A 72,089-nucleotide genomic window follows, 5' to 3' on the forward strand; every position below is an offset into this window, starting at 1 on the left:
TTTTTTCCAAAAATAGCGAAGCTGTTAGCTATTAGGGATAAACAAGAATAGTTATTTATCGCATCGTATTACATAGCTTTCCGCGGAAATTAAGTGATAAATTATAAGATGTATACCAGTTTTGTCAGCCCTGAGGGGCTAAAGGCCCTTACTAACAAATCTGGATTTAAATTATGTTTTTTTAATATTCGTGAAATTGTCGGTAGTACGATACATGATTTTTCTCTATAGCCGAGAACCAGTTCTAATCCAGCGAAAATTTTGCGGTAAGCTGCAGGTTTTTTTTTGCCTGTGCCGAGCCATAATTCATTCATTTTTTATTATTCAAACAAATTTTTCTCTTTCTAAATCACCGACTGTCAAACAGATGGCCTCAGTTAAAGATTAGCTGTGTGCAGCTAAAATAATAATCTGTTGTTACTTAAAGAGTTCTTTATTTGTTCGTGACAATTTTTATCAATTTAAGAAGGAAATTGTTTAGTTTTTTCTTTGTTATATGCTTTTTCAAAATAGCTAAAATATTTGTAAAAAATAAATCCTTAAAAACATACTTAATTTGGAGTTGGTTTAAGCCATTCAAACAAGCATTGCTCATTTTTTCCTCCAAAAGTTTTATTTTACTAAGGGGGTAATTTTGTTTATAATAATCTTGGGATGTTTGAAAATCAATTTATCGTCAATTGTACCTTAAGATATCTTTATTGTTACACCTCTTTATTGTTATACCTAAAAACTCCACGTCATTTGTCTTTCTAATGTTATAGGCTTTTTAGTTTTATTAGATCATAACAATCAATTAAATTCCTATTTTTCAGAGCGAAGCTACTACTAATTAAATTTATCTGTATGGCCATTCGTCTGTAACGCCATGGAGAAAATGGGATTTACTCGGCTGCTATAGAAGATTAACTGCTGATTTATTTATTCGATATGCATCCAGTAAACTTACTTGATCTGTAAGTCCATGGGTAATCTTCTGGTAGGCAAGATATTTGAATTGACAAAATATGAGTTACTTACTACTCAGATACTATATGATGTAGAAGTTTTTTTTTGTGTTAAAGCGTCTTTTAGGATTAAAAAGTTACCGTTGTAGAAGAACATCCTATGTTAAAAATGGCAAAGCTTGCAATGAAGCTCTAATTGTTAACAAAATTGTCATGATTATGCCACAAAGATCTCAAGATTAAAACAGTTTTCACAATGAAAACATTCTTTTTTATCCTTACATTAAAGTAATAGAATGTATGTTTGTCTGTCTTTCTTGTCTTTGTCGTTTTTCGTTAAAATTAATAATTTTCGGGTATAGTCCCTTTCGTGACATCGCACCTTAAGGGGCGATTCTTCGTATTTTTCACAGTAGGATTTCTTTTATTTCTAGCCCCTGCGGGTGGATATAACACTGCGGGGCCAATTACCTAACCTTGTGGGGCAATCACCTATCCCAATATAACCTAACCTAACCTAAAATAGCCTATAAAAAGCCATTTTAAAAATACGACAAATCGCCCCTTAAGGTGCGATGTCACGAAAGGTACTATTCCCTAATTTTCTTTAAAGTGAACCTCTAATATGCCAGAACCCCCACCCCCATGGGGCGGCGTAGTAGTTTGAAAAATAAAATCAATAAAAAGAATATTGAATTTTTTGACTGACAGAAAAATTAGAGGCAAAACATGGGTTTTCTTCATGTGTCACACTTTAAGCTTTATCTATCTTTATGAACAAAAAGTATTCCAATTTGGAAAAATAAATAATTTCACCAACAAAAAGTAAATTTTGCAGAGCGTAAAACTAATGGCTTTTGTTAGTATTTTAAATATGTTAAAATGTACAAGGATAAAGAGATTTGAAGTAGTCGAATGAGGGATAAATATCAATGAAGCTTTGCATGGTCAAGGTAAGGTTTAAAGCTGTTTCCTGTGGGGGGGTAGAAAAGTAAATATCATATTACCCCTCCCCCCCTCCCCCTAAAAAACATTCAAACATGTACTGAAGGATCTTGCTGCTCGCTGCACCGCTATGGCTCTCCATTAAAATGCAGCTTCTCATAGGCCCAGGGAAGATTTATAACTATTCTGTAGGAGAGTGAAAAAGAAATCGCCCCTAGAAAAACCGACCCTTAAATCTAAAATTGAAAAAAGGGGAAAATAGGTCTATTCCCCTACCTCTCAAGCGCTAGTGAAAACTATTAAATCTACATTATCTATTTTCATATTTCTTGCCGTTTTTTAAAAATTACTTTTTTAACATAAAAACCTACTTTTTATACTTTTACCTTTTCCCTCGGAAAATATGCTATTAAAGGAGAAATTGGTTTGGCCATAATGGTTTACCAATATGTAAGTAAATCTACTAAATATAGATATTAAGGGTCTTGAATTGATCAGAGTGAATTAGAGTGGTTTATCTACAAATGCTTACCAATAGTTAATCAATATGTAAGTAAATTTACTTAATATAGATAGTGTTGAATTTATTAGAGTAAATTAGAGTGGATTATTTATTATTGTTTATTTCTAAAGGTTTATCAGTAAGTATGTAGTTGTAAATAATAAATATAGATAGTAAGAGTATTGAATTGATTAAAGTAAATTAAGATGGTCTTTTTAAATTTAGCTTGTCCCTAAATGTTTACCAATAAGTAAGTAAATCTACAAAATATAGTTAGAAAGGGCCTTGAGTTGATTAGAGTAAATTAGATTAGAGTGTCTTATTCACTATTGCTTATGTCTAATGGTTTAACAATGTGTAAGTAAATCTAATAAATATAGATAGTTAGAAGTTTGAATTGATTTTGAGTTATAGAGTTATCTTCTATCGAACTGGCAATAGCTGTAATTATAATAAAGTAATTCTACTAAATATATGTAGATTTTAAAATTGCTATGGTGTAATATATTTATCATAATTTAATTTTAAGTCTTGGGATTCTTTAGGCTTTTTTGTCTTCCCTCTCTGAAAAATACGCAGCCGCTTTAAATAGTAAATTGGTTTTTTTTTATGTATGAACAATTAACATTTAACCACTCCATTTCATCAAAACAATTCAAGAGCCTCGCTGATATAAACATGTTCTTATGTAGTTTTAGTGTATTAAATTATTTTTAAATGCTAACCAAAAATATGCATTATATTCTTCGTCGAATATTTTCTTAAGTAAGATTATTTTTAAAAGCAACTCTTCAAACTTTAACTCGCTACGAATAATGTTCAAATTAAAGTTCAGTTACTTCCCTAAAGATGACATTGGCAAATTTATTTATTTTTCCTTTAAAAAAAAGCTAGATTAATTTTGCCTTTTTAGGGTCCTTAAGCAACAGAAAATACTCTTTGTAAAAAATTTAATACTCATATTTTCAGAAAGCTTTCAATAAAAGCAGCATGATTTGATTTATATGTGACGATAATGAATTGAAAACTAAAGAAATGACTCACTTATGGCAATTAAGAAATTTCTTATTTTGGAGCAATATGGTTTTTTTTAAACAAAGACGTAAATTTTCATAGATAAGGGAAAATGTAAACATCGTCTTTGTTCAATCAATCAATGTCAAAAAATGTCGAATGCGGCATTTTTTGTAAAACCCCATCTCAGAGATGGGTTCTTAAAAGATAATGCCGCGTTTTTTCGACATTTTTTACGCTATGAATAACAAGCGCGGCATTCGCGAAATCTAAAAGAGTATACAATGATTTATTCAATTATTTCGCTTTTGTTGGTACGGCCTTCATTGAAGAAAAACAAATTATCTTCAATCCATTTTTGCTGCATATTAATTAATGCATCTTTTTAGAGCTGTGTTAGACATTATAAAAATTGCTAAAAAAAATAATCTAAAATTCGTATTCTTAAGTTATATACTCTGTTGAATTTCTATCGTCTTCGTTCAATCAATCAATGTCTAAAAAACGCCGAAAAAACGCGGCATTCATCTTTTAAAAACCTATCTCAGGGGGGCGTGAGGAATGGGGATATATATATATTCTAACCATTTTGGCAAATTCTGTTTGAAGTTATATGAAGTTTTTTAGAATCCTTGTTCAGATCCTTAGAACAATGGATAAAGGATATGCGTGGATTTATTGACAGGGGAAAATTTGTAGTCAGTTTAGCTTGCTAATATGGACCTCATTTATTGGTCAGTTCGTTCATCCAGTAGGAGGAGAGGGAATTGAGTAAAGGGGGTAGATGGAGGGTATCGTTATTTTAGCCAGTTGCGTGTATTACTTTATCAGAGTACATGAAAATCTGGTGCAGCATCCAGTAATAATATATCTATTCTTAGAACATACAAATGTAAATGAAAACATTTGTGTTAAAACAAGGATGACAATATCCATAAGTATCAAAGCACGATTAAACTGGAATGGGCAAACGGACAAATCAAAATTTAGAGCAGATATTTAGTTTTTATCATAAAGAAAAGAAGGAGAGAGAATATGCATACAAAAAATAAAGAATATTACAAAACCTCTTTATGTCTTTTGACAAACAAAACGTCTTATAGATATTTTCACTGAAAATTTTAGCTGTCTATCTTAAATTACAGCCTTTAAATCGCAGACTAACTGAAGGACATACAAAGTAAATATTAGAGAAGCTTTGCTACTTAAATAATATATAAATGATGACCCTTCCTATTTTAGAAACCTAGCAGACAATACACGAGTAATGAATCTTGATTGTCATATCATTTCAAAAACAAATGGATGTGTTAAAACAAGAAAGAGCTTGTGCCAAAATGAGCGCAGCAGAAAATTTATCGATTATAGCCTTAAATTGCTAGCGTCTAAGTCCCTAGAACTCAATCGGTTCAGTAGATATTGAGATCTTAAATTTCAGACAAAAACTTACTACTTATTTATTAAAAACTAGAATCAAATTATCAAATATTTTAAAAATTATCATTATCGTTATTATACAGTTTATCCCATCCGGTTTTTTCTATCTCATTTTCTGTGTGTGAAAGATAAAGAGCCCAAACTGCTTGACTTTTTAAGTATGGGTATGACACATAACTGAGAGTTGAAATTTTTTGAATATCTCCATCCTGGCGGGCACAGGATGCCAGCAAACCTGGCAGGGTCATCCAGGTAAAGAGCAAAAATATTTTTTTGACTAAAACAAAGCATTTTATCATACCAAAATACAAAAAAATCCTCTAGTAGTACATCCTTATATGAAATACAGGTGTTCAAGTCACTTTCAGGTTCCAGGTATGATCCTGCAGGTCCTGATCCTCCAGGTCTCCAGAAATCTTTAAAAGGCTCCTGTGGCCGCAATTTTTGACTTAGGGACTTCAAATTTTAAACTTAAGCTTTTCTTACATGTCTACATAACGTATTAAAATTTTATGAAGATCCGCCGCCGTTTTCCCGCCGACCGCCGACTGCGGCGGCTGGCAGCTGCCAAGTACAGCTGCGGCCGCTGAAATTTATATTTTTATATTTCTAATGTAAAATTTACATAAAAATAAACATTTTCTGGAGAAAAAATTTTTCTTCTAGCTTCAAAAATAAGAAAATTACAGCCGTTTGAAATTTTTAAATAAAAAAAGACCTAAAAACAAAGGTTGTTAAATAAAAGGGTGAAGGAAGCGAAAATTGACTTAGACTTATAAAAGGTCGGAAATTCATTATAAAACAGGGAACTTGCACAAAAAAATTTAGCCCTCTAGCTCTAATAGGAACTGAGATAATTAGGGGGGGCGTTGAACGCCCCCCCCCCCCGACCAATTAAGGTGCGGCATGGGGCCCGACTGTAAAGGGTTATAAATTATGTATATCTGTTTAATATATACAAACGCCGATATGCTGAAAAACTTACTGGCGGCTGCGGCACGAAGCATTTAGTCTAAAACCATCCTAAGGCATAAATCCGGAAATAAAATAGCCTAAAACCATCCTGGGACATATTTGAAGATTCCTTGAAAAGGAGAACTAAATCGGCTCAGTGGTAGGTGAGATCTTTCGTTACAGAGAAAAAAAGCTTATTACTTTATATAATAGGATAATTTACTAACAATATTTAAATAAAAAAAAGGATGAATAATTTAAAAAAAAAACGAGAAATAGAAACAAAACACTAAAATTAAAACTTTAAAGTGAATCTACTGAACACACACCTACAGTAAATTTTCGAGTGGCTTCGCATTTAAAATGAAGAGAAAAGAATTGCTTTGAGGTTCCCAAATAATGTTCAGTTCATGTGTCATCATTAGCTTAGTTTTTTAAAACTTTCTTTTTTACAAACTAGAATTATTTATAGCCCGCAACGTGTGTTCTATAATGCTTTTTATTTCATCAAGTTTTCGATAATTTTTGTCCTTGGCATTTGAAATCTATCAAAATACAAAGAGTTCTCTTTTTTTGCCATCATTTGCTCAGTTATAGATACTATCTATTTATTTTTGAAAATTTAATAGCAAAACTACTCTATGAAGATTTATAGGTAATTGTGACGGTTTATTGTTTTAAGAATAAGAGATGTATACATGGATAAATTGTAGTCTTCTTTACCAATAATTATATAAAACCTTTTTATCAAAAAAAGTATAAGATATTTATATCTAAAAAGGCAAAATTTAACAGAAACCGAAGAGTATATCAGAACTATGTACATATATACTATGTTTAATTTTCGTATTAAATTATGAAGGTAAAGCCAAGAAAACTGTCTTTTGTTTTTGTCCTCTTTTGGATAAAATCTAATCATCCTTGTTAGTATTCTGGCTCCCTCTTGTTAATATGTAATCAGTTGTCAACTCTTAATTAGAAAAATTAAGATTAATTGTAGTTTTTTTTTATAATTTATGTTTGTCATTAAATATATATACAAAGTTGATGAAAGTTGTGATTTTTTCATTATAATAACTATTTTTTAAATGGGGTATAAAATTATAAATATAACTGTCCTTCCGTAACTACGTCACAGTAAATTTGAAAATTTAAGAGACTTTTCCTAAACTGTAACTGTAGAAAAACCAGTCAATTTAGTATACATATCAGGAAAACTTAGAAACTCTATAATCATTATCAGAAAATCAATTTAAGCATGATAATTTTGTGCATTTGTATCTCACATTATTTCGTAATATAATTATCCAATTGACATGATTTGTTGAATATTAATTCCTGGGACGATTAGGTACAATATTAAAGCTGAGCATCTATATAATTAAATATTAAAATTTTAGTATATTTCTTCAAAATAATGTTGAACATGTTGAATTTTTACTTTATAAATGTTCGCTTGTCTGGCTATTAAATTTGTTGAGCTTCGCTTTTATGGATGTTGTCATCCTTGTTTGGTTATGGTATTGTAGTAAAGATGAATTTAACTACGAATTACATAATAGAAGGACATATAAAAAGAAGATTATAGAAAATATATTAGGACTGCCATGCTTCACAATAAAGGGAATGTTGATAAGAAATATCAGAGGTCTAGCTTTAATAGCAGCTAACTAGATCATATTTCCCTCATAGCGTAACAGACGGGCGTACTGAAGGACAGACAAAGGTAATTTTAGAGTAGCTTCGCTAGTAACAATAAATCAAAGGGTAATTGAGTATTAAAAGATAAATTTATTGATTGACAGTATACATAAAAAGCACCTCAATGGTTCTTTAACAAGAATGTCTATGTTCATAAGTTGGAAAGAAACAAAAAAATACTGATTTCATTTTAATTTCTAAAAAAACAAAGGCCTAAAGGCAATGTGCTTGTTTGATCTTCATAATTATTATTTTTATTCAAGTAAATACAATCTTTTTTTTTAGTAGATGCTCATTAGAACAAGAAAATTACAATGAGAAAAGTAAATGATAAACGGACAGAGAGAATTGTAAGAATTTGCACCAAAAAGAATTATCGTACACGAAACCCTTTTAAGTGGCTTTTGTATTAAGACTTTTAAACTCCTAATGTATTATACAATACATAAACATATAATCCTTTTCATATAACATTTCATTTAACAATAGACATTATAAAACTTGAAGCTTTTATACATATATAGTGTGTCAGTCTGTAGAGGATATTCATAAAATAAGGCATATTAGAGTTGTTCCCTGTCGTTTTATAACCATTTATAATGATTCATGTGTCAATGGGGTATGATCAATTCTATAAACATTACCAACACATCCACTTTGATTGAAACAGTTTTTAGTCATTTTGACACCTAATTTACGATGAATTTGATGTTTAAAAAGGGATTTCTAGGATTATATTTTACAATTTTTAAAATTATCTAGATGTGAGTACTTCATATAGAAAGCATTCTGTCTTTTTAAGAAAATTCGTGAGATATGAACAGCACCTTTTTTTGTCCAAACTTATAAATTAGATTTTGTTCCTCAATATAAAAAGCGATGTCACTCTAAATTTGATTGTGTTTGATTTGATTAGCTTTGCTTTTTTGGATGTGGTCATCCCTTTTAATTCATAGATTTTGCAATTTATGCATCTGTTTTTATTAGACTTATTACAATTTGATTCTCTCTTATTATGATAAATATATAAAGCAAACTCTTAGATGGAATTTGGTTATAATCAAAGTTTACCTTAAAAGAGTTATCTTCACATACAAAAGTAATTGGATGTGTGTGCAATTTTGTGTAAGTTTTTTTTAGGAACGACGCCTTTCTATAACTCACTCTGTCTGTCCGTCGTAAAGTAGAAATGCAAATGACTCGTCTCTTATTATAATAGAAATAGAATTAGACTGTTGTTAAGATTAATATTATTTGTGAAGATTTCACTGACTAAAGAGCATCTACTCTTTAACTCACTTGATATGTCGGTACAGGGATGTGTCGGTCTGTTTGTAATTGGGATGAATTTACTCAGCGTTCATGAAAGATAAATGATGGAATTTTCTTGTGAATAATTATCATTGAATAATGAAACGATCGTTATAGGTCGCTTTCTCCACCAGTCAGTCTTTTATAGCAACTATAATAAATCTTTTTAACCTTGTCAGGTTTTATGCTTTTACCCGAAAGGGGATTAGCGGGTTGGAAGCCATGTCAAACCCGCAAAGATAAAAAGGAGACTTGTATTTAAATTCTACAAGAACTCTAGTCTAAGCATAAATGCTTATGTTTCGGTATGTTTTCTTGTATTCCCTGGCAAGTTCGAACCCATTAATCCCTGATTCCTTACACCAAATTTCCTAGAGAATGAGTGTGTTACGCGGCATTCCTAACTATCTCCGCGCGGCGCGTGGCTTGTAAACGGACAAAAGAAACGCGCACTTTTCCTTTGATTAGTCCCACGTGAGGAGCTAAGTGAATAAAAATAATGTATTGCTTTAATATACATGTGCTCTGATGTGTGGAATATCTCAAATAAGCCTTCTGCTTAGTTTGACATCATAATGTGGTAAGAATTTATCTTTAATTCTTAATAATAAGCGTAGTATGGTATATTTTTACGAAGAAATTTAAAACATTAATTTTTCAACAAATAGACCATTTAACTGCTAACTTTTGACATACGAATATTTTCCTTAATTTTATTGATCATTTGAATCTAAAATTATCAATTTCTGATGCTATTTAATATGTTTCGTGCCAATTTAAAGTTTTTTAGAAATTTTATATTTTTAATTAAATTGAAATCACGCAACCTCGATCTACAAAAATAATAAACCATTAATATTATGTAATTAATTTTTATATTTTTGTTTTAGATTCACTGTTTTCATGGTAATAAATACACATTTGTAAACATTCACATGTTGGTCATTCGGAGGGCTTGGAGATTAAGATTTCGTGTACGGCAAGGCATGCGTACCGAGACAATGAAAACAAGACAGAACAGATGCAGCTAAGAACATTCTGTGAAGTTTTGTGAATGTGTTGGTTGTGATACCTTACCACACATTATTATTATAGTCATAATCAGTACAGTTAACTTTAGTGACAATTATGGGTCCTAAAAAGAATAAAGGTGAACAATTGAGTAAGCGGCTGCGTCCAGCCGTTGATGCCCTAACCAGTGAGCTAAATAGAGTGATGAAGTTGGTCAGTGATACTTCAGAACTTAATGTTAGACATCTCACTAAGGAATCAATCCTTGTCCATGACAAGTTCGAGACATTTGACAGCATCATGGTCGGTTTTAGCAAGCTTGGTTTGAGAATCCAAGAGCTTGATGAGTTTAGTGACATTTATTCTGATATAGTTACTGTACAAAAAGACTATAGTTCTTTGAAAGATGCTCTTGATGCTATAGAAGAGCTCAGTGACATTCAAAGTGTTGTTGATGTTGTTGGTGATAATTTGCCTAACCATCAGGCTGAACTTTATGATCGATGTTTGAAGATTGTGAAAGTTATTAAAGGGCCATATTTTCCCTTACCTGATGCAATTATAAACACTTTGTCTGCTTTGATGAAACGGCTGGCTGAGGTAAAGCTTGAACCTGTGAAGCCACCCACGACGACGGCGGGTGCCTCGACAGCATCGCCATTTGTGTCACCGTTTGGCACACAACAGTTCGTCGCCGGTTCTATGTTCACGCCAGGATATATGAATCGTGTCGACGAACGTCTTCTTCCATCTTTCGACGGCCTGGAAGCTTCCTATGTAAGTTTTAAAGACACTTTTAAAAAGCTTACTGTAGGACAAGACCCGTCGTATTTACAGTTATTGTTGAGCAGTGAAAAGGTTTGTAAAAATAAAGAGCTTAGACTCCAGTTAATTCAGATTCAATCGCATGAATCTCAGTGGGCCTACCTTGACGCACGTTTTAAGTCCAAAACACGTCAGATGCTCTGCCTTTTCAACCAATGGGAGAAGAAGTCTAAACCGTCGGACTCCAACCAAATTGTGACTGTGTTAGCAGAGTTTGGCGGAGCAGTTAGCCAGCTGGAGCAGCTGACTAAAGATGATGAAGATGATGAAGTTACCACTAGCCAGTGGTTGACTGTGATACTTCTTGAGATGTTATCCAAGAAGTTGCCACGTGATTTTCAAGATAAGCTCAATTTATCATTGGGCTCGATGGATGTCCCAAACGTCCCAAAGCTGTTAAAGATTATTGAAGAACAGCGTGGCGCCATTCTAATGAGGTGTTCGACTGATATGGACACCCCCTCTAAGAAGAAAGGTAACCCTGCGACAGCCGCTACCGCCGTAGGTAAACCTGGTAAATCTAAGATGAAGCAGTCATGTTTTGTTAATGGCTGTGATGACATGCACTTACTTTACAAGTGCCCAAAATTTCATGACCTGTCAGTGTCAGACAGGAAGAGTATTGTGGAGAGTGCTGGATGCTGTTGGATTTGTTTGCAAAAAGGGCATAAATCTGTGGATTGCCCGAAGGCAGATGTAATAGGCGGCTGCAAAGTGGACAATTGTGGTCAGGCCCATAACAACCTTTTGCATGAGAGTGTTGATATGGCTGCCGCCGTCTATGAAGTACATACTTCCCCTGAGGCGAACCTAATGTTAATGTTACAACAATTAGACGTCGTTGACATTAATCGCCAGAAGGTCCCAGTGAACGCTATGTGGGACACTGGTTTAACTACCACAATGGTAACCCAGTCACTTGTTAATAAACTTCAGTTACCTTTTACTGGACGTTCAGCAAGAATTTCTCTAGCTGACGGTGAAGTTAAATGTCTCCCGACGGTCAAGCTATGTTTAGTTGATCGACACAATAATTATCACATGTTAGAACCTGTGGTAGTGCCTCTCATTGGTCGAAAAGAGGCGATCTGCTCCATAAATCCTGTGGAGGCAGCTGTTTTGTTTGATATGAAACCTGAAGATTTTACTTTGGTTGATGGGCAGGTTGATTTGCTCGTAGGGCACCTGCACCCATCGATGTTTCCCTACTCTGTACGTTCAGTAGGAGAAACCATGCTTTACTCCAGCCTGTTTGGATCTGGATATTTTGCTGTTAGTGCTAATGGTTTAGCAAAGAGTAGGTATGTTGTCTGCTCAGATGTTCAGCCGCAGCCGACTGTTGGTGCTGCTTGTGATGCTATTATTGAACCTGTTGGTTCTGCTTGTAACGCGGCTGATGAACCTTTTGGTTCTGCTAGTGCCGCAGCCGTTGACAACCTGGCTACGGCGGGTGTTGCCGTGGTTATTACTGATAATGATGTTAGTTGTGCTGCAGTTATTCCTGATGATATTGGTAACGATACTGTAGTCGTTGATAACTTTATTACGGCGGGTGTTGAGCCGCTGAATGATTCGGTTCCAGCCGGACAAGAGCCGACGGGAGTTTCGGTTCCGGCTGGACAAGAGCCGATCAGAGTTTTGGTTCCAGCTGGACAAGAGCCGACGGGAGTTTCGGTTCCAGCTGGGCAAGGGCCGATAAGAAATTCGGTCTCGACCGGACAAGAGCCGACGGGAGTTTCGGTTCCGGCCGGACAAAAGCTAGTAGATGATTCTAAGTTTTATGACAGCCACACTTTTATTACGTGCCCTGGTGGTGTTATGAATCAAGAATCGACTTGGTTGCTGCCAAGCTGGCCGCCCGACGCAGGGTAAGAGGCCTGCAAATGGCGGTTGGAAATATGGCGGGTGTTGCCGCCAGAAAGTCATTGAAATTTTTCAAACCACACATATCTAATCCACAACATAAACTATTTATGTGACAATGATCTTTAAAGAAAAAATATTGCAAGTTTTATGTTGAGCTTGTGAAAGGAACCTAAATCGGTTCTGTAAAGAATAAGTATTCATTATTCAACTAATTTTTATTGTTCATACCTAAGCACAAAAATTCTACAAAACTGTTTAGACTTTTAAAGCAGATTTTAAAAAGATTTTGTTTCTTTAAGTATGATTTTGAAAAGCAAAAATTCGTGAAATGATTTTTGCAGATTTAAATTGAGAAAAATAGATTTTTTACAAATTATTTTTCTAGTTTTTTTATGGTTCACGTTTACTTAAAAAATGTTATTTCTCAGATTCTCATATGAAATAATGCATTAAAGTAAAGAACACAACATGTAATATTATTATGATAATGTTTAAGATATTCCTCGTTATTATTTTAAAAGATTATCGCAAAAAATCAAGATATTTGTTTAAATTTGTAAGCAAATCAAAGATTTTCTTTCATTCCGGAGGCAGAGATTCTTAACAATTCATGTACAAAAGTTTTTTTTTGTTCACTCCGGGAGCTGGGATTCCTATTAATCCACGCGTAAAGATTTTTTTTCATTCCGAGAGCAGAGATTCGTAGTAATATACGTACCTAGCGGTTTCGGACAATTTTAAACCTTGAGAAAATACTTTAGCAATTATTTTCCTAAGTATATATATTTTCGTTCATGTTTAAGCATTTATAATAACGAACGCGATGTATGGTATTATTAAAATATTGATTATTATTTTATCTGAATGCCACAGAATTAATTTAAGATAAACTATGCATATTTTAAATTAACTCTACCTTCATTTTTGTCGTATATATTAAAATACTGCTACAATGTATTTATTTTTTGTAAAAAGAAATTAACCATTTCTTAAGATTTATAAGTAACGCAAATTTTGATACAATTTCGTTTAAACTTTCAGATCGATGCAAGATTTTTTTCATTTGAAATGCAAACTTAAGTTTTTTATACGTTTACGCAAGTTTTTCAATGATTTAAGTCTTTTCGGGACCAGGGATTTTTTCGCGGAAAATTTCCTAGGTACCTGCACAGATATAAACATTTTTATCCTTGTTGGATTGAAATTTGATATGATAAGAAATTAACAAAATGAGAGTTTTACATCATTTAAATATTTCTTTATGATTTATTATAATCACATAAATAATTTAATATAACATGCATATTAAAATTATTACTATTTACCTTTGAACTGATGTACCTAAAGAGAAATTGCAGATTCAGCATTTTAAAGTTCTTTTCTTATATTGAGCTTTTGTTTTATTTGGTAATTTTAATTTGCACATTAATTGCATTTTTAATTTTACGCAAATTTGATTCACGAAGATTTAAAATTATGAAATTTTAATTTTCCGAAGTTTGATGATTTTTTACAGTCATATTTTATTTAGATTTAAGTATCTATTTTATTAAAACATGTTAGATTTAAAGATCTTACCTATCTTATCTTAAAAATGTTTAGATGTAAGCCCGAGTATTTTTCCGCTGGAAAATGCCAATTATTGAGAAGTTTTTTATGAAATTCTACTTTTCTTTTCTAGCAAAAAGATTTAGTAGAAAAAATGTCATTATTTAATCTTTCTTTCTTTTGATGAAAAAAGTTTGAGTTGATTATTTAATTATCGATGCGATTTTTAGTATAAAAATCATTTACCTATTTTATTATGTAGGTGCCTAATTGAAGTTTAGGTACTATTGATTATTAATTCATGTATTCGCAATTACATGGTCTGTAATTCTAATTTTATTGAGATTATGAGGCCATGATATAATGAGATGTGTGAGTGGTAAATGTGCAATTCATGAATGTTGAATGCTTTTCCCATTCCTTATTCCTATCCTTATGTGGTAGTGGACTCGGTTTGAGTTATTGTGGTATTCGCGAGTTACCCTAATTAATTTTAGGCCTTATGGCCATAACATTTTAAACTCTTGTGGTTTATGTGTTGTGAGATTGTGATTTCGTGGACACTGTCTGCACGCATATTGCAAAGATGAGGTATTGTGTTCGATTCCCAGTGAATAGAAGGGTGTGTTTCGGTATGTTTTCTTGTATTCCCTGGCAAGTTCGAACCCATTAATCCCTGATTCCTTACACCAAATTTCCTAGAGAATGAGTGTGTTACGCGGCATTCCTAACTATCTCCGCGCGGCGCGTGGCTTGTAAACGGACAAAAGAAACGCGCACTTTTCCTTTGATTAGTCCCACGTGAGGAGCTAAGTGAATAAAAATAATGTATTGCTTTAATATACATGTGCTCTGATGTGTGGAATATCTCAAATAAGCCTTCTGCTTAGTTTGACATCATAATGTGGTAAGAATTTATCTTTAATTCTTAATAATAAGCGTAGTATGGTATATTTTTACGAAGAAATTTAAAACATTAATTTTTCAACAAATAGACCATTTAACTGCTAACTTTTGACATACGAATATTTTCCTTAATTTTATTGATCATTTGAATCTAAAATTATCAATTTCTGATGCTATTTAATATGTTTCGTGCCAATTTAAAGTTTTTTAGAAATTTTATATTTTTAATTAAATTGAAATCACGCAACCTCGATCTACAAAAATAATAAACCATTAATATTATGTAATTAATTTTTATATTTTTGTTTTAGATTCACTGTTTTCATGGTAATAAATACACATTTGTAAACATTCACATGTTGGTCATTCGGAGGGCTTGGAGATTAAGATTTCGTGTACGGCAAGGCATGCGTACCGAGACAGCTTATATTATTCAATTTTGTGTATGTTGAATATACGTTTGTGTAAAATGACCTTTAGGTCAGGAATGAAAAGTTCAGTAAATTGTTCAAGATACAATGTTTAATTTTTTGGTAATGTAATTAACATTCAATGACGCCCTGTCTATCTTTTATGCCAACAGACTAATAATATACTGATAATACAAGGATCTTAAGAGATAAGACAACGGCCAATAAATTGATGTTCATTATTTATCCCCTTTTTGTAGATTACTATGAGTGGTTGAAACGTTTTGACACTGAACTTAATGAACCAACCAATCAAAACATGATAAAAGTCCTCAAAGTTTTTAAGCCAACAAATAAGAAAACGTTATTATTAAACTTTGGGGACTAGTGTAAAAAAAGCCCAATTTACTCTCCGTCCTTGCCTATAAAACCTAATGCATTAGCATGCAAAATACCCTATTTTAAGAAAGTTTATTTATCCTTTTATCCTATTTCCTAGGGCCTATTGTAAAAAGTTTGGCAGCATACATAAACCAACAATTTTTATTCAATTATCATCGCGAGTTTTGCAAAGCACGGCGGTGCGCATTCAGATTTGTGTTTCAATGTATAGAGAGAGATTGGCTCCTTCTTATGGCATCTTAAATTCTAGTGGCTGCATCCCTAGCTTCTAAAGTGTTTCACTTTTTTTTTAAAAAAAGGGGTATATTATGACATATAACATACCAGCATCTAGGGGCTCTGTAATGAAACAGAGAAGTTCCAAAAAATAGCTTAAAACCATTACAGGAACAAATGTAAAGCTTACCTAGAGTAGAGAACCCCGTCGGTTCAACAGTTATTGAGACCTTAAGCTTCAGACCAAAAAAACTTTATATTACTGTAGATATCTTGTCTTCATTTTAAAAGGATAAGAGAAATTTTACCTAATATCTGTCAATCAAATCCATTATTAAGTCACACCTCATATATATGATTTGTGTCTGAGCAAACCTAAAATTAATCTAAATTAGAAATAAGAACAGGGAAAGATAATCCGGGTCAAAAATTAACAAAAAACAATCATTTACTAGGATAGGACAATGAAAAAAAAATCTTGTTTTTAGATATCTTAATCTTGTGTGGGCCTTGACCTCTCTAGGCTAAAAAACAAATTCAAAAATGTATAGTCTATTATTCCTACTTCCTTGGTATTGCTCCTACAATTATTTTCCTGACACATTTAATGTCTTAGTTATGACGCAGTTTGGGCCAAGACTCCAACCTTTTTCTCCCCCTAATAATAGCAGAAGCTATTAAACTTAGCTTTTAATGGATGCAAGTCTTTCCCCATAGAACATTTTTCCTCTATCATACATGTCCCTCTGTACATATGTTCAACTTCTAAAATGCTATAATAAAAGATCTGTTGAATAAATGTATGGAAGTGGTTTCTAAATTCCCATTTGAAACAAAATTGGAAAATAGCGCTAGTTTTAATTTCATGAAATTTTGTGCATTTTAATTGAAAATTAAAATATTTACAGCGAACCTACGAAAGAAAGTCTAAATAAGCCAAAGGGGGGGGGGGGGGTGTCAAGTTAAAAAAGGAAACCCTTTTAAAGTTAGGGGTTAGAAAAAAATTTGCATGCTTGTTTGACTATATTGGTTGAACGTCTAGGGGGGTGTGTCCTCCCTGACAATAAAACAACACCCGTTTTGTTGTTTCTATGTCATCCCCATATATTCCTGGGAAGTTTCAGTTTATAGAGCGGATGCTAATAGCGTGATAGGATTCTTTACCAAAAAAATCAACTGTAATTCTCTATTTTAACAGAAAATCCCATTACCAAAAAATTCCAGACATGAAGACGGAATTACGGACGGGTAAACGGACATTTGAAATCTAACACTAGCTTCGCTTCTACCTCTTTTCCATATATATATTTTAAAAAATATTAAATGTTGACAACCCTGTTTCATTATACGAAATATGAACAAAAGTTAGCAACCCTGTAAAGCACTTGTGCGCTCGTGCCGCGTCAAATTATACACAATATTTTTCTCGAATATTGTATTTGTGCATAGCATTGCAGAAATTATGTAAACATTTATGCCAATTTATTGCGAATTTGAGATAAATCTAGCTTTGGTATTTGTATTATTGAAATAATAAGTAAATTTAACTTTATGATTTTTTTATTTTATAAGGCGTTTTGATCTGATACACTATATAATTTGAATTTATTTTAATTGAGTTTTTTTCTTGCAATTAAATGTATTGTTATTTGTCTAAAAATATATCCTGCTTTTTTTTGTTAATATCAACTGAGGAATAGTTAAGTTTACAAATGCTCAAATTAATCAAACAACTATTGTATTTGTGATCTGATTCATATTAGAATTAGGGTCTAGTGTACTTAAAAAAGATCGTTTTAACAATTAATAAAGTTAACTGTTATTATATTTATCCTCAAAATCATTTGACATTGTTAACACTTTACCTACTTCTTTTCTTTTTTTATCACAGCTGGAATGTGTTTAGAATAACTTTCTCTCCTTAATTGCATAGAAACTCCCCTGAAAACGAAAAATAATAAATTTGTTTTGGTCCATTTTTAAGGGTTTTTTTAACGAAATAATAGGTATCAACTTTTAACTTTCACATAAATAACATTTCTTGATATTTTCTTTAGTTTCAGACTAATATATAATCATGGCATTACCAACTAAGTTATGTCGACAGCCTATTCTTCATATGAACATAATCAGATGCTGTCACCGAAGAATTTTAACCCCCACAAATTATTCTGCACCCCTCAATTTTTCCACCTTAACTCCTGGTGGGTTAAAGAGAAATGTACCTGTCCATGACATTTTTAAAGGTATGTAATTTTTTACTTATAATTCAATAAATACCAGATGCATACCGTATAATTTAACCTGATATAATAAGTCTAAAATGTAGAACAATAAATACATTTAAATAAACGGTATTTTCTTGCTAAATAACCATAAATTTAAGATATACTGAATTGTAACTAACTGAAGCCGCATTTCCATCAGTTGTTTACCTTTTTCAATGTCTAAAAGCTAAATTTTAATAGTCATTTTCAGTACCTACTTAAATAACTCCTGTAAACCTCATTTCATTCATAAAAAAATCAATTCGAATCTGCTATACTTAGATAATATATAAATATTTTTCAAACATGTGAAATTTCCACCTAACATTTTTTCATGTATTATACTTTTTAGGGAGGAAGTTGATCCATTCCAGCTCCCACCTATCAAACAAGGACTATTACAAGATACTTGGCGTGGAGAAATCTGCCTCTGCTAAGGACATAAAGAAAGCTTACTACCAGCTGGCCAAGAAATATCATCCTGATACAAATAAGGACAAGAATGCGGGCAAACAGTTTCAGGAAGTTAGGTAGGTATCTAAATATTTCCCCATAGACTCTTATTATGTATTGTATTCAATGTCAAGATGTCCCACATTTAATTCGTTATACCAATGACGTAAATAAGTTGACGAATACCTAATTGTGGCAATGATAATGTAGAATGATTTGGCCCTCCTACTTATTTCTTACCGTGCGCGTGCACAGTTAGAATTTCTTGACAAAGGATGTGCAAGCTAAGGGTGATTTAAATGTATGTTGAATGTTAAGCTTTAAGTGTACAGCCTTCCCATTCTCTTTACTTTTTTCTCCTCCTTTGTAAAAGGTCTAATATTGTGAGTGTTTTTATATCTATTTAATGCCTAACACATCTAAGCACCAAATTTTGTTAACCGGGAGTTTTCCCTTAAATTGTCTTATTTATCAAGAAACACTAACCTTAGTTGTATAATAATTTTTTGATTTTTTATTAAAGAACTTGCCTAAATGGGAGCGCAGTGGCTTAAATGACAGGTGTCCCAACTATTGATAGAATAACAGTAACACACACATCTCTTCTGAAACATAAATAGACTTGATGTAATTTACAACCACGGAGTAAGCTAAAACCCCAGAATCTTAACTCTGGAATGGATATAAAGAATGAATAAAATAACACAAATAAATATTACAAAAATATATTAACTTGATGTATTTTAACTATAACAGCTTGGTGTAATAAAAACACTGGTTCGAGTCCCGTCTTATCTTCCTGGCCTCTCACTCCTTCCCCAGCTTGGTGTATTTCATTCCCAGCTTGATGTAGCTCTTAGCTTGGTGTAGATTAACCTAAACAGGTTATAGGTTAATTACATTAAGTTTAACATTTATTTCTTTACGTCATGTAGGTTAGGCAAGGGAAAAAATACCCCCCCCCCCCTTATTTTAAAAATGAAGGGGGAAGGGGGTTCAGTGCTCAACAGGCACTATGTCGAAAAACACTACAAACCATTCTTGTTTCATAATAAGTTTTTTATCCTAATATTATATAAATCTTTCAGTGAAGCCTACGAAGTGTTGAGTGATGATGATAAAAGAAAACAATACGATGCTTACGGAACTGCAGGTTAATTGTGTTGATTTGACACATTGTAAGTTAGACAACTGCCATATTAGGATTTACATTCGTCTACAGTAGAAAATTATTTATAAATATAGAAAAGAAGTTGTATCAACTTTTTTGCTTTTTATTTAAGATAGCTAGCCGGTTCTTTCAGTAAGTAGTAGATGTAAAATTTTTCATAGAATTCAGATATGCAATCGGTTTTTTTGTAGACCTCTTATTTTTTAAGTAATTTAAGTTTTAAAAAAAAATAATTAAGTCGGTTTTAATGTACTAAAACGCAACAAAATAAAAGAAGAAAATAGCCAGTATGAACAAAAATAGTAAGATCTTTAATTTGACACCTTACTTTTAAAATTCTGTTGAGTAATTATTGAAAAAATCTATTTTTTTAACCTCGGTTTAATCAAAACATTAAACCTAAATATTTTCTCATACAGACATAAAAAATATGGGTTCATATATACCATTAGAATGAGAAAAATAATATGAATCCATTCTAAGCGAAATTGAAAAAGTTTAAAAAAATTGTAATAAAAAATATAAAAAAAAAAAAGTTTATTTTAAGAATTGTAACTACTAAACTAGCCAATCACAAATCGCAAAAATTGACGAATTGGGAAGCTTAATCTATAGAATTAACCTATAGAATTGCCAGAAAAAAAGGAGAACGTTCATACAATATATACAATAGATACTACAATAAATATAGTGATATTAAAGAACATGTAAAGAATGAAAAATTATGAACAAATATGCATCAGTCTGTTTATAAACTTCGAAACAATGCAGTTAAAAATACATTATTGTTTCTTGTGTTTAAAAAATATCTGCTACATTGCATTGTCTTTTGTTTAGGTTTTGTTCAGGTTTGGTTCAAGCTAACCCTTTAAAGCCGAAAATTATGATTCTTAAAATAAACTTATTTTTTTTATAATAGTTTTATAAAACTTTTTCAATTTTGCTTAGAATAGATTCGTAATATTTTTCTGATTCTAAAGGTATATATGAACCCATGTTTTTTATGTCTGTTTGAGAAAATATTTAGGTCTAAAGTTTTTATTAAACCGAGGTTAAAAAAATAGATTTTTTCAATAATTACTCAACAGAATTTTAAAAGTAAGGTGTCAAATTAAAGATCTTACTATTTTTGTTCATACTGGCCATTTTCTTCTTTTATTTTGTTGCGTTTTAGTACCATAAAACCGACTTAATTATTTTTTTTAAAAACTTAAATTACTTTAAAAATAAGAGGTCTACAAAAAAACCGATTGCATATCTGAATTCTATGAAAAATTTTACATCTACTACTTACTGAAAGAACCGGCTAGCTATCTTAAATAAAAAGCAAAAAAGTTGATACAACTTCTTTTGAATTATATCAAAAGTGAAGGTAATTTTCCTTTGCATTGCATTAAGCATTCGACATAAAGTTAGGAATTTTAAAGCACTTTTTAGTAACTCTAGAAAAACTTGAGCTTTTGTTGGCTCCCAGAAAGATTACGCTTCCTTTTTGGGATAGTGGCTTGGCTTTAATGGGTAGTTTAAACTCCCATGATATGGAACAGATTGTCGTAATTAAAACAAATTCTAAATAGTCTTTCGAATTAGGTGTTAATTTAACTTTCAATAGGTAATAAAGAGGTTTAACATAATAGGTACCATACCTAGCTAACAAGCATTTAATAATGGAGAAAATTAAATAAATTCTCTATAGTTTTCTGATTTTATATTTCCTTTTTTTGTTAGGTATCCTTTTTATACATACAACACTTTATTGATCGACTATAATTCATTATAAAACTACCGCAATAATTTTGCGAATTATTTATAAATATCAACTGCTAAAATTTAAAATGGGATGTAAAGATATTACAAATTATAATATATGCAAATTCCCCCTCTTTCCACTTTATTTTGAAGTTTTACTCTCGTATATTTGACTAGTAGAGAGAAGTAGTATAAAAAGATAAGTTGAATTGTTGGGAATAAGATTCCCCTAATTAGCATAATTTTATCTTGCTTCTTCTAATGAGTGTTTACTCATTACCACGAAAAAAGAAGAATTCTAGGTTGTTGATCTATTCTTTAAAAAATCCAATTCATTGTATATAAACTTTTAAAGCTAACCTAAAAAGAACAGCGTTAAGTCTTTTCATAAATCAATAGTTAATATCTTCTTTAAAAAAAAATCTTTATTTAGGAGATGATTTGATTAAAATAGGATACATTAGTTCAGTTGTTTCTATCAATTTAAAGTGAAATTATTCCATCTCCCACCCCCATTTAAAAGTTCTGTTGTAGCTAATATATATTCAGTTCCAGATTTAATTCATTTATTTATGGCAAAAACTTCATATTGGCAGTATAAACAAAGAATATTAACTATGATAAGATTATGTTCTCTGTAATTCTTAAAAGTTAAAACTATATTATTACATTAGGTTTTGGATGTTAATAATTACTGTGATTGCTTTGTCATTAAAAATCTTAGAATCCAATTTTGGATAATCTGCCTAGAAATATAAAGTTTGCAAATTAATTTTCTTTCCATAACTATTACTCTATGAATATTAGGAAGGGAGGGGCATTGGGCTGTAAAATTTACTGTTGGCCATGTTCTCTGTTTCGTTGGTTTAAAACTTTTGGTACTTAACCTAGATTGTTTGGTTATAATAATTTTAATCTAAAAGATAGGTTAGGTAATTTTGTTGATCATGATTGGGGATGCAAATCAATTAGTCGTCCTTTTGTCTTATCCCCTATGATCCATCCCTGATAAATATTTAGTTGCGTTCACTGAAAACTGTTGTAAGTTATTTTTTTGACTCACTAATCTAGAATCCACCACCAAAATTTACCATAAAGAGATTTTTGAGGTTTGACATCAATTGGACGATTTTAACATCCACAAAAAGGCGATAATAGGTATGTCCTATATAGAGAAAACTAGCACTTGGTACATTTTTAATTTGACCCTTATATCAAAGACCAAAAATACATTTTAATCGTGGGAAGTTGAATGGTTGCAATGGTTCATTTTTTCATTTACCTATCCCTTTATCCCACATGTAATGCATATTCAGGGAGAATTAATTCACTACATTGCAGTGGTCGAGTAAAAATATAATTGCACATTTTTATTTTCCGCGGACAGGAAAATACCCTTTACATATATTATTTAAAGGTTTCAAATGGTATTTTCACAAAAAAATTACCTAATAGCTTTGGAATCTCAATTAATTGTAAAACATTTTTCGAAAAAACTAATTCCAAGAAGAGCTTTAAAAGATGTACTAAAATTATAACAATTTTTTACGTTGTATTTATTCTTTTTATTTCAATGGATAGAGATATACGTAGATATATTGACAGGGGAAAAAATTGTCATCAATTTAACTTGCTAATATGGACCTCATTTGTTGGTTAGTTCTTTCATCAAGTAGGAGGGGATGGGAAGATATGGTGCATAATAATATGTCGATTGGGCTATCCCAATCCCTGTTAGAATCAATATTCTCAAGTACTTAAAAAAAAACCGGGGAAAGATTTTTAAAAAGATCATTTTAAGCGGATTGAATAAACAATGGAGTTATAAATGAATATAATCCATTTGAACCAAATATTCTTTTCTTAATCCTACAATACTAAGTAGTAAGGGTTTTTGTTTGAAGCTTAAGATCTAAGGAACTGCAGGTTTGAATGGGTTGTACTTTCAGGAAAGCTTCATAATTAACATAAAATGGTTTTAGATTACCATGCCCTCCTCTAGAAGCTAGGGGCGAGGCAAGTAGTTAAATCTAAAAACTTTCAGTTATATTCTTATATTCTCTGTTTTGTAATTTTTTATATAAACTTATTCCTATTGCAGCATATTATACAGTTTAGAATTAAAAAGAGATTATCCCCTGGATGAATATAAACTTTGTTAATTATAATTGGGGAGGGGATAATGGTAGTTAAATTTATCTACTAACATTTCTACACCCCCCCCCCCCCTCCAAGCTTTTTTAATGGGGTAGTATCAGGGGTTTCAAAGGTTTCAGGGGTTAATATAATGTATTTATTAAAATTTTGAGGGGGGAAAAATGATCTATTTTAAAGTTTGCGGAGGGTAAACACCCCTTTACCCCTAACCTTGGAGTTTATACCACCCCCCTAAAACAACTTTAAGGAAAATTATATACGTAAGATAAGGGTAAGTGGGGGCTGGGGGGGGGGGGGGGGGGTTAATTTATGGTTCAATGTCCTATCCCTGTATTCCTATTTAATTATGATTTTGCACATTATTAGTGAAAAATAATATCCTCCAATGAATAAAATTAGATTCAATTATAAAAGCTTCAGGAAAAACCCTTTAAAAAGAATTATTGGGTCGTTTTTAGGTCTTAAAAAACAAAAATTCGAACAAACGCATCACATAAAATACGCACCTCACTGTTTTTGTTCAAAACGTGTATTTATTAATTGTCAGGAAGTTAAGAGACAATTGGCTGCTTATTACACTATGCGCCAAGGTTTTGATAACATTTTCTGATTCGTTGGCTTAACTACTATGGGGACTTTTATTAAATTTTGATTGGTTGGTTAATTAAGTTGATTGTTCAGTCCAAACGTTTCAACCAAACTTTTTAGTCTACAGAAGGGGTAATTCCGTGAATCATCTCATCATTTGGGATGTACATCAATTATCGGCCATTGTCGTATCTCTTTATATCCCAGCATAATTGCCCTTGTTTTTAGGCGAATCATTTGGTGGTATGGGTGGAGGAGGTGGCGGGTTCGGACACGCCCAGGACTGGAACTTTAAATCCAACATCGATCCGGAGGAGCTGTTCAGAAATATTTTTGGCAACCAAGGAAATCCTTTCGCTGGCTTTGGAGGTGGTGCCGCGCAGCAGGTAAAATTTTTATTTTGATATCCGCGAAAAACTGTCCAAATACCTATATCGATAAAGAACTAATATCCTTATAAAAAAGTAACAAGATGTTTGTCTGTATGTCTGTTTGTACCAGAAGATCTCGCTAACCACGATATCGTTCTTCGTTTCAGTATTTAAGGAAGGCTTATAACTATTTTGGGGAGAGGCCAGGGTACCACCACCCTCCTAAGAGAAACCGCATTCAAGTGCTTCTAGAGGCGGTAGGAGGAGGTTCTTCGTAAAAAGCGCTATGCAGATTAAGAGGACCTATTGTGTATTGGGTCTTTCAAATGAGCTAATAGCTTCGGGGAATATAAACATTTACTTTTATTAGTAAAATAATGAAAGATATAAGAATCATGATCTCATGCCATGATGACTGTGTACAAAAATAAGATTTTTCACAAATAATGTCTTTTTCAAGTTTTCTTTGTGCAAAACTTGTTAGCAAACTTATGGTGTTCAATCGTTTCCAAATAGAAATTCCTCTCAAACTGTTGTGTTGTTTTTAAACCCGCGGTTTGCTGTCGGGAAGGTGTTTTTTTTTGTCCAAGGATCCGGATCCGCAAAAAAATGCGGATCCGGATCCTGGGGTATAAATTTATGGAAAAATCTACCTAAATTTATATAAAATAGTCGCTTACAAATTTTGAAATTTCTGGTAACCGTGTTAAGATCAGCTGATTCACTCCCACACTCTTCTCTCTCACATTGTATATAATCTTCCCTTCTCTTTTCGTATACCCCTGGTATTTTTATTGTCAAGGATCCGGATCCGCACTGACCAAATTTGGAGGATCCGGATCCGCATACAATCAATGCGGATCCGCAGCACTGGATTTTATACTTATATTTTTTATGTAATATTTATGAACTAAACTAAAAAGTCGTAATTTTTAAAGCATTTGACCGAATGTATTATATTCATTGTTTGGCTAATGAAAAGAAAAAGTCTCTGAACTGAATTCTTTGAACACTGGAAGTTGCAACCCATTTATCTCTCAAGATTGATAGGAATAATTTGGTATTCGTGCGTTTGTGCATTTTTCGGGTTTTAGCTTATTTACCTTACTTGGTTGGGTTTTAAATCTTTTGATTGATTTTTTTTTAGGTATCTAAAATATTTAAACCATGATCTTGGTTCGACTTGATTTATTTTAAAATTAGAAACTGGTAGCATACTAACATTTAAAGTCTTTACTCCAGACAGTGTTGTAGAGTCGGTGTCGGATCTGGATCCACTTTTCTCAGAAGTGGCTCCGCGGAGCCGGGGCTACTAAAAAATGAAGGGATCCACAACACTGGCCCCGGATGTGGCGAGGGGAGGGGGGTGATTGGGTGTAGGGTTAGCAATATAACAATAAAACACACCTATGGCAAAATAGCCCCAAACTTACACTGACATATGCTAAGCTTTCCTAATAAAGTAGACCATGCTATTTTGAGATTCCAATGTGTTTAGTCATTGTTTTTCAAAACCATAGTTCTCTTAAGTAAAAATGTACTAACACCATAATTTGTTGTAGGAATTTGATTTCGGACCAAAAGAATATCACGTCAACTTGACTTTTCAACAGGCTGCTACAGGTAAGGTTTTCATTTATAAACATCTTTTTAGGGAATTTCAAATTAAAAGTAATTGCCAATTCCGATATTTTTTAATTTGGTTGACAATTGCGGATTAATCTTAAACAAAGAATAGTTATTTATTGCATCGTATTATAGACAGCTTTCCGCGAATATTAAATTAAAAAATTATAAGATGAAACCAGTTTTATTAGACTAAAGGCACAAGCTAAAAAACTGGTAAGTTTTAATTTATGATTTTAATTTTCATTGAAATTTGATGTAACACGATGCTATACATGATTTTTCAATATGGCGGAGAACTAGTTTTAATCCAAGGGATATCAATCGGTTTTAAAGCCATACTGTAAATATACTTGCCTAGGTAATCCTTTTGTATTTTTGTAAACAATTAGGGTTTACATGATATTTAAATTTTATTTCAATATTTATATTCTAGTACCTATCTATTATTTGTATTTATTTAGGTATAAACAAGGACATGTATGTTAGCATTGTGGATAACTGTCCAAGCTGTAAAGGAAATGGCTCAGAACCTGGAAGTAAACCTGAAAGGTAAACATATGATATCTTGCTTTACTTCAAATAATCTACTAGCTCTTTTTATTCAGGTGGGGAGGGGATATTGGGATGTATTACACTATTACCCAAAGTTTAATGATAATGTTTTTACTTATTCTTTGGCTTAACAACTTTTGGGACTTCCGTTGAATTTTGATTGGGATTTAAAGCGACAAGATAATGGCCGATAAATTGATGTTCATCCCTAATGATGCTACACAAAATTAACCCTTTTGTAGATTACAATTAGTGGTTGGAACGATTGAAAACTCGACTTAATGAATTAACCAATCAAAATTTGATTACAGTCCCCAAAATTGCTAAGCAATCGAATAAAGAAAACGTTATAAAATAAAAAATGTGGACTAGTGTAATAAACAGTCCAATGTTCCCTCCCACTTTTGCGCTATTGCATAATTTTAAGCTCTGTCTATTATATGAACCAATATTATGTAAACTAATTTTAAATATCTTGCAGATGTCCCAACTGCAACGGAACCGGCATGGAAACAGTATCCACAGGACCCTTCATGATGCGGAGTACGTGCAGACGTTGCAGCGGTCGCGGCACTTGGAATAAGAACCCTTGCAAGGTATTCATTATAACAATTTTCAAATAAAAGAGGACCGAGGATGCAAGCTTTTCCGGAGTGGTCCTATCCGGGGAGATGGAGAAGAAGTCCCCGGGCAAACCTGCATCAAACACACCTGCTTGACCATTCACCCTGTCCGGGTTTCCACCAAGGGGCCGGCCTAATAGGCTTTTAAGTCAGCCCCTGTCAGCTCTGGAGGCCTTGGAGGCCTTTCAACTCCAACCCTCCAACATCCCTCCCCCTCCACCTCTCATCCTCTCTGGCGACATCCACCCAAATCCTGGCCCTAAATACCCCTGTTCTACCTGCTCCCGCAATATTACCCGCTCCACTGGTGCCTTCCTCTGCAACTCCTGCCAACTTTGGGTTCATCCTAAATGTTCCCTCCTTCCATCCAAATCCGATTACAATTCCAACTGGTCCTGCCCACCCTGCATTTCTGCCTCAACAACTCCCTTTTCACCTATCTCCCCCCAACCACCAACACCCCCATCCAAACCCCGCGGTCCTAAATTCCCATGTACAGTCTGTTCCTTAGGTGTTACAAAATCCACTGGCTCCTTCCAATGTAACTCCTGCCTCCAATGGATCCACCCCAAATGCTCCCTCCTCCCATCTGCCACCCACTACTCTCCTTTCTGGTTCTGCCCTTCCTGTTCCCCCCCAACCTCACCCCCTCCCTCTCCTAACTTATCACCCCCTACACCCCTCCCATCACCTAGCTCCCCTTCTCCCCCACCTTCCCCTTCAGCTCCTCCTTCACCCCCGCCCCCTCCTCCACCCACCCCTGCCCCCCGAAAACCTCCTGGTAAACCTTTTGTCCTTCAATTCAATTGTAATGGCCTCCTTACCACCCAAGATGAACTCCACAACCTTATTTCTACCCATAACATCCCTATCACCTGCCTCCAAGAAACCAAACTCTCCAGCAAATCCAATCCCAAACCCCTCCCTGGCTATAACTTTCTCAGGAAGGATCGTCAAGACCGACCTGGTGGAGGAATAGCCTTCCTCATTGCCGATGACATCCCCTTCACCCACCTTGACCTCAATCACCTTTCCAATGACCCCCTAGAGATTGATGGTATCCAAATTTCCCGCAATGGCTCTCCTACACAAATCATCAACCTTTACCTTCCTCCACATTCCTCCTGTCCCCCCCAATACACCCCTGACTTTAACCTCCTCTTTGACAACCCAAATGACCTTATCCTAGTCGGTGATTTCAATGCCCACAACCCTGCCTGGAACTCCATAACCCTTGACCAATCTGCCATGAATCGTGGGGAGGCTCTGCTGGAAGCTCTCAATGAGAGCAGCCTCTGCCTCCTCAACGAGGACTCCCCCACCCGCCTCCCCCCCAACGGCCAACCTACCTCCCCCGACCTTTCCCTATGCTCTGCCCACCTTGCACTTGACTTCTCCTGGCACACCCTCACCACCCTCCGTTCTGACCACCTCCCCATCCTCCTCTCCCTCCCTGAAATCAACAGAAACCCCCGCCCTGTCAAAACCTTCCACAACTTCCATAAAGCAGACTGGGACACCTTCACCCTTGAAACTGAAACCCTCTTTGAAGATCTTCCTGATCCTTCCTCCTGCTCCCAAGGTGAAGCCACTTTCCGCCAAATCCTCCAAACTGCATCCAAACACACAGTCCCCGCTGGCTTCATCAAAAACTCCAATCCCTCCCTCCCCCAGTCTGCTAAGCCCCTTATCCAGCAAAGAGACTCCTTAAGAGAAACTAACCCCCATGATCCTCAAATCCAAATCCTCAATGAACAAATTTCCTCAATAGTTAACCAACACTCCAACAAAAAATGGCAAGAAACCCTTTCCAAATCCGACCATAGAACCAACCCTTCCAAATTCTGGTCCCTCCTCAAATCCCTTTCTGGCAAAAATAATTCCCCTCCCTCCAACCAACCCATTTCCTTCAACAACAAAGTTCACACCTCCCATGCCCACATTGCTGAATCCTTTACCAAACAATTCACCTCTGTCTCCCGCCACACCTCCAACCCTTTCTCCAGAAAAATTATCCGCAAAATTAGACACCGCCACCGCCTCAACAGAGATTTCCAACCTTTCACCCCTGCCCTCGTCCTTGAAGCCATTAAAAATTCCTCAAACTCATCTGCACTTGGTCCTGATCACCTCAACATCCTCCACCTCAAACACCTTGGTCCAAATGGCATCTCCTACCTTACCAAACTCTTCAACCTCTCCATTTCCGCTGCTAATATCCCTGCCATTTGGAAGCTCTCCAAAATTATTGCCCTCCTCAAACCTGGTAAACCCCCTGACCTTTCCACCTCCTACCGCCCAATCTCCCTCCTCTGTCCTGCAGCTAAAGTCCTTGAACGCCTCCTTCTCCCATACCTTAAACAATCCCTCTCCACCCACCCCTCTCAACATGGCTTCAAACCCCTCCACTCCACCACATCCTCACTCCTTAATCTTTCCACCTCCATTGCTAACGGTTTCAACCAAAACCTCCCCCCCAGCCGCACAACCGTAGCATCCATTGACCTTTCCAAAGCCTTTGATTGCATCCCAATCCACCTCCTTCTCCAAAAAATCTCCTCCTCAAACCTCCATCCAAACATCATCAGATGGCTATCCTGCTACCTGCGTGGCAGGATGGCCTTCTGCTCCTACCAAAACACCAACTCCTCCCCCAGAATTGTCCACACTGGTGTCCCCCAAGGCTCTGTTATTTCCCCCGTCCTTTTCAACTTCTACATAGCAGATGCCCCCCACAACCCCCCCGCCACCACCTCCTCCTATGCCGACGACCTCAACTCCTTCCACTCATCTCCTGACATCCCCCAGTCAGTTGAATCCATCAACTCCCACCTCTCCTTAATCGCTGACTGGGCCTCCACCAATGGCCTCTCCATCGCCCCCAACAAATCCACTGTCACCCTTTTCACTCCTGACCGTAAACACCAATCCAACCTCCATCCTCAAGTCCAAATTAACGGCTCCACACTCCCCCTTGAGAAAACCCCTAAAATCCTTGGAGTTACCTTTGACACCTTTTTCAATTTCAGTTCCCATGTCTCCACCATTTCCTCTAAAATTTCCTCCCGCCTCAGAATCCTTAAATGTCTGGCTGGCACCAAATGGGGCCACCAGAAGGAGACCCTCCTCACCACCTACAACACCCTCCTCCGCCCCATCACCACCTATGCCTGTCCTGTCTGGTTTCCTAACACCTCCAAAAACAACATCGATAAACTCCAAGTCCTCCAAAACCAAGCCCTCCGCATCTGTACTGGTTCCACCAAAAAATCCCCCATTAGCCACCTCCACCAAGAAACTAAAATCCTACCAGTACGGAACCACCTTTCCCTTTTATGCTCCCAGTACCTGGCCTCCTCCCTCCGCCCTTCCCACCCATCCTTCCCCAATGTCACAACCCCTCCTGGTCCTAGATCCAAGAAATCCACCCTCCAATCCATGTTCCTCCCGACCCTCCAACCTTTTCTCACCCCTGAGAACACTCTCCTCCCTGCAAATTACAAATCCACCATCTCCCGACTCCACACCTCTGCAGTTACCCAAGCAATCAATTCCTATCCCCCTAATCCTGTCCTTAACCACGCCCCTCCCAACATCAACCCCTCTGAGATCCAACTTCCTAGGCACTACAGAACCATCCTCTCCCAATTGAGATCCAATTATTGTCCTAAGCTTCAAAGTTACCTGCATTCCATCAACGCTTCTCTTTCACCCAACTGCCCATCCTGCCCCAACAATCCCACCCCTGAATCTGTCCAACACCTCTTTTCCTGCCCTAATAACCCCACCAACCTTAATCCCATTGACCTCTGGCATAATCCCGCCCTTGTAGCTGCCTTCCTATCATCACACCCAAGTTTCACCAGCCTCCCTCCTCTTCAACGCCCCCCTCCAGAGCCCCCCCCATAAGCCTCCCCTCCCCCACCTACTGATGACGACCCTGGACACGAAAATGGACTATGAGCAGCCAATACAACAAATAAAAGATTTTGAAGCTTCCCATTGCATGGAAGCACATTTGTTGCTTTGTTATTACAAAAATGTAAGGGGCTAGAGGGCTAAGAGGGCTTATTTTTTAAACTGGAAAAAGTTAAGCTTTAAAAGGTTAAGGAAAATGAATAAGAATTTCTTATTGACACCTAACTCTTAGGTTACATTTATAAGAATGAATATACGTACAACACCTGTCATACTCGGCCATGGTCCGATTAAAAAGAGTAAGTTTCGTTTATTAATGTGGGTCTGACATAGAATCATACGATCATCCCGATGTAGAGCTGATTAAATAAATTCACTTAAATCTTATTGATTAATCTCAGCCTTATACATGATAACACTTAATTCAATATAATTAAGATTAATTCATTTGCTTACTAGAATATTAATTGAAAGTTAATGATTTTAGGAATGCAGCGGAGCCGGTCAAACAAATCAACGACAGAAAATCACAGTCCCAGTACCAGCAGGTAAATCACATATTTCTAACTTTTAATGCAAGATAGTTAAAGGAATTAAATATTTATAAGAGTTTAAGTTATTTCAGTATGGCTTCGGAACCTATTAATATCTACTGGATTGGAACTGGTTCTTAGCCATACTTAAAATCTTGTTTAGCATCGTATTCAACAATTTTCCACTACTATTAAAATAAAAAATCATGTACCTAATAAATACAAGTTTTGATATCCAGTTCTTCAGGTCTTCGGCCCCTCGGGTCTAACAAAACTGGCATTCATCGTATAATTATAATACTAAGTTTATATAAGTTTAGGTTTCAAAATTGACAAATCCTCCAATCTTTTAATTTGAATAATCTGTCTAGAAAATTATTATCTTTTCAACAAATTATTCTAATTATCCACAAGTGGTGTGGAGAAACTTGGCCAACACAAACAATGGAAATCATAATTTCTGTAAAATAAGAAGTTGTAAAGAGTTTTAAACTTAGCATTGCTAATCTCTTTCTTATCTCTAAGCAGAAGTGTTCAGTAATGTCAGCAAAATTACTCAATTTTTTTGGTCAAAATGTAGGTTAGCAGATAAACTAAATACTTGCACACCTTTTCTTATTGCATGCTATTATAGAAATAAATACTATTCTCCCAAAGTGGCATTTGCGCAATCATTCCGTCATTTGTAAGCTTGGCACTTTTGTTCGGACACCTATTTAGCTTAGAGTGCATCATAATGAAGGGTGATACAGCCGTTGCATATGTGGCTATACTGCGGTTTCAGCCAAGATGTTACTTTATAAAAACAGACCAATTTGCCATTTTTACACATTGATTTGTAAATGAATTGGTCTTTCTGACAATATGAATGAATGGCTTGAGAAAATAAATTTAGCTTTTAGGACAGCCTTGTATAATTTTTTATGGCTGCCGTTGAGATACTTTTCTTTGCTTTTCTCCTACGAGAACTAAAATTGTTTTAAGATTGTTTTAGAAATGATTAACATCATCAACTATAATTTTTTTTTCATGGCAAAAGGCGAATATCGTTCCATTTTGTAATATTATCCCAGGGATGAAATGAAAATGCACTGCAGATTTTCTATGTTGATAGCAGGGATTTAGGGATTGGTTAATCAAATGAAGGGACTAATGATTAGTACATTGTTCAGTAAACAAAAAACACATATGTCTAGAGTGTACTTAACCCGTCTTGATAGGACAAAGAATGGGTAATATGAAAATAGATTCTTTTATATTTACTGCTCTTTCAGATAAGGAACTTTCTAGTATAAGACATTGTTGTTTACTGGGTATTGTGTACTGGGTACCCCCCGCAGGGTTAGGCACTGCAAAGTAAAGGCCCTGCAGACTTAGAACCCCTCGTAGTTCTTAGGCATAAAAGAAAACGTCCCACTCCCATTTATTTTAAATCATTTCAAAAATCAAGGTAGGGGGTTATCAGTGACAAACAGGCACTTTGTGTAAAAAAAAACAACCTTTTTAATCCGAGTCTCTGTTGTACCAAATTCTAAAGTTAATAAATTGAAAGTAAAAGAATAGAGGAACAATTAGCTTTATATAACTCTGCCCATAGGGCGAAGACCTTGTCCCGATTTTGTATTGGCTCTTTGAAATGAGCTAACAACGTTGGAAATATAAACACAGACCCCACAAAAGAACGGAAAGCAATTGCAAGCAGGCGAAAAGGTCTCCACCACTTGGGCCGGGGTCTGGTTTATACATCTTTACTTAAATTTATTGTTAATAATACATATCCAAGTCCATGTGTGGTCTAGTTATGATAGCAGACAAGAACAAATTGGTTGAATTATTCTAGAAATGTTTCTACAAATGTCCAACCACCTTGGGGACAGATAACAATATTCTTAGAAGATAGATTAATTTAGGAATCGGCTGTAAGCAACACTGAATTAATTGTTTGTTTGTTAATCTATACCTTATTCCAAGCCCCATTTAAACAACATGATATTATATAAAGTAGCAAGTTTATTTTCTCTGTAGCTTATTATTTCAATAACTACTCAACCGATTGAGTTCTCCAATTTAAGTCAGATTCACATAAGGGGGGGGGGGGGGGGAGTTTGTACACTTATAGGAAATGAAATTCAGTACCAAAGTTTGGGAGGGTCGTATGGGCTTGTTTTTAAAGTTATCAACCTAATTCTTTTTGTAGGCTCTCTTATATGACTTGATATACACGGAAAACTTTGAAAATTGAATTTCGGTACTTTCCTTCTAGGGGCTTGTGGAGCAAAAGACCCCCAAAACACTAAAATATGAGTTCTGACCTTATTTTTAAAGATATCGACCTGATTTTTTCTTTATAATACTTTTTTAACACACCCGAATCAACGAACCATTACAGATTTCATTTTGGGACTGGGAGCAAAGAAAAAAAATAAGGTTGATATCTTAAAAGAGAAGCCCACAACTCATATTTTTATGATTTTTGGGGGTCTCTTGCTCCACAAGCCCCTAGAAGGAAAGTCCCAAAATGAAATCTGTAATGGTTCGTAGATTCGGTTATGTTTAAATATTATTTTTATATAAAAAAAGCAGGTTGATATCTTCAAAAATAAGCCCAGTACTTATATTTTTGTGTTTTGGGGGTCTCTTGCTCCAAAAGCCCCTAAGAGGAAAGTCCCAAAATGAAATCTGTAATGGTTCGTTGATTCGGTTAAGTTAAAAAAGTATTATAAAAAAAATCAGGTCGATATCTTCAAAAAATAAGCCCAGTACTCATATTTTTGTGTTTTGGGGGTCTCTTGCTCCACAAGCCCCTAGAAGGAAAGTCCCAAAATGAAATCTGTAATGGTTCGTTGATTCGGGTGTGTTAAAAAAGTATTATAAAGAAAAAATCAGGTCGATATCTTTAAAAATAAGGTCAGAACTCATATTTTTAGTGTTTTGGGGGGTCTTTTGCTCCACAAGCCCCTAGAAGGAAAGTACCGAAATTCAATTTTCAAAGTTTTCCGTGTATATCAAGTCATATAAGAGAGCCTACAAAAAGAATTAGGTTGATAACTTTAAAAACAAGCCAATACGACCCTCCCAAACTTTGGTACTGAATATCATTTCCTATAAGTGTACAAACTTCCCCCCCCCCCCCCTTAGTACCCTGGGTGATTTTAGGATATTATATCCTCAGAATTAATGTTTTGGGTTAGTTTTAGGCTATTTTATGCCCTCCTCACCACTTAGAATACAGAGCCCCAAGATGGGTGCAGCTGATAGACTCTTCACATAGTTAAGAATTTTGTACTACTAATTTTCATTTTCTATCCTCTTCTACTATTTATGTATTTTGGAATGTTTGTCCCTGTTATTTTTTAAAGCCGTGGCAACACTAGACTACTTATATTACATATATCCAGGGTTTTAAGGGATAATTTTATGATGATACACAAATACCCCCTCTGTAAATTACAATTAGTGATTGAAACGTTTGGATACTCAACTAAATTGACCAACCAATCAAAATTAAATAAAAGCTCCCAAGGTTGTTAAGCCAACTAGTATGAAAACGTTATTATACGACCTTGGGGACCAGTGTGAATAGCATCCAAATGTCCCCTACCACCCTGCAAATATCAAAGAAGTGTAAGCTTCAAAGTGTGAGGATAATAATTCTGATTGAAATATAGTTGTGATGATGTAAGAAAAGTGGAGCAACATGCCGCGTCCTGAATTATAAACTAAATGGTTTGTCGCAATGTCTCTCCAAGTCTCAGCATATTGTAATGAATTTGTGTCATAAAATTTTTGCTTTTAATAAAGCAATTTGTGGTTAAAAATTATGATTTTTTTAATAAATACTTTATTTTTCATGCTACTTAATTTGACGGATGTATTGACACGAGTAAGTTTTAGAGTAATTGTGCTACAACAAAGAGCTAGGGGTTACAATAAAGTTGAACAATAGAGGGACATGAGCAATATGTAACTCTGTCCACAGATCGGGGACCCTGTCCCGATTTTGTATTAGGTTTTTGAAATCAGCTAATGGCATCGGAAATATATACGCAGCCGGTTCCCTACAAAAAAACAGAAAGCAGTTTGCTAGCATACGAAAAGGGTGTCCACCACGTGGGTAAGGTAGATGTCTGAATTATACAATACATCTATACCTTTTCCCTTTATTTTGGTTACTAAAATCTAGTAAATTTCCATTTTTGTTATATTAATCATATATGAAAGTATTTCTGCTTCATTTTATCAGAACAACTTGCAATTTTTAAAGGCAGGGATATATCTTGAAAAATAAATATGTAAAGAAAGTATGGGCTAAGAATATTCTCAAAAAGCTTTTCATAACCGTTCTTCAATCAAACATTTATTAAGTACATTTTTATCCAATTAAAAAGTTAGTTCTGGTTTTAATGGCTGAGATTTGACCTTCTATTTTGAAAATTACAAGGATAATAACTTATCCTTTTTGTATGGGGCGAAACCCCAAAGCTTTACTGAAAAGTTTAAGATATTAGGTTTAAATATAAATAAGAAAAAATCGATAAGTATAGAAATAGATGTATAATCCAGACAACTACCTGCCTCAAGTAGCAAAAACCCTTTTCGTCTGCTAGCAAAATTGCTTTTCGTTATTTTGTAGGCACTTGAATGTATCTAAATTTCCGACGCTATTAGCTGATTTCAAAGACCCAATACAAAATCTTGATAGGTTCCCTGTCCTAAGTGGAGAGTTAGGTACTGATATATAGCTCATATAATGAGCTCATGCCCCCTCTATTCTTTTACTTCAATTTTTAACGTATTTTCTACTAATAGATAATTTTCTTGTTAAGGTATTGAAGATGGACAGACAGTGAGAATGCCTGTTGGAAGAAAAGAAGTTTTCATCACATTTAGGTAAAGGGGTACTTCTGGTGCTGATCTCACATTAATTCATTTTGATATCCGCGAAAAACTGTCTTGAATAAGATGCGATAAATAATAAATTATTATGACACCAATAAAATAATTAAAATGTTTGAAAACAAACTCTCATTTGTACTAAATACTTAAAAATAAAACTTTAAATACTAAGAGATATAAGTTTTCCGGAATTGTAATGTAGGGAGTAGATTTGAAATCTGCATCAAATTTTAAGGATTTTTTTATAAAATTCGTTTTTTGTATAATTCTTTATCTAAAAGCGGAAATACAAATTAAGTTAATTAATTTTCGCATCTGTGATTGGTGGATTTAAAAAATCTGCGCTCTGATTGGATGTCGTACATCATTCAACCAATTAGAGCGCAGGTAGTTTAAAATCCACCTATCCTATTGGTCAAAATTAATTAACTTAAAATGTATTTTCGCTTTTAGATAAAGAATTTTACAAAAAACGAATTTTATAAAAAATCCTTAAAATTTGATGCAGATTTCAAATCTACTCCCTACATTAAAATTCCGGAAAACTTATATCTCTTATTAAATACAGAAAGCAAGGACATTGCTTGTATAAATCGATATATTATTACTTGGATCTTGCACCAGATTTTCATGTACTCAGATAAAGTAAAACTCGCAGCTGGCTAAAGTAATAATAACCTCAATTACACCATCCCTTTTCCTCCAACTGCACTGGATGCACGACCTGACCTATAAATGAGGTCCATATTAGCAAGCTAAAATAATGACAAATTTTCCCCTGTCCATATATCCACGTATTATATCCTATATCCATTCCTGAGCTGGATCTTTAAATCATTTAGTGGTGCGCCGGATCGGGGTGCGCCAGAGGTGTATTATAGTTTCTTAAGTATAAAGAAAGAAACTGTGGATAAAAAATTTTTCTTTTTTTATAGGGTAGAGAAGAGTAATTATTTTACAAGAAAAGGAGCTGATGTTCATACTGAGGCAACAGTTTCTTTAGCACAGGTAATCAATACATAGGTTACATCAGTCCTTTCTTCTTTTTAACGGATCTTGTAAATCTTGTCATGAATATATTAAAAAATTCTATCTTCATGATTTTTAAATATTTATAACTAACTTTTAAAATGCCTATTTTTTTTAGTAGCGAAGCTTCTCTGTATTTCACTTTGTCCATCCGTCCGTCAGTCAGTCCATACGTCCGTAACGCTATGGGGAAAACGTGATTTTCTCGGCTCCTATTCTAGATAGACAGCTGATATTTTTAGTGTAGATTCCTATGACATATCATAACATCTAGTCTATACTTTTTAGTAGCGAAGCTACTCTATAATTTGAAATGTCCGTCTGTCCGTATGTCCGTCTTAGTTTGGGGGAAACGTGATTTTCTCGGCTCCTGTAAAAGATAAAAGGCTGAATTTTTTTGACAACATTTCCATTATCAAGGAGCACAATTAACTATAAAACATCCATGACGACAGGACCGCTTTTTAGTAGGTTTTAGGCTATTTTTGTATTTTTCACATTTTTCTCCATATCTTTGGTGTTTATGGTCCGATTTCCAAAATTTTTTCAGTTATAGTATCAAAATTAAATTTCCTGTCGTTTCAAGAAAACAACTATGACAGTCAGACTGCCTTTAAGCAGGTTTTAGGCTATTTTTGTATTTTTCACATTTTCCTCCATACCTTTAGTGTTTATGGCCCGATTTCCAAAGATTTTCAGTTATAGATCTCAAAATTAAATTTCCTGTTGTTTTAAGAAAACATCAATGGAGGTCAGACTGCCTTTTTGCAGGTTTTTGGCTATTTTTATATTTTTCACATTTTTCTTCATATCTTTAGTGTTTATGGTCCGTTTTTTAAACTTTTTGTAGTTAAAAATACAAAAATTAAATTTCCCATTGTTTTGAGCATCCAGTATGTAATTTACTTTGACCGTCAGTCTGTTAGTCATAGTACTAAAATATAAATATTAAGAAATTAAAACAAATATTGAAAAGGTTTCGTGATTTTTTTCTTTATATACATGCTTTTGACAACTAATATCTAAATTCTTATTTAATTGTTTGTGCTTCGCTACTTATGGATGTTGTCATCCTTGTTTTTTGTCCATCTATATGTTATTTGGGGTGCTAGATCGATTCCTAAATTTTAAAGTTTTCATGATTTTCTCATATATCCTTTTTAAGATAGAGGGCTGAGATTTTCACGGATTAATTAATTCTCACCAAGTTTTAATAAGATTTGATTTTTAATTGGGGTGCTAGATCGATTCCTAGATTTTTAGGTTTTCATGATTTTCTCGATTCCTAGGTATTCAGGATTGACAGCTGAAATTATCAGGGATAGAATATGCTCATATTCTGCATATTTCCATCAAGTTCCTTTAAGATTTGTCCATCAATTGTGGTGTTAGTTAGAGAAGTATCAAAGACTTTTTCACTCAGTGAATTTATTAGATTTCTAGATTTAAGTTTTCGTGATTTTAAAGGTTTGCGATTTCCCTATTTTATCAAGTTTAATGTTTATTCTATGACACTGCTCTATAGTTAATTTTTTTCTGATAACCATTCATAATTTTCGAGTTTCGCTAATTATGGATGTTGCCATCCTTGTTTGTTTAATATATTATTATTGCAAAATTATAGAGTAAAGTAACTTCGTTTTAAATGGTAAGTAGTCTATGCCATTGACAAAAAAGATTCTTATATCTAAATAACTGTGGTTCTTAGCGTTAGTATTGATATTAATATAGGATCGTATTACTTACAATTTTCTACGAATAATAAAATAAGAATTAATACCAGTTTTTCAGCCTATGCCTTTGACCCCTCGTTGCAAACAAAACTGATTTAATTTGATAAATTATTTTAATATTCGCGAAAAGTTGTCTACCTATAATACGATGCGTTAAAAAACCATTACAGATATTAAACTGCATTATCTGTACCTACCTACTTTAAAATAATTTATATATTCTTTTCAATAATAGTAATGATGCAATTACTTTACTACATAACAATAATAAAATAAAAAGCACAATAACACAAATACCTATAATCTGTTTGTGTGTGGAGAGGTGAAATGAAATACAGAACAATAAAATAGAAGTAATAAATCAAATAATCTAGTAGGAGTAATGGGTAGATTATTATTTTCTTAAGCGGCAAATCTGTAATTTTATTTTTTTACGTAATAAAGAAACTCATTTAAAGATTTAAAAAAAATACCTACATGAATTATATATAAATATGTATGTAGTTTCATGTTTAACTGTTTTCTTTTAGTTGTTCAAGTAATATTTTCGTGTACTATCCATATATTTAAACGACAGTTTGTCTATTCGAACGTCTGCCTGAGTGTCAGTCTGTACCGACTGTTCTCGCTAACCACTTGGCAAGTCAGGTTTTCATGTACAGGAAAGATTCTTAATCGTCGCTGGATGGCTTTAACCCTTTTTTATAGAGTATGTCACGTGTCCTTCCTACTAAGCAGGCCCAAAGGTGTTTAAATCGGCCTAAATGTGGTTTAGCGCACCATTGAGCACACTAAGACCTTAATATTATAGAATTATTGGGCTATTCAATTCACTCTAAAAATCAGATTAAATATTTTATTTGTCCTTTACTGCTCTAATGGTTGATAAAAGGCGGCCTTAATCTGTCGGTTTTAAACTGGTAATAACCAGTATTGGGTCGAGACAGCCCTGCTCCTTAGGGTCATAATCAATTGAATTTCTTCACCGCAAAATATTATGATAGATAAAAACGTGGTAGGTAATAAGAATTGTATCAGCACACATGTTTCTACCAATATCATTTTTTATCATTTTATAATATCTGCAATTGACCAGGGACACGCACTCTAATGAGACAAAATCTATTGTTTTATTCTTTTATACAAAAACATGCTTTCATTTAAAATCTACAAAAAATAGTAGGGTATATTGGTTTCCTTTTTGTAGGAATTTGATGTAAACGGAAAATCTTAACTCCAAATGACGATAATTAAGCTTACTGTTTCTTGGTCACCTTTTACTATCTAATACTACCTTTAGCCTTTTAATTTTCACCGTAATTCGTTATTTCCTACTTTAGTTTTTTTCACAAGCGGCTACGCCCCTAGAGAGCTCTAGGGGCACTTTAGATGTATCTATGTTTGGTGGGGGGGGGGGGGGGGGGGAGGATTATTGCTAAGTCAATCCCCCTCTCCGTTTTTGGGAGTCATTTTTCTAGTAGGGGGGGGGGGGAGGTGTTTATGACCACCCCCAAATAGGCATTAACCTTCCCTGGACCTATGAGAAGCTACTCTGTTAATGAGAACCATTTAGTATAGAACAATTATACCTTTCCTTGGTTGTAATATATATCTACGTTCAATTTCGCTTTAAACAGAAAATAGTATTTCTTTGGGGGTGAAGGGAAGGTGGGCAGTTATTGTTATAGGGGGTGATTTTGTTTAGGAAATATAAACCACCCCTATAAGAAGATTCACGTAAAGGAGAACCATATTAGTTCTACAGATAGCAATGCTTCGATACATATAGATAGACATCCTATTACTTTTATCTATCAAGCCCATTTTTTTATGTTCTTTACGTTCCTGGTTATTAAAAAAATTTCGATTAACGATTTGAAATGTTTTAGTTCGTACAGTACAAATGTTTTTAACAATATACGTACTATTTAACAGGGAGGGAGGGAACCTTGGACAGTTTCTTACACCAGTTTCCTAAGTCTCAAAATAACGTTTTCTTATTCTTTGCCTTAACAACCTAGTGGACTTTTTAAAATTTGGATTGGTTCATTAAGTTTAATGTCCAAACTTTTCAACAACTAATTGTAATCATCATAAGGGGTAATTTTGTTTATCATCATTGGTGATGTACATCAATTTATCGGCCATTGTCTAATCTCTTTAGATCCCTGACTATTATAAGTATACCTATTTCATACTGTTGTCATGATAGGATAATTAATTACAATTGAGAATTGGGATAAAATCACCAAAAAATAAATATTTGTTTGTAAGAACAACAACGCACATAGACTTTGGGGACTTTACTTTGGGTGATGGGGAAGGGGTTTGGCTAAAACCACCCCACAAAGGGGCATGAATAGTCCTTGGTAGGTCTATTTTCCCTAAATCGAACAAAAAGTTGGAAAAGTAACGGCTAACAGCTGGCGGCTCAGCCGTTTTGCCATTTTTTTGCTATCTTAAGAGCAAATTAGTCACGAAACCTATTTCCACATAGTACTTTTTGTCGCTTTAAAACCTTATAAAACGGTTCTAGCCGGTAGCTGTTGGTACTAGAAATTTTAAAAATGGTTATTGCTATCATTTAACATAATTAAACAAAAAATATGTTTTAAAAAGTTGATTTCAACGTAGTTAATGATGAATTTGCCCTAAAAATAGGCTAAAAACGGCTAAACGGCTGAGCCGCCAGCCGTTAATTTTCCAACTTTTTGTTCGATTTAGGGAAAATAGACCTACCAAGGATTACTCATGAAAAATTTTAGATCGAAATTCGAATTCTAAGTGCCATTTAATCATTGATTACGAGATGGTTGCATTAACCCCCCCCCCCCTCCCTTTTGTTTGAAAAACACAAACCAATCTGTGCTGACATTAAATAGGTCTTTTTCATTGAGACTAGACTTTAAAACATTTTATTGTATGAATTAATATTGTTTTCCTTTGTTCTCCAAAAAGGTTTTATTTCTTTTTTAATTGTATCTGTATCCAAATATAATATTCTACTGTATATTTATCTCTGTCTGTGATAGCATTATAAATCAAATACCAAGTACGTAGTCTAGTCAGTGTAATGATAAACTATGGGAAAAACTTTTTGTTTAAATAAAGACAAAGAAGTACAAATTAACTGGAAATTTTATCTGTCAAGCTTGTAGAGCCAAACCGTATTGTTAAGTTAGATATTCCCCCCAAGTTTAGACAAAATTCAAATAGGCAATTGAATTAAGATTTTTTAGTAGCGAAGCTACTCTACAATATGTCTGTCCGTCCGTAAAGCTGAAGGGAAAAAGTGTTTTTCTCACCTGTTATTTAAGATAGACGACTGTTTTTTGCGAAGATTCCCCATATCCATATATATCCAGTATGTCATTTACTTTGTCCGTCAATCTGTCAGTTATGCTACAAAATGTAAATTTTGTAAAAATATGTGAGTAAGTTTCCGTGATGAAAGGTTTCGCGATTCTTGATTTTAACAAATGCTCTTTAAATCTCCTTGTCCGTATTCCTATCCATGAATATTTTTGTTCTTCGCTACTTATGGATGTTATCATGCTTGTTGTATCTGGTTTTGAGACAAATTATTTTTCAGGGTGGTTGATTTGGAATCAAAATGGACAGACAATTAAAAACCTAATTCTTATTATAACTTGTCTATACTTTTAGTCTGCTCTGGGAGGCGCTATACGTGTTCAAGGAGTTTACGAAGACTTGAATATTCAAATTCCACCCGGCACCCCTTCACATACAAAGTAAGTAATATTTTAAGCTATATTTTGTACAATGTTTTAGTTTTTTTTTAATTTTGGCTCCAACCCAATCGAAAATTAAGATTTATAACATATTTGCCAAAATAGGAGGAATGGCATTACCAAAAAAAGATTTCCGATTGTTGATTAAAGATTTACTGACTTAGCATCAAATACAGTGTTTTTTTTTATGAGAACTTTTTTGAAAGCAATTTTAACCCACTTATAGTTATCAGAATTTATTGATTAATGGCTTATTTTCTTCGTTTTTTAATGCAATTAATAGAACACCAAAAAAATATTTCAGTTTTTATTTAAAAAGTACAGTAAAATCTAAAATTCAAAACTTAGGTGTCAACATCTAAAAATGGTTTTAGCGCATTTTTCTTATGCTCAAATATTCAACCTTTTGCAAGAATTGCTGCTAAACACTTCAAAGTTGAGATATAGAGTTAAAATGTATACAGATATTATTAGGGACATGTACTAGAACATATCAAAGTTTGAAGGTCATATTTCAACCAGGGAGGGAGTACTGGCTCCCCAAAGTCGACTACAGAAAATCCATTTTTTTCTTGCAAAGGGTAGAAGATTTAGGCTAAAGAAAAATGCGCTAAAACCATTTTTAGATGTTGACACCTAAGTTTTGAATTTTAGATTTTACTGTACTTTTTAAATAAAAACTGAAATATTTTTTTAGTGTTCTACATAAGGAAAAAGGATAAGAGGATGAATACTCACCCCAATTTCATCGTAAAATATTACTTCCCCCCTACTAAAATAATTTGTCTGCTATTTATATAAACCGTCCGCGGCTTTTTGCATCTTAATCATAACCTATTCTATATATGTAAAAAAAAAAATAAAAAAAATTTTATCTTATTAATTATTATTATTTTTCTGTAATTTATTATGTTTTAAAAAAAATTAAAGAAAATATTTAAAATACAATTTGATTTAGAATCTTAAAAAACAAACAGCCGCGGACGGTCTTAGTGCAGCAGAAAAGTATGTTTCGCCTAGTTTAAAAATAGGAGGGTTCACCTTTTATGATCAAAAATTTATTTTTTTTCAAATTAGCCTAAATGTAATATTTAAATCTAATTAACATGATAAAACTTTTAAATGTTTACTAATAAAAAATTAATAGTTAAGCTCTCAGCCACCAGGTTCGCTAGTTGTCTACTTCAAAGACATACATTAAAACTAAGGCTAAATATTAAATAAAAAATTTCATAACTGAATAATCTGTAATGCTATCTAAGTTCTTTCTCAGACAATACTCGTTTTTACAATATTTTTAACATTTTCAAGTGATGTTATTTACCCCTCAGGGTTTGGCCCTTTAGTGACAAAAATCCAAAACAAGAAAAATACAGGCAAAATAAAAATTGATGAACGCTTTGATATTCTAGTTCTATATCCAAAGCTAGATGGCACTGAAAAACTGATTATTATAATTTACAATTAAATGTTCATATTAAATTTGTAAAAACGTTTATTTATTAAAAAATATAAGTTAGATAGACTGCAATATAAAACTTATAAGCTGATAATGAGTGTTATGATTAAAGTCAGTAGCAAAGTCATGAAAAATTAATAATGATAATTTTATATTCTTTCATTAGGTTTCATCAGAATGGATGATAATTCAAAATATTTCTATATCATCCCTTAAAAATTAGATTTATGCTTCAAACAGCAACTATAATTGTCTTGAAATTATATTTAATTTTAAGATATTCCCATTTTGAAAAGTGGTGGAATAACATTAAAAATTCAGCGCGGCAATTGCTCAATATAGGCCTCTAGGCCCACTGCCTATTTTAGTCCTTCAAATACCTCGATTTCTCTCTTTTATTATTTTCTCTATGGTGTTCTATTAATTGCATTAAAAAACAAAGAAAAAAAGCCATTAATCATTAAATTCTGGTAACTATAAGTGAGGTAAAATTGCTTTAAAAAAAGTTCTCATAAAAAAAACACACTGTATATTGTAAATTAGATTTGTTTGTACATTGTAATATTACTAGTTATCTAGACTTAAGCAAAGCATTTAACGTGTTAATAAAAATCGTTATGCTAAATATTATAATTTGACTATTATACATAGGATGAAAATGACTGGTAAAGGTTTGAAGCGTGTTTCTGGATACGGATATGGAGACCATTATATTAACATTAAGATCAAGCCTCCTAAAGTATTGGATGAAAAACAGAGAGCTTTGATGCGGGTAAGATAGATAGATAGATAGAGATTGATAAAAAACTCATCCAGATTGATACCTTCATAGTTCACGCAAAATAAATGCAATTATAATTGGTATTGATCATCAGTGTGGTAATTTTGATTTTCCCCCCTAAATACTATTCTCTCTTGTAAACAACACTTTTGATATCCTTATTTTAAAATAACATAATGCATGTTTGTCTTTAGCATAGGATTTCGCTAACAGTTAACCGACATTGTTCTCCTTTACAGTGGAGCTTCTTAAAAATCTAGGGAAGGTTTACACTTGGGAAGGTACCTCCTCCATCCCAAGAGAAATCGCCCCTAGATAAAATCCCCATCCCCCTCCCCCCCAAAAATAGATATATTGTATAATTTAAAGTGACTCAAGTTATCGAGATTATAATTTTGGCGATTATTGACAGTGATTCTGTGTTTTTGGATTGTATTTCAATAATTAATCGTAATATTATTTTATGTATTAGGCTTTTGCTGAGCTGGAAACTGAAACCCCCGGAACTATTCATGGCCTTACTTATGCTCTGGGTGGAAAGAAAGTTGTTATTGAAGATCCGGACGGTCTAGTCGCTAATATCAGGTAACTTTTCGGAGCATGGGTGGTTTTTTTTTAACTTCAGTTGACCTATACCTGAAGTGTTCTTTGTGTCACACTTTTTTATAATGCCTTTTTTTTCACTACTTCCAACAAATCAACATTTTTAAAATGCTTTCTTGTAATTTTTATGTCTATTGGTACCTTCAAAACAGTGGTCTCGTAAGAGTATGTCTGTTTTTCTGTCCGACACACATTTGGGATTTTGGAACCGTGATAAATGATGTAATTCTATTTGAAAAAAGGCATATAGGTTCATGCCTTTTACCATTTTAAAAAATATCTTAAAAATATTTCGTGGGGGATAAGACATAGGTACATTTAGGTACTCCTACCTTTTCTATAGATATTAGGGTTTTCATGTCTTCACACAAAAACTAACATTGTTAGATTAGTAGCTGGAACAAGATATAACATCTTTTTTAAAGCTACTCTGTTATTAAGTGACAGGAGGATTTTTATGCTTTCTCAATTTGTTTCTGCTAGTAAATGCGCCAAGATTTGATACATTCTTCATTTTACATGTCATGTAATCACAAAATGAATTTGGACTAATGTTATTCAAACAAACAATTCTTAATGAAAATTTCCCAACAACCATCTTCCCTTATTTCTTCCCCTTTTTCCCCACTTCCCCTCAGTTACACCAAAAACAAGTTTTACGCCAACAAAATATTAAATTTTTCGGTAATTTCAAATGGAATTTATTGGCTGAATGACCGCCTCTTAGATTGTGAGAATCGTGTTCTCTTTTGTATAGAACAATGTATTTTTTTTTCCAATTTTACTTTGATATTATATTTGGAATAAGTTTGCATTAGAATAGAATAATGTGAAGGAATATGGTGGCAAAAATTACCACTTTTACACCTCATAAACTGTAATAACCCGGGATGTTCTAATACCCACAAAATATCTCACTCTACTTTCTTTATACATATTCTATTTTACTTAATTTTTTATTCTAAATCTGAAATATATCCTATTATATAAAGTAGTAAGCGTTTTTTGTCTGTCATGAAGGATCTCGCTAACCGGTGAACCGTTATAGTTCTACTTTACTGTAAAGCTTCTTATAGGTCCTGGCAAGGTTTTAAACTATTTTTTGGGAGTGTGTCTTCACCCCCGTCCCCCCTAAAAATATTTTTTTAACTCTTTGAAACTCAAATTTAAAATGGGATGAGATCGACTTTTCCCCCTCCTACCAGTGCCCCTAGAGGCTTCTAGGGGCGTAGCCCCTAGTTGTTTATATTATAATATATTTTTATAATCACACTTTGACATTGATGACTTTGTCTGGAAGTCTTAGCTGTGATGTACTTCTTTTTGAGCCAAAGCATTCCATCTTGATTATAATTGTCAGTTGTCATACAAATCACATTTAGTAACCATGTTTAATGTCTCTAGCAGTGCTGTGGATCCGGATCCGCAAGGATCCGCATTTTTTTGAGTCCAAGGATCCGGATCCTGGGGTATAAATTTATGGAAAAAACTACCTAAATTTATATAAAATAGTCACTTACAAATTTACAAAGGAGGACATCATCTCAGACATTCTCGTGATGAGAGCCAATCTTTAAGGTTTAGGTTCAGACTTGAAAATTAAAAGTATTTTTGACTACGAGATTAAAGAATAAATATTTTTTGAAAAATTTGGTAATTTTATTTTTATTGTCAAGGATCCGGATCCGCACTGACCAAATTTGGAGGATCCGGATCCGCATACAATCAATGCGGATCCGCAACACTGGTCTCTAGCATGATATTGTTTATCACCCCTACACTATAATGATCCATTTCTGACGTCTTTAGTCCTTGAGTCTCGAATGAGTTGAATATCCTCTTTGACATCAAACGGATGCGTTTACAATAAATGTATAATTTAGATAACTTCCTGGCGCAAGTTATGGGACCTTTTTCGTCTGCTAGCAAATTGATGCAATAGCTGATTTCAAAGACCCAATTGAAAGTCGGCTTAGGGACTCCACCACTTTGGTAGAGTTACATTATACATATAGCTCGTACCTCCTCTACTCTTTAATGTCTAAATTCGTCATTTTGTTATTAAAAAGTAATTTTCTATACATATATTTTATTCTTCTCATTCAAATTTTAATTTTCAGAGAAGCTTTAGAAGAAGAAAGTCAAGAACAAGATACAAGCAAAGAAAAGAATTAGTTCAATATATGCAATCAAACTTTTCGGCTTACATTTACAGCATTTTTGATAATATATACCCTGCTTCTATAAAATCAAAAATATCCCAATATTCAACTTTTTAAATCAGAAATACTTTTAAGTTGTTAAAAATTCAGTCTGATAAGAAATCTTTAAAAATGTGAATCATAAAGAAGAAAAAATGTTAAATTACTATTACTATAAGAAAAAGATCAAATATTTTGGAATTTTGCTTGGTCGAATTCCAAAAGAAACTTTAATCTTTAAATGTATTTATTAGGGATGGCAATCCGTATCCGGAATCCGCCCAATTTTTGGCCAATTTTGGAATCAGAATCCGGATCCGGAATACGTTTTTTAATAGCGGATTCCGGATTCTTATTTGGTGGGCTAAAATTAGCGTCTTGAGTTTTTTCTTTCAATTCCTCCTCTTTGAAGGCAAAGATTTTCATCATTATTTATAATATCTTTTAAAATCTGGTTCGATTCTCGGAAGTGTATTTTAGAGAACACCAAGAACATTTTTAGGACATATGTAGCACTTAATTTTTTTAATTTAAAAAAAAATCCTTTTATAATATTGCTAGAATCCGGAATCCGCCATAAATAAGAATCCGGAATCCGCCACTTTTTTTGACGGATTCTTTAAGAATCCGAATCCGGCCCAAAAATTTGACGGATTGCCATCACTAGTATTTATGGTGATTTTTTAACCATATTAAATCTTCCAAATTAATTTTTACATTGTCATGGGAAACTTTTACTGTATTTCCCTTATTATAAAAATATTGTACTTGTTGACTTTAATAACACTTGCCAGGATAAAAAACAGATTTCAATACGTTTAATACAATTTCCAATATGGCTTCGAAACCGATTAATATCCGGTGGGTAAGAACCGGATCTCAGTTACATGTATCGTATTGTCACATTGTGTTACATCCAGTTTTCTACGAATTTAAAAATGTACAATCATAATATTAAAACCAATTTTAATATTTACGGAAAGCTGTCTTTTATACAATGCGATAAATAACTATTACACAATTCAAATAAATTTAAATCATTTGACTTAAAATTGTGTCTGATTTGTAATCAAAGATTTAAATTTTACAAGGGGAAAATTTGTTTGAATTATAGCTCTGATTAATCACAAATTTGATAAATTTCGCAACTTTGTTACATAAATATTTTCAGTAAGATTATGTAAGGGGAAACAGGATTAAGTAATATGCACCAGGAATAAGGTATAGCCAACAAGCGAAATCAAAAATGATATTGTATTCATCGTCTAATTGTAAAACATAATCTATTACACCCTTTAGTAATAAGGTTTGATAACTTGAAAATTTTTGTGTCTTACTCAGACTTTTTCCCGGCGATAGTCAATTTGAGGGGGTAAAAAGGTTAGAAATCCCTCTTATTTAAATATTTTTGAGGCCCCACTATCCTTCTCCTAAATCATGCGCCTTCAGACAAAGCTTATTTGTGAATCTTTTTTTATCCTTGTGAGTTGAATTATATATGATTGTGATTTCAGATTATATTGTTGTCATGAAACTCTTGTATTTTTTTCAGGCGTAGCCAATAAATTTTACATTTAATTCTTACTCTTATATTTATTACACAAAGAAAGTTCTTAACCCCTTACAGTCGGGCCCCTTGCCGCACCTTAATCAGTCGGGGGGGGGGGGGGGGGGGTTGAACGCCTGCCCCACCCTATTATCTCAGTTCCTATTAGAGCTAGAGGGCTAAAAATTTTTGTGCAAGTCCCCTGTTTGATAATGAATTTCCGACCTCAAGTGAGTCGAAGTCAATTTTCGCTTCCTTCGCCCTTTTATTTAACAACCTTTGTTTTTAGGTTCTTTTTCACTTAGAAATTTCAAACGACTGTAATTTTTTAAGCTAGAAGAACAACTTTTTCACATAAAATGTTTATATTTATGTAAATTTCATATTGGAAATATCAAAACATAAATTTCAGCGGCCGCAGCTGTACTTGGCAGCTGCCAGTCGGCGGAAAAACGGCGGCGGATCTTTGTGAAATTTTAATACGTTATGCAGACATGTAAGAATAGCTTAAGTTTAAAATTTGAAGGCTCTAAGTCAAAAATTGCGGTCACAGGAGCCTTTTAAAGATTTCTGGAGACCTGGAGGATCAGGACCTGCAGGATCATACCTGGAACCTGAAATTGACTTGAACACCTGTATTTCATATAAGGATGTACTACTATAGATATTTTAGTATTTTGGTATGATAAAATGCTTTGTTTTAGTCAAAAAATATTTTTGCTCTTTACCTGGATGACCCTGCCAGGTTTACTGGCATCCTGTGCCCGCCAGGATGGAGGTATTCAAAAAATTCCAACTCTCAGTTATGTGTTATACCCTAACTTAAAAAGTCACGCAGTTTGGGCCTTTTATCTTTCACACATAGAAAATGAGATACAAAAAATTGTGGAGGGCAAATAGCTAAAGATTGTATTAGTACCCTAGTATTCTTGGAAAATTGTTTGTAATACGATGTTATACATGACCTTTCAGCATTCTAATCCTGCAGATATTAATCGGTATAATAAATGTTGGTTGGTTCACACTAGCAGTACTCAAACTTTTCAACCAATGTTGCCAAAGGAAAAATTATTTGTATTAAAACATTTGCATTCTCATGGTTTTTACAGGGTAGGGGGAACTAGAGGTGGTAAAAATGGGAAAAGAAAAGCATTCTCTATGTCAATTTTAAGGAGGATGTGGACTTTTCCCTTTCGTAAGCCCATATTTTTTAAATGTAAACTTTTTTTTGGACTATAAGACTTTTTGTTGGCTGTTACACTTTCAATATACATTTTTGGTCTATTTTATTTCAAATTTTGAATTAGATAATGCTGAGCTGTAAATCTAAAATTTTCTTGAATGATTTTGAGTCAATTTACAACACTTGCTCCACATTTTATTTACATTTTCAATTGAAAATCAATGAATCGGAAATATGCTTTGTATGTACTCGTAATATCTCAAAAAATGATTATATTTACTTTACAGAAATGTCTAAGTCAAGACTGAAGTTATGATTTTTTTCTTTGGTGCCTATGGGACTTCCACCTTGGACCTTGGGGTTAAAATTTTCATTTTGGTTAAGGGGATTGGGTAAATCTCATGTTATTTGAAAAAAATTAGAGGTAATGTTTCCTCTTGTCTATCAGGGGAATAGCCTAAAACCATCAGAGAACCAGTAGCTATACATTTATTTCCTAAAAAGCACCTCTAAATCGGTATGGTGGTAAGCGAGATTTTAAAGGTCAAACGGACGGACATTTTCGTTTTACACAATTTTATTATATTCTTCCATCAAACAAACTTTAGTAGGTCCTTTCCTAATGATAAGCAGCTGCTCCTGTAGCCTCCTGGAACATACAAAATAAACTCGTTAAATCGTAATTTTGGAATCAAAAGTAACAATATTATGAAATTTAAGGGTGGGGGAAGCTTAATATCATTTTTTAACAATTATAAAGGCATAACATGGTACATTACACGGTAGGTCCTTAAATAGCAATCATATTATTTTGAAAACCTTCGGGCGAAAAGGGTTAAAATTCATTATTTATTAGTGCTAAGTTTTACCGCTAGATGGCAATACAAAGTTAGAAATTATTTGGAATAAAAAAGTTATATTTGTACAACAATAGCACTGTTAAAAGTAATACTTTTATTTAACTTGTTACATCATTTTAATCCTTTACATAAACGTCTAAATAGTTAATTATAGAAGACTATTTGTAGCATTAAATATAAATAAAAATTTATTTCCTAGTAATTAGATCATGAATCATCCACACTTATTCGCGCGTTGCATCTAAATTTTGTTGTCTGAAGGACAATTTACTCATTATCAAAAACATTAAATTTTCATTTTAAGAACCTTTCAAATACATTAACTCAAAATTTCTTTTACTAAAGTGAAAAAAAATTTCACAAAAATATTTAAAATTAAAAATGGAAGGATTAACCTTTTATGATCGTAAATTAAATTTTTTCAAATTAGCCTAAATGTAATATTTAAATCTAAATAACATAATAAAACATTTAAATGTTTACTAATAAAGAATTAATAGTTCAGCTCTAAGCCACCAGGTTCGCTAGGACATACATTAAAAGCATAGAGAAAATAATAAAAGAGAAATCGAGGTATTTGAAGGACTAAAATAGGCAGTGGGCCTAGAGGCCTATATTGAGCAATTGCCGCGCTGAATTTTTAATGTTATTCCACCACTTTTCAAAATGGGAATATCTTAAAATTAAATATAATTTCAAGACAATTATAGTTGCTGTTTGAAGCATAAATCTAATTTTTATAGGATTATATAGAAATATTTTGAATTATCATCCATTCTGATGAAACCTAATGAAAGAATATAAAATTATCATTATTAATTTTTCATGACTTTGCTACTGACTTTAATCATAACACTCATTATTAGCTTATAAGATTTATATTGCAGTCTATCTAATTTATATTTTTTAATAAATAAACATTTTTACAAATTTAATATGAACATTTGATTGTAAATTATAATAATCAGTTTTTCAGTGCCATCTAGCTTTGGATATAGAACTAGAATATCAAAGCGTTCAGTGGCGTGCGAACCGAAGTGGGCATTTGGGGCAATCGCCCCCCCCTAGCCACCGCCCCCCCTGCCCCCCCCTAAATTTTGAAAAATGCCCCATTTTGCCCCCCCCTGGTCAACAAAAATGCCCTTTTTTGCCCCTTACCCTACAAAAAGCAAAACTATCCCAGTTTCCAAAAAAAAGATAAAGAAATACTCAAAAAAAAAAAAATTTTGGCGCTTCGCGCCAACCAGACAGTTACTATTCATTTAACCTTACCAAATTTTTTAATTAGTGTAGAAATTAGGTTATAATCTTTTTTCACTGAACATAACAAACCAGGTAATAGGAAGTATTTTATTTTGTATAATATAAACTTTTTACCAAAGAAATTTTGTACATCCCCAATGATGATACACAAAATTAAAAGATACACAAAATATATAGATTATAATTAGTGGATGAAATGTATGGAAACTCGACTTAATTAACCAACCAATCAAAATTCGATTAAAGTCCCCAAAGTTGTTGAGCCAACAAATAAGAAAATTTTATATGAAATATTGAGGACTAGTGTAATAAATAGCCCAAAAACCCCTCCCTCCCTGCATATTTGAAGAAAAAATTTGCGCTTCGCGCCCTTCCAAATGGTTTCTGCTTTTTATCACATTGTGTATTTTGTTTTTATTTCTATAAAAAAATGTGTAAACAACAAATATTTAATCAAAAAGTTATTTTATATAAAAAAGAAACAAACAGTGTTGATATTTATCTAAGCCTTTTTCTCAACACTGTACGTCTGTCTAAATGAATAACTATATATGATGTCATATTATTTTCAGGATCATTTTTTTGTGTACGTACATACCCTTACAAAAAAACATGTTTTTTTATGGCAATTTTCATTAAAAACCCTTAAAACTAACTACACTCTATATTCCTAACTTGATAAAATACGCCACTCTTGTTGTCTTTAATTAATTTTAGTTCAAAGGGGGAGTAAATATTTTTGGGTGCGCTTCATGCACCGCCCTTATAAATCCTTGGAAACACCACTTAATAAAAAATTTACAGAGTTTTAAAGTGCCATTTAAAGAGGGTAGGATATGTTGATATAACTTTTTAGCTTCTCTATAATTCACTATGGCTGTCAGTACGTAATGCTAAGGGGGAAATGTGATTTTTCAACTGCAATAAAAGATAGAAGGCTAAAACTTAATGTTAACATTCCCATCATTATGGAGTATAATTAACTATTAAAAATTCATGGAGGTTGGACTGCTTTTCAGGACGTTTTTGGCTATTGTTGTATCTTTTAGATTTCGGGTATAGTCCCTTTTGTGACATTGCCTCTTAAGGTGCATTTTGTCATATTTTTACAGTAGCTTTTCACCTATTTATAGCTCCTGCGGGGCCAATTGCCTTACCCTGCGGGGAAATCACCTGACCTAACTTAACGTAGAATAACCTATTAAAAGCTACTATGCACTGGTGTCCTGGATAGGAAACAGGTTTTTGTTGAGTTACGTATGACAAGACCTATATTTCTATGACCGGGCGTGTATGACAGTTCAGCACATAACTTTCATTAAATCACAGCTGATCATTTTTGTGGATTTTTTTGAAAATTACTTTTTTACTTAGATTTTCAAAGTTTTTCCCCAAAAAATCACAATGTTCTTATATTTACAGCTGAGTTAATCTAAATTTATTCAAAGAAAAGTATAATAGATGACAGCTGACTATGTTATAATCCATAACAAGATCTTTCAGAATCAGTTAACTAATCTAAGATTTGTAGTCTTGAAGTTGGGTAAAAGTTATTTGAAGTTGTTATTTGAATTCATGTCTAAACAGTTAAACAAATTATAAGTTTGTTTTGGTAGTCAACCCAAAAAAATACTCAGTTGTTAAGTCCCTCATGCATGCCTCATGAATTGTTATAGCATAGTTCCTGGCTGTAATAAGATGTCCCTCTGAGGTTCCACCAATGAAGTTTAAACTAACATGCTTCAGAATCAGCAATGATTCTGTATAAAGTTTTCCTTGTAATAATAAAATATTGACAAGCTATCTTGCTTAATATTGGTTCCTTGCTGACTTGATGTCTAGATAGTTTCTGTGTTATTGTTTGTTCCTGCGCATCATCATTGGAAACAGTTAGTTTAGTATTGTGGCTGCTTTTAAAGGTATTGTTGGGTTGTGGTTGCAGTTGAAATGATGGTGGTTGTGTGAAATTCTTGCCAGTGTCAGACACAAACTGCACCAGATTCTTGTTTACTCTGGCCTTTAAGGTATTCAGGTAAACATTGTAACCTGAAAGTATTGGGACAGGGTGGTTTTAGCTGTTCTGGGTAATAAGTTTGGATCTACTGCAGTTCATGGTAAAATATTGCTGGTAACGAATGCTTCCTGGTTCATGATGTGACAGTAGATTGCTGTTCTCAGAGCAGCTTTTCCAGCAAACAGTAGGCTGTCCCAGCTTGCATTACTAAATATGGAACTGCAGTAGAATATCAGGGACTGGCAAATTGCTTTATGTATTTACTATGACTTACTTTTCGTTCCCTCTGGTGGAGAGAGATTAAACCATTTTGTTTTTGGGGTTTAGTTTGTTTCTAGGCTCCTTAACAAAATGATCAATATAGAAAAGATTGTCACATGTAACACCTAAGAACTAAGGATGTCTGACTTATGGTACTGTTTTAATAATGACTGGAGTGCCTGCTTCATTCAAAAAGGTGGTAAAGACTATTGTAGATGATTTGGCTGGAGAAATGAATGGGTTCTGACTTTTTAACCAATCATTAAGAACTGCTAAGTAAGCTTTTATGTCCTTGACATAAGGATAAATAAGGGGACTTATGCTGTTGGAGTTGTCAGCAGAGGAAATTAGATGTAATTAGAGTGAGATGTTGGCATTTATGAAATTTACAGTTCGAATAGTATATGGTATAGGACCCCTCCTTGTAGGTCAGCATATTTGGCAGATTTGTATGCATATTTAGATCCTCTGATAACAACAAATTGTTGTCTACCTCTAAGGTATTCACATAAAAACGTTACATGTACTCATTCAAGTCTAGTGCATTAATATTATGCAGTAGAACCTCATTGTTTATATAAGAGTCAAAAGCCTTTGAAAGATAAATGGCAACTGGCACTGCTCTGATAACTGGTTTCTTATTGTTTAGGCTGTTGTTGATTAAGGTTTTAATACTTTGTAAGGCAGTGGTGGTAAACCTGCCTGTGTGAAAGCCATAATGTTGGTCTGCAAGTTTAACAGCATCATTCAGGTAGGAACGAATCATGCAGGCAGGATAAAGAAGTGAGACAGGGCAGTAGCTGGAACCCTAATTATCAAGTTTCCCTGGTTTCAGTAATGAAATAATTTTACCAGTCCTCCATATGCTTGGTGTCTAGAAGTGATTTACTTGTCAATACTACAATGAAAACATTGTACAAAATCATTGCTGATTCTGATTTGTTTAAACTTTTTTGGTGGAACCTCAGTGGAACCTTGTATCACATCCAGGATCTATGTTTTACCTACAAATCTTAGAATAGTCAATTGGGGTTATTGATCTTGTTATAGCTGTCATCTATTATACTTTTTTGCATGAATTTAGAATAACTAAGCTGGAAGTGTGAGAATATTGTGATTTTTTTTGGGAAAATTTATGAAAATATGGGTAAAAAAGTAATTTTCAAAAAAATCCACAAAAATGATCAGCTGTGATTTAATGAAAGTTATGTGCTGAACCGTCATACACGCCCGGTCATAGAAATATAGGTCTTGTCATACGTAACTCAAAATAAACCTGTTTCCTATCCAGGACACCAGTGTATGAAAATACGTCAAAATGCCCCTTAAGAGGCGTTGCCACAAAAGAGACTATACACTAAAGTTTTCCATATTTCTAAGAGATTTTTATATCTGTAGATGAAAGGACAAGTAATTTTTTTATTTTTTACATAGTTCTTTATATCTTTGGTTTTTATGGTACGATAAATTTTTTTGTGGATTATAATATTTAAAAAAATAAAATTTCTTGCTGTTTCGAGCATCCAGTATGTAATTTACTTTGACTGTCATCACACAACATACAGGAAAAAGGATTTGTTACTTTTTCTACCTAAACTATATATTTATTTCAACAGATGCTCTTTAAATCTACTTGTCTGTATTCTTATTAATGATTTTTTTGTGCTTTGCTACTTAAAGATGTTGTCATCCTTGTTGTCATACAATAAAAAATATTTAAAATCAGTTTTACATATTAGGTTAATTTTTGGTAAATTATTTCCAAAATAAGTGTTTTTATCTCCCCCGCAAAAAAAAATTTTTAATGGGTTATTCATCCTTCCTGCTGAGATTTTATAACATTCCCTTCCACCCATAAAAAAATGTTTTGCGGTGGGGGGGGGGGGGGGAAGGTTAAATTATCTTATCTAATTTTTTTGAAGATGCTTTCTAGCTCCTTTCCCTTGGTCATTGCAGGGTGGGGAGAAGGGATGGGGGAGAAGAGATGGGGGGGGGAAGAGATGGGGGGGGGGGGAAGAGATGGGGGATATAAATGGGAAAAAGGGATGGAGGAAGGGATGGGGAAGGAGGGATAAGGACTAGAAGGCCCATAATCAAATAATCCCACCCCTTAAAACGCCCTTATTTAAAATTAGTATATATAATCAAAATGCCCCCCCCTAAAGCAAAGTGACCCCCCGGGGCACTTTGATTTAGGGGGGGGCAAAATTTTACAAAATCTTCAAAATGCCCCCCCCTAGACAAAGTGCTTCGCACGCCACTGAAAGCGTTCATCAATTTTTATTTTGCCTGTATTTTTCTTGTTTTGGATTTTTGCCACTATAGGGCCAAACCCTGAGGGGTAAATAACATCACTTGAAAATGTTAAAAATATTGTAAAAACGAGTATTGTCTGAGAAAGAACATAGATAGCATTACAGATTATTCACTTATTTAGATTATTCAGTTATGAAATTTTTTATTTAATATTTAGCCTTAGTTTTAATGTATGTCTTTGAAGTAGACAACTAGCGAACCTGGTGGCTGAGAGCTAAACTATTAATTTTTTATTAGTAAACTTTTAAAAGTTTTATCATGTTAATTAGATTTAAATATTACATTTAGGCTAATTTGAAAAAAAATAAATTTTTGATCATAAAAGGTGAACCCTCCTATTTTTAAACTAGGCGAAACATACTTTTCTTCTGCACTAAGACGGCCCACGGCTGTTTGTTTTTTAAGATTGTAAATCAAATTGTATTTTAAATATTTTCTTTAATTTTTTTTAAAACATAATAAATTACAGAAAAATAATAATAATTAATAAGATAAAATTTTTTTTATTTTTTTTTACATATATAGAATAGGTTATGATTAAGATGCAAAAAGCCGCGGACGGTTTAGATAAATAGCAGACAAATTATTTTAGTAGGGGGGAAGTAATATTTTACAATGAAATTGGGGTGAGTATTCATCCTCTTATCCTTTTTCCTTATGATTAAAAGTAAGGCTAAATATTAAATAAAATAATTCAAAACTGCATGAATAATCTAAATTAGTGAATAAACTGTAATGCTATCTATGTTTTTTCCAAGGTAATACTCGTTTTTACTATATTTTTAACATTTTATAGTGATGTTTTTTAGCCCTCAGGGTTGGTCCCATTAACTGACGAAAATCCAAAACAAGAAAATTACACACAAAATTAAAATAGAGGACCGTTATGATATTTTAGTTTTATATTCAAAGCTAGATGGCACTGAAAAGCTGATAATTGTGATTTAAAATCAAGTTTTTGTATCAATTTGTAAAAACAATTATTTATTAAGAAAAAAGTTTAAATATACTGCAATTTAGATCTAAAAAGCTGATTGTGTGTGTAATGATTAAAGTCAGTAGCAAAGTCTTGATAAATTCATAATGATAATTAAAAATTATATTCTTTCACATGGTTTTGTCAGAATTGATAGTAATTCAAAACAGTTCTATATCTTCTTTTAAAAATCAGATGTATGGTTCAAACATCCAATATAGTTTTCTCGAAATTACATCTATATTTTTTAAATACTCCTATTTTTTAATGTGGTGGAATAATAATGAAATTCAGCTTGGCAATAGCGCAAAAACAGGCCTCTAGGCCCACTGCCTATTTTAGTCCTCCAAATACCTTGATTCCTCTCTTTTAATATTTTCTCTATGATAAAATACGATGCTTTACTTTATTTTTCAGTATGGCTGAGAACCGGTCCTAATCCTGCAGGTATTTATTAGTTCCGAAGCCATACTATGGAACATAAGTATAGTCGTTCTGTGAAGTAATTGGACGCCTAAGCAGTAAATATTTCGGATCTACTGCAGTTCACGGTAAAATATTGCTGGTAACAAATATTACCAAAAATCTATGAATTTTAAAGGCTGCTAGCTGCCAAACTGCTGAACGTACATATCATGCTCGCACACTGCACTGTTTTAGGCAGCATAAGAAAGCCTACAAATAATCTGGAATAGCCATAAATCAATAATGCATAATTATCTCGCAGTGCAAAGAAATGCGCGAAAAAGGCCTATTTTACGCGTTTTTTCTTCAGTGCAGCTCTCCCTGTGCATCATTGGATCTTGGTTATTCCAGATTATTTGTAGGCCTTCTTGTATCGCTTAAAATGGTGTGCGGGTATGATCTGTACGTTCAGCCGTTTGGCAGCTAGCAGCCTTTAAAATTCATAGATTTTTGGCAATATTCGGAACCAGCAATATTTTACCGTGAACTGCAGTAGATCCAATATTTCTAACTGACGAACAGACAGTTTTTAATGTTAGAATATCCACGCCAACAAAAAAGGTATTGAGGGATATTTTTGAATTTAAGTGTTTTCTTGCTACCAAAAATATCCTTAAATGCAAGTTTAACTAAAATTTATTACTCGTGGAAGGTAAAGGAAGGGAACAGAGGTATATCACCTGAAGAAAAATTGATTAACACAAGCAATGCTTTTTTAAAGTCCCTTTTTTCTTTTCTTATTATTAAGATATAAGGTTTTTTTTGTCTAAAGCTTAATATGTCAAAAAGTACTTAAATGATTTGGTTCTCTATTTTAGATGACGTTTTTTTTTTTTGGAAATAAATCTTGGAAAGGTTATAAGCTATTTTTCTAGACACTTTCACCTTTCGAATACAGAGCCCTTTGATGCTAGGGGCGTAGATATATAGCTTGGTAAAATAAAACAAGATGATTTTCTATGTCGGCCATTTGTTGGACGCACAACATATTTTCTTCAGAAGGGACGTCCCAGCTTTTTTTTTTGAGAGGGGCTAAATGTGAGTTTTCAAAGATTTGAGGGGGGGTGAACACACCCCTTTACCCCACCCTAAAACGTCTATGTTCTTCAGGATCCCTACCACTGTTCCTATTTCATGTACATATAATGAATTCACTAAAAATGCAAAGAAAAAGTTTGAATTTAGTAGAGTCCTAAATTCTGCAAAATGATAAGAAAAGAGAATTGAGAAACAAGGCCGTGAAGCGTCATAGATGCGCAGATGTACAAATTTATCAATTTTAGGCTGAAATAAACCAATCACATGCGTATTTAATATGTTTTGACAAGGACACACTTGATTTGCTATTTTTATCGTCAAATGTAAATTTCAGAAATTCAAATTAATTGGGGTGAATACATCTCTAGGTGTCCATCCCCTTATATTTCTTAACTTAAGGATTAACCCCACCACCTCCATATAAGGTTAAATTAAGGGGGATGGGGAAAAATTCCTGCTCAGTGTTTAGCGTCAGTTTTCCAGTCAATAATGCTTTTGGTACTTTTGAGTAAGCAAAGCATTCAAATTTAAAACATTCTGTGTATTGACTAAAATGGTTTTGGAAAAAACGGTGAGAAAATCAACCATAAAGCAAAACCAAAAGAAAGATTAAACGAAAAGAGTGAGTAGGAGAGATAAACAGTTATGCAGATGCCTCTTAAAATCCGTAAATCATGTTTTAATAATATTTTGGGTTTGCATTTATGAATATTAAAAAGTTTTAGTTAAAATTTGTACTTAACGTTTTGTAGATTACAATAATTAAAAGCAAAAAAATGATAATATATATTACTTAACTTATTTTTGAAAGGGACATATTGTTTTCATTTCCTATCATACTAAAGTATTAAGTACTAAAATTTCAATAGCTACTGAACCTATTAGGTTCTCCACTTTAGTGAAACTGTTTCGGAACGCAATGCCTAGCCGTTCTCGAAATCTTATCTCGAAGCCTCCCGAATGACCAACATAGTGAAGTTTACGAATGTGTATTTATTACCATGAAAACAGTAAGTCTAAAACAAAAATATAAGAATTAATTACATAAAATTAATTGTTCTTATTTTTTAGCATCAAGGTTGCGTGATTTTAATTTAATAAAAAATATGAATTTTCTAAAAAACTTAAAATTGGCACGAATCATATTAAATCGCATCAGAAATTGATAATTTTAGAATAAAATAATCAAGAATATAAAAGTAAATGTTCGTATATCAAAACTTAGCAGTTAAATGGTCTATTTGCTGAAAAATTAATGATTTAAATTTCTTCATAAAATTGTACCATTCTACGCTTATTTTCAAGAATTAAAAGATAAATTCTTACCACATATGATGTCAAACTAAGCAGGAAGGCTTATTTGAGATCTTCCACATATCAGAGCGCATGTATATTCAAGCAATACATTATTTTCATTCACGTAGCTCCTCACATGGGAAATATCAAAGGAAAAGTGCGCGTCTCTTTTGTTTGTTTACAAGCCACGCGCGGAGATAGTTAGGAATGCCACGTAACACACTCATTCTCTGGGGAATTCTGGTGTAAGGAAAAAGGGATTAATGGGTTCGAACTTGCCGGGGAATACAAGAAATACATACCGACACACACCCGTCTATTCACTGGGAATCGAACACAATACCTCATCTTTGCAACATGCGTGCAGACAGTGTCCACGAAATCACAATCTCATAACGCATAAATTACAAGAGTTTAAAATGTCATGGCCATAAGGCCTAAATTTGTTATGAAAACTTACGAATACCACAACTACTCAAACCGCCTCAGCTACCACATAAGGACAGGAATAAGGGAATGGAAAAAGCATTCAACATTCATGAATTGCACATTTACCACTCACACATCTCATTATATCATGGCCTCATAATCTCAAATAAAATTAGAATTACAGACCATGTAATTGCGAATACATGAATTAATAATCATTAGTACCTAAACTTCAATTAGGTACCTACATAATAAAATAGGTAAATGATTTTTATACTAAAAATCGCAGCGATAATTAAATAATCAACTCAAACTTTTTTCATCAAAAGAAAGAAAGATTAAATAATAACATTTCTTCTACTAAATCTTTTTGCTAGAAAAGAAAAGTAAAATTGTATAAAAACTTCTCAATAATTAGAATTTTTCTCCGACAGAAAATAATTCACCTTACATCTAAACATTTTTCAGATAAGATAAGTAAGATCCTTAAATCTAAACATGTTTTAATAAAATAGATACTTAAATCTAAATAAAATATGACTGTAAAAAATCATCAAACTTCGGAAAATTAAAATTTCATAATTTTAAATCTTCGTGAATCAAAATTGCGTAAAATTAAAATTGCAATGGAAATATGCAAATTAAATTTACTAAAATATAACAAAAGCTCAATGTAAGAAAAGAACTTCTCTAAAATGCTGAATCTTCAATTTCTCTCTGTTTTAAGAAGAAAGCAACATATACATATTCATACAGTCATAATTAAAGGCAATTTGGGCCTCAGTTAGAATGAATCCCTCAAGATACAAACTAACAATATCCATCAAATAATAATAAATGCCTTGTTCCAGCTATCCTGTTGGACGTTGTGACTTTCCATCACAACTTTTGATACTGCATAATTTCTAACAGGATTTCTGGCGCAGGGCTGCATCAACTGAAACAAACATAATTAGTGATGTTTAATTCAAAACAAAATAAAAAAAATCATGAAATAATTCAAAGAAACTTTTAAATTCATCAATCAAAGTAAATCAATCAAAATAAAATATTTTATGCTTTAGTTTTGCCGGTTTGCGTCGGGCCTGGCCGAGGAAACAGAGCTTAGGTACGTCGTAAAGCGGTCTTATTAAGCTAAATTCTACGAAAATCAAAGAATCTACTTAATTCATCGCGAAAAAAATCTGCATTTTTTCTTTAGGTACATCAGTTCAAAGGTAAATAGTAATAATTTTAATATGCATGTAATATTAAATTATTTATGTGATTGTAATAAAATTCATAAAGAAATATTTAAATGATGTAAAAATCTCATTTTGTTAATTTCTTATCATATCAAATTTCAATCCAACAAGGATAAAAATGTTTATATCTGCATAGGTACCTAGGAAATTTTCCTCGAAAAAAATCCCAGGTCTCGGAAAGACTTAAATCATTGAAAGAACTTGCGAAAACGTATAAAAACTTGAGTTTGCATTTCAAATGAAAAAATCTTGCATCGATTTGAAAGTTTAAACGAAATTGTATCAAAATTTGCGTTTTTTGTCTTTTCGAAAAAAATCTGATAAATCTACCGAAAAATAAAATTCAAAGTTAAACAAGAACGATACTTATACTAAACTTTGGGTAGATCGATCTTCAGTAGTCGTCTTGCGGAAATCTCGTTATCTGTGGCGACAACGCCGTCTGATAATTTGTATTTGGCAACCACGGTCCTTCCGCCTGGGCGCACTTCTTGAACTCGTCCCAATTTAAACTTCTTCATCAAACTTGTGCTGTCATCAACAAGCACCACATCTCCTGGCTCAAGCAGCACCTCGTTGCGGCGCCACTTGATGGACCTCAACAGCTCGGGCATGAGCTGCTCCTTGTACACCTGATGGAACTGCCTGGTCAACTCCTCCAAGTTCTCCAACCTCCTGGTAATCGGTTCCTTGCAACCGGTTTCAAACGTACAGATTGCATCATTTGTCCTGCCACCAAGCAAATCAGCAGGTGAAATAATTCTCCAGGTGTTGACATCTTCTCCAGCAGTGGCATAAGTCAACGGTTTAGAATTCAGCACTCTAGCTGTCTCAGCACACAACAACAGTAAATCATTGAAGGTTATGGTAGCTCCGGCCAACTTCTTGTTCAACACTCGCTTGACCAGCCCAACCTGTCTCTCCACAGTGCCAACAAATGAATGTGCAGCTGTGGGCACAAGATGCCACTCAAAATGCATTCTTGTATCCTTCAAAAGTTCGTCCAGAATGCGTTTGGTACCTGCAAAATTGCAGCCACGATCAGTTGTAACTCTTCTTGGCATATTGTAAAACGCCTGAAGTTTTCTCAGGCCGACCAGCACGGCTTCAGTTGAATAATCTGTCAAAACATCAATAAACACAGCCTGTGTGAATCTACAAGCTACTATCAACAACCAGACTTTGTACTTTGTCTTGGTTTTCCTGGTGCCAACGCCAGGTTTCACAACTTCTATGGGTCCCGCAAGATCCATATGGACCTCTTTGAAGGGTACTGACGGCTCCACACGGTCGGGCAGGATATTAGCCATTGCGGGACTCGAACGCTTGGCATACTCAATGGAACATGCAGCACAATTCTTGACCACTTTCATAGCCTCCATGCGGCCATGTGTGATCCAAGCATACCTTCGGCTTTGCGCCAAAGTCTTACGATGGCCTCCATGGCCCAGCTCATCGTGAGACTGTTGTAGAATCAGCTTTGCCAGCCTGTTGTGGCGGCTAAGCAAGACAACACCTGGGCTGTCCTTCATAACTTTCCTTGGGCCTCCAGCTGCGGCCTCAAGAGCTTCGTCACCTCTGGCGGCCATTTTAAGTATTGTAAATGTCCGAAGAGGAAAACATCCATCGTGACCCACTATGGGCCAACAAACCTGGACTTTGTGATGATACGGTTGAAGAGAATCGAACTTCCCCTCGGCGTCCATGGTCATCTCCTTCTCTTGGTTGAAGGATGTCAAAAACAGGTCACAAACAGAATCCAAGTAAGTGTTTGTGAAAGTATAGTTCTCATAATACCTAGAACTATCATTGTTGCTACCACCATCCTCATTTGTTGCAACACCACGTTTCTTGACAAGTAACAATTTGAAAAGGTTAGCAGCCTTAAGAACTGCAGCTACAGTCCTTCTTGCCTGCTTGTAGGTCCTCCTTGCCAGCGACCTCCAGAAATCATTGTCCACCATTTGTGTGAACATTACCTTGAGCTTCGCCATCTTTGGATTAAGCTCACTCTCAGGAATAGATGCGTTAACCTCACCCGCCGTTTTAACGGGCCACTGATCCTGTTCCAGGCGCAACCAGCTTGGACCTTCCTGGTAAGTAGATCCAGGTTGTACATCCTCAATTGTACACAAACCTCGCGTAGCTAAATCCGCAATGTTGTGTTGGGTAGGTACCCATCTCCAATCTTCAGGGCTCGTCAACTGTTGTATTTCAGAAACACGATGACTGTTGAAGACATTTAGCATAACACTGTCACTAGATAATTGTGCTAGGGCGCAGCTGCTATCACTAAAAAATACTTTGCCAGAGATGTCAAATGGTAGGGCTCTGACAACTGTATCCACAAGCCTTGCCAAGATTAGACAAGATAGCATCTCTAACCTCGGTATAGACTCCATCTTAACTGGTGCGACACGTGACTTGGCGCAACACAAAACTACATCAAATCCTCCAGCAATTGGCCACCTCAGGTAGATAATGGCTGCATAGGCTGAGCTTGATGCATCACAGAAACCAATTACCATTGGAAGCCCCAATGGCTTATCAGGAACCATCGAACGTCTGAACGACACATTTCCAAGTGCCGCTCTGTCCTGGAGGCTGCTCACAAACTCAGACCTCAACTCTCCAGGTATGGAATCATCCCAGTCACATCCATGTATGCAAACTGAGCGTAGACATAGCTTGGATTTAAGCAACAATGGTGAAGCTAAACCCAACGGGTCGTACAATTGTTGTACGATTCTCCAAACTTCTCGTTTAGTTATCGTTTCAGGTAGACTTCTCCAGAGATCCTCCAAGTCCAGGTCCTCCAGCAACTTTCTACCTTTAATCTTCGCGCTGTGGTTGGCTCTAACAGGCAAAAACAATACATCCTGTTTTGGGACCCAAACAATGCCCAAAACTTTTGCTCTGTCAACATCATCTCCAGAATAAATAACAGATTTAAATCTGAAATTTCCCAGGGATAAGGGATGGGAAACGTAAGAAAATATTATTCCAGGCCTATTTTCCAAATAGGCCTAAAAAACTAGTTTCGGGATGACGCAGTAGTTAGATTTGAAAACTATGAACAATGATGAAATAGCTATTATATGAATGCAAAGAAAAAAAAGTATAGAATAGAATTCAGGTAGTTGATTTCACCTATCATAAAATATAATAAAAACTTTTCAAAGAACCAATATGTTAGTGGCTTTAAGTAGAATCCCGTTATTACTTCGCCAACCCCCCCCCCTCATTTAAAAAAAAGTTTTTTTTGAGATGGTTAAATTTGATTTATTTTCAAACATTTTAAGGGGGGATCTACTTCACCCCAAAATTTGTATATAGAAATAAACACCGCTTTAGCTCCCCAGCTTTAATAAATAAATTAAGTAGAATTGAATAAGTACATGGGTAACATTCTATCAACTAATTGTTCCATAGCAAACATATAAATTAAGAATTTAAAAAAAAAAATTATTTTACGGTAAATATTAACAGAAAAGTTCAATTAAGTGTGCAATAATTTTTACCAAAATTAATGAAATTTTTTTTTTAACAAAACACAGTACACTTTTATTTACATATTAAACTAGTTTTGTATTTGTGATCATTTAGATGGGTTATCAATTCCACATGAAATGTAACTTTTAAATTGTCTAAAGACATTAGTTTTTCACATTGTTCTAAAGTATAAAATGTTGAATCCTACTCAGTCTTCAAAAAACGATCTCTCAATTTATGTTTTGCTATATGGACATTTATTAATGTGTAAATTTAATAATAAGTTGATGTGATTGAACGTCATATATATTGTTGTCTTTCTAATAGCAGAAATTTATGTTTGGTTGAATTAATTTAGCCAATAATGAACTGGGGGACGCGTTTGTTATTAATTAATTGGTTAATGCTAAAAGCAAGTTTCAGGCTATTGGATATTGGCCTACAGCCAATGAGGAACTGGGGGAAATGAGTTGATTTTATAGGCAAAAAAGAAAAGTTGCCCCATCACTTTTAAAAGGAGGCTGAGACCTAATTTTCGGTCAGGTTTCCCATCCCTTATCCCTGGAAATTTCCAGGTTCAATCATCTGCTCCAGCTCTCGGACCAGCTGGACAGCTTCAGGTTTACTGTTATGACCGCTTAAGTGGTCATCCACGTAAGTACAAGTCTCCAATTTTACAGAAGGAGGATCTTGATACAACACAAATTCAGATCTGAGCGGCTGCTGAACATCTCTCCACACTTCTTGATTGGCTGTAACATCAGAACCTTTAATATTCTCAGATCCATAAACATCATGAACATCCTGCAGGGATCTTCCACCAAAAATACGACCAGTGAGTCTGAGGGCGGTCACGGCCATATCGCCTGCGAGGGCCTTGCCAAAATTAACAGTTTTGGTGAGGTAAACCTCCGGCTCTCCATCAACTGTATCAGCAAAAAATACGCGTTTCAGCTGAGAATCTTCATAGGTAGCTAACAAACTGTTATAAAACTTCTGGATATCAGCCACAAGCGCACACTTGTAGCTTCTGAACCGAATAAGATTGTGCATCAGGGAATATAATGGAACTGGCCCATCCATCATAATACTGTTGAGACTCATCCCCTTGCAACAGAGGCTGCTGTTGGCGCATATCCTCAACGGCGTGGAAATACTTTCTTTATATGCACACACCAGGCTCGAATAATAAACAGGCCCAGCATAAGACAGATCTTCTGGCAACGCTTTAGTATACACGCCACGAGAAACAGCTTCATTAAACACTTGGCAGAAAGTATCATATTCGCCTTTTTTGACCATTCTTTGCCAGTCACGCAGGCAAATCTTGTACGCCTGCTCAGAATTATCAAACAACACACTTGGCGGCGTCTTATAAGGATATGAAGCCGTCCAGATACGGCTCTCAAGATCCAGCGTCAAACCTTCTTCAATCAGCTGCCGCTTGCGCACGTCCAAGGCGGACTGCCCGGCGGCAATGGCAGCGCAATGGCGGCAGTTCTTACAGCCGCTGCACATTGATGGCGGCTGTATTCCCAGACTCTCCGTGGAAAGGAACTCCATCTTGCTGACCTCTAGCTTAGTAGCTTTACAAGCGACAGGATTAGCAACAGTCCTGCCGTCTGCAGACACAACTAGATAACCTGTACCAAATAAGCTTCTGTACAGTCTAGAATCACCAACCATTTTATCTGCACACGGGAACATAGCTGGTGTCAGGTGCCCAATAAGAACATCTATCTTACCATCAACCATAGAGAAATTATCAGGCTTCATATCGAAAATCTCGGCGGCGGCTGCAGGATCAATAGAACGTAAACCTTCGTCAGTACCAATGCTAGGCACTACCGCTGCCTCCAGAATATGGCAATTCCGGTTGCGGTCAACCAAGCAGATTTTAACCGTAGGACATGCTTGGCTCTTTCCATCCGCCAAAGAAATAGTAGCTGTGCGACCAGTTGATGGCAACTCTAACTTCTTGGCGATACTTCTAGAAATTAATGTGAGATTTGCTCCACTATCCCACATCGCGTTGACGGTGACTTGGCGTTTGTCAGCCGCCATGGCTGGAAGCTGCTGCAACATCAGCATATAATTGTTCTTGCTGAACAACTGTGATTCATAAACTGCCGCAACTTGTCCGCCAGCAACAGATTCATGTAATAATGAATTATGAGGCTGATTACAGCTGTCTATGGTACAGCTGCCAAGTCTATCGGCCTTAGGACAATCAGCAACCCTGTGTCCCTTTTGAAGGCAAAGCAAACAGGCGCCGATCTTCTTAATAAAGTTTTTACGTTCAGGAACAGACAGATCCCTAAACTTAGAACACTTAAACAACAAGTGTTCAGAACTGCAACCTTCCGACGGGCAAGGCTGCTTCTTCTTGGTCTTTGCTGGAGACCCAGGTTTACCTACGGCTGTAGCTGCTGCCGCAGGATTACCCTTCTTCTTAGAGGGGGTGTCCATATCAGTCGAGCACCGCATTAAAATAGCGCCCCTCTGCTCTTCGATAATCTGCATCAACTTTGGCACATTTGGGACATCCATTGAGCCCAATGCCAAATTAAGCTTGTCTTGAAAGTCTCGAGGTAACTTCTTGGATAACATCTCCAGAAGGATCACGGTCAACCACTGGCTGGTGGTAACCTCATCATCTTCGTCATCTTTAGTCAGCTGCTCCAGCTGGCTAACTGCACCACCGAACTCTGCTAACACAGTCACAATCTGGTTGGAGTCCGACGGCTTAGACTTTTTCTCCCATTGGTTGAAAAGGCAGAGCATTTGACGTGTCTTAGACTTGAAACGCGAGTCAAGGTAAGCCCACTGAGATTCATGCGATTGAATCTGAGTTAATTGGAGTCTCAGCTCTTTATTTTTACAGACCTTCTCACTGCTCAACAATAACTGCAAATACGACGGGTCCTGTCCTACAGTAAGCTTTTTAAAATTGTCCTTAAAACTTACGTAAGATGCTTCCTGGCCGTCGAATGAGGGGAGGAGCCGCTCGTCAACACGATTCACATATCCTGGCGTGAACATAGAACCGGTGGCGAACTGTGGTGTGCCAAACGGTGACACAAATGGCGATGCTGCTGGGGCACCCGCCGTCGTCGTGGGTGGCTTCACAGGTTCAAGCTTAACCTCAGCCAATTGTTTCATCAATGCAGACAAAGTGTTTATAATTGGATCGGGCAAGGGAAAATATGACCCTTTAATAACTTTCACGATCTTCAAGCATCGATCATATAGTTCAGCCTGATGGTTAGGCAAATTATCACCAACTAAATCAACAACACTTTGAATGTCACTAAGCTCTTCTATAGCATCAAGAGCATCCTTCAAGGCACTATAGTCTTTTTGCACAGTAACTATATCAGAATAAATGTCACTAAACTCATCAAGCTCTTGGATTCTCAAACCAAGCTTGCTAAAACCGACCATGATGCTGTCGAATGTTTCGAACTTGTCGTGGACAAGGATTGACTCCTTAGTGAGATGTCTAACATCAAGTTCTGAAGTATCACTGACCAACTTCATCACTCTACTTAGCTCACTGGTTAGGGCCTCAACGGCTGGGCGCAGCCGCTTTCCCAATTGATCACCTTTATTCTTTTTAGGACCCATGATTGTCACTAAAGTTAACTGTACTGATTATGACTATAATAATGTGTGGTAAGGTATCACAACCAACACATTCACAAAACTTCACAGATTCTTCTTAGCTGCATCTGTTCTGTCTTGTTTTCATTGTTTCGGAACGCAATGCCTAGCCGTTCTCGAAATCTTATCTCGAAGCCTCCCGAATGACCAACATAGTGAAGTTTACGAATGTGTATTTATTACCATGAAAACAGTAAGTCTAAAACATAAATATAAGAATTAATTACATAAAATTAATTGTTATTATTTTTTAGCATCAAGGTTGCGTGATTTTAATTTAATAAAAAATATGAATTTTCTAAAAAACTTAAAATTGGCACGAATCATATTAAATCGCATCAGAAATTGATAATTTTAGAATAAAATAATCAAGAATATAAAAGTAAATGTTCGTATATCAAAACTTAGCAGTTAAATGGTCTATTTGCTGAAAAATTAATGATTTAAATTTCTTCATAAAATTGTACCATTCTACGCTTATTTTCAAGAATTAAAAGATAAATTCTTACCACATATGATGTCAAACTAAGCAGGAAGGCTTATTTGAGATCTTCCACATATCAGAGCGCATGTACAGCATGACCCTCGAAAAAGTATTTTTAAGCATCTTCAGCCCTTATTTCTCAATGAATTATAAAAAAATGCTTATGTCCTTGTTCTCCATAGTATTCCACATAAGTAGATATAAAAATATTTTTTTTACCTCCATTAACACCGGAGATTTTTAGAGCTAAAGTTTTGAAAAAGTGACTGAGAAAAAGAATTTTTTTTTGTTTCTCTTATTTTTTAGATGGTTATATTATGTTTTTCTGGCAACTGAATAATGATACACAAAGAAAAACAAGTTAACTAATTATTTCTTTTTTATTCCACCAAAAAATATAAATTTTTAATGGCAAAAAATACTACTGAATGAATTGATTATTTGCAAATTTTAGGTTATTTATTAACCCTTATTTGAGAAAAGGATTAATTATGACAGTTGCTCCGCCTACTTTTCTGACATCTCAATAATTTAATAGGGGGTTAATTAAGCTTTTTAGACAAAAAAAATCATTATGTTTTAATTTTATTTTCTTTATAACTTTTTTGTTATTAAAGTTAGGATTGTGAAACAAAAACAATTTTCCTGCTATATTCATAAAGATTTATTCGGTTTTTTAATCTTAAACAATTTTGCCTTATAAGTAAGTTTTTCAAAATATCATTAAACTAAAAAGACTCAAAAAATATGTGTAAAAAAATGCTTTTTACTCAAAAACTAAATTTTTTATTTCATTTTTGTATAAAGTTTCTGCTAGTAACAAAAATAAAAGGATTTCTACCTTAATTTTGCTAAAAAAGTCGTTTCATGTTAAAAGTTACTTTTTCCTCAGTCACTTTTTCAAAACTTTAGCTCTAAAAATCTCCGGTGTTAATGGAGGTAAAAAAAATATTTTTATATCTACTTATGTGGAATACTATGGAGAACAAGGACATATGCACTTTTTTATAATTCATTGAGAAATAAGGGCTGCAGATGCTTAAAAATACTTTTTCGAGGGTCATGCTGTATATTCAAGCAATACATTATTTTCATTCAC

General features: G+C 34.1%; 1 protein-coding gene across 1 annotated transcript; it reads left to right on the forward strand.

Moving 5' to 3' along the window:
- The first annotated feature begins 18,047 nt into the window (after positions 1-18,047).
- Positions 18,048-48,644, forward strand: LOC145313904 (dnaJ homolog l(2)tid, mitochondrial-like). The gene is made up of 14 exons (XM_080153563.1): positions 18,048-18,241; positions 18,615-18,792; positions 19,804-19,868; positions 24,609-24,766; positions 26,314-26,374; positions 26,842-26,929; positions 27,414-27,528; positions 31,961-32,021; positions 36,833-36,896; positions 37,838-37,910; positions 43,331-43,416; positions 45,527-45,647; positions 46,129-46,241; positions 48,380-48,644. The coding sequence occupies exons 1-14, from the start codon at positions 18,073-18,075 to the stop codon at positions 48,432-48,434; spliced, it is 1,407 nt and encodes a 468-aa protein (XP_080009689.1). The 5' UTR covers positions 18,048-18,072; the 3' UTR covers positions 48,435-48,644.
- Positions 48,645-72,089: the final 23,445 nt, after the last annotated feature.

Source organism: Acartia tonsa, chromosome 3, assembly GCF_053477335.1.
Source record: "Acartia tonsa isolate MP-2025a chromosome 3, ASM5347733v1, whole genome shotgun sequence".
NCBI classification, from domain to species: domain Eukaryota; kingdom Metazoa; phylum Arthropoda; class Copepoda; order Calanoida; family Acartiidae; genus Acartia; species Acartia tonsa.

What these genes read in the sequence shown, in the direction of transcription:
- LOC145313904 (XM_080153563.1), top strand. Translation starts at nt 18,073, where the DNA reads ATGGCATTACCAACTAAGTTATGTCGACAGCCTATTCTTCATATGAAC. An exon ending in GAGGTGGTGCCGCGCAGCAG is followed by an intron (nt 24,767 to 26,313) that starts GTAAAATTTTTA and finishes AATTTGTTGTAG; the next exon opens with GAATTTGATTTCGGACCAAA. An exon ending in CAACAGTTTCTTTAGCACAG is followed by an intron (nt 37,911 to 43,330) that starts GTAATCAATACA and finishes CTATACTTTTAG; the next exon opens with TCTGCTCTGGGAGGCGCTAT.